Source organism: Podarcis liolepis (assembly GCF_965112155.1).
Source record: "Podarcis liolepis genome assembly, chromosome: 2".
Lineage (NCBI taxonomy): Eukaryota > Metazoa > Chordata > Lepidosauria > Squamata > Lacertidae > Podarcis > Podarcis liolepis.
This window is the reverse complement of record NC_139555.1, coordinates 63,696,916-63,769,004: the sequence shown is the minus strand read 5'-3', so window position 1 is coordinate 63,769,004 and position 72,089 is coordinate 63,696,916. Positions and strand designations below refer to the sequence as shown.

General features: G+C 43.5%; 1 protein-coding gene and 1 long non-coding RNA gene across 2 annotated transcripts; one reads left to right on the top strand and one right to left on the bottom strand.

Annotated features, from left to right (window-relative positions):
- Positions 1–13,393: 13,393 nt before the first annotated feature.
- SPARC (secreted protein acidic and cysteine rich) lies at positions 13,394–39,408 on the top strand. Its single transcript, XM_083488509.1, has 10 exons — positions 13,394–13,632; positions 27,406–27,475; positions 28,850–28,900; positions 30,198–30,282; positions 31,098–31,219; positions 33,099–33,219; positions 35,549–35,682; positions 36,352–36,500; positions 37,680–37,828; positions 38,650–39,408. The coding sequence occupies exons 2-10, from the start codon at positions 27,419–27,421 to the stop codon at positions 38,676–38,678; spliced, it is 897 nt and encodes a 298-aa protein (XP_083344635.1). The 5' UTR covers positions 13,394–13,632; positions 27,406–27,418; the 3' UTR covers positions 38,679–39,408.
- Positions 38,718–71,839, bottom strand: LOC310699925. Its single transcript, XR_014522310.1, has 3 exons — positions 71,703–71,839; positions 70,694–70,826; positions 38,718–41,377 (listed from the first exon to the last, which is right to left on the bottom strand). It is a non-coding gene; the product is annotated as an uncharacterized lncRNA (long non-coding RNA).
- Between the last annotated feature and the right edge of the window lie 250 nt (positions 71,840–72,089).

Here is a 72,089-nt window from a genome sequence, read left to right as displayed (position 1 = left end):
AATATGTTAGAATTTTTGTGTGAATTTACTGTATACATTTTTGCAAGCATTTTTGGCCAAATATACATATTTTTGCAAATCTGTTTTTCCCAATATGATGCATTTTTGTATGTTTTTTTCAGTAACATATGCACTTATATGCACACTTTACCACAGTATATACATTTTTTGGTGTGCATTACTTGGCTGCAGGGCGAAATCTGGGTAAGTGTGCAATTTTGAAGGGCAGCGGTGTTTCAGCTCGTGCATTGTTTAGTAAAATGCAAATTGGGCAATCTCACCTTTCAGTGCCAGCTGAATTGAAGTTCAATTGAAGTGTGTATCTGAAGAAGTGTGCATGCACACGAAAGTTTATACCCAGAACAAACTTAGTTGGTCTCTAAGGTGCTACCAGAAATTAGTGTTAACATTTCTGTCACAATGAGTTAGCACAAGCCTTAAGCTTAAAATAAATCACATATGCAGTGGTACCTCAGGTTACAGACGCTTCAGGTTACATATGCTTCAGGTTACGGACTCCGCCAACCCAGAAATAGTACTTCAGGTTAAGAACTTTGCTTCAGGATGAGAACATAAATCGTGCTCCGGCGGCGCAGCAGCAGCAGGAGGCCCCATTAGCTAAAGTGGTGCTTCAGGTTAAGAACAGTTTCAGGTTAAGAATGGACCTCCGGAACGAATTAAGTACTTAACCCGAGGTACCACTGTATTTTATTAGGTTTAAAATATTCTTTCTGTTTATTACTGCCACGTGCTCAGAGCCACTTCTGAGGCAGGAGGAGAAGTGGCTCTTAAGTCTTTCCGTCAAGTAAACAAAGTGAGTGGCTGCCGGGTCCCAGCTGCAAAAACAAATACAGATGGGAATGATTTTGTCTGTGACTTGGGGACAGGGAGATCCAAGTGGGAAGGATGTGCATCCTGAAGAAGGGGGAATGGGAGATTTGTAATAAAGAGGATCACTGTAATGATTCCCAGCTCTGCCAATCAACAGGAGGGGCAGGAGGACATACAGCCTTTTGCACTGCATTGATTGGAAGTCGCCAGAAAGGGGCTCGCATCTCCCCTGGCACTTTCCTCCTTCCAGTCTGTGGACTGCTTAGTGCAGTCACAGGCAAACTTGGCTGCACTCGACTACCATTCCCATCATCCCTGACCACTGGTCCTGCTAGCTAGGGATCATGGGAGTTGTAGGCCAAAAACATCTGGAGGGCTGAGTTTGCCTATGCCTGGCTTAATGTGTCAAGAACCATGGCTCCTGTAATTGTTCAAGAAGCAGTGAGGCAACCCACTAAACCGAACCGATGTGTTTGGATTTCTTTTCAAAGTGGTTGGTTTTGATTTGCAATGCACATCTTCAGCGGGCAGTCCTTCCGTTACATAAGCCCTGAGAGCAGAGAGCGAGCATTTCTTTAAAAGGCAATAAGGCTGACTATACTCTGTGGAGCAGATCCAGATTTCACCGTAACCGAAACAGCCCTCAAGTAGGCCGTCTGGTTGGCTTTAGGGAGGGGGAGCTATTCTGGAAATGTCTGGTGCCACTGTGATTATATTCCATGGTTTCCTCTTGGTTTCGTACCTTACATTCAGTAGCTCCGTTGAGAGAAGGAGCCAAAACTAACAAAGATGTGGCGCTGGCAGAATATCTGGCCTGGGCTTTCCTGTTGATGGTGTTCTTTTGTGGTGCTGGAGCTGACAGCCCATGAGAAGGGAGATGCTTGGGCTTAAGGAGTGAGGATTTTATGAACAAAATCTTTGTTATTGTTATTAACAGCAGGACTTTGAGAACTGCACAGCAAGCAGAAATAAATAGGTGAAGCTTTTCCCAGCACAGGGGATGGGGTGCCAAGCCTATTTTGCCAAGATTTTGACTGACTGCAATGGAGATTTTTTTTCTGTTAGTCATGCTGCTGTAGCTTTTTGCTGCTGTTTTCGGTGGGTGTGTGGTTTATGGGTTTTTCTGAATTGCATGCTTCATAGGATTGCTAGTCCTACTTGAGAGCAGGCTCACTGAAGTTAGCAGACATATCGGTGTTGTTTTTTTGTATGTAATAAGCATGGAAATAAGCATGAAAAAAATAAAATTAAAAAAGAAGTTAGCAGACATGGCTAACAATGTTGTTCATTTCAATGGGCAGGATTCATCAAATGAACATCGGCAGGGGTTTGCAGGATCCACTTCCCAGTCACCCCTGCTCTAAGTCCTTAGGGAGGTGAGCAATTTTATCCTCAAAATGCATTCCATTTTGTTTTCTGCTTACCAGGATGATACATGTTTCTGCTTAGCAGGATGATACATATTAATTAGCCTTGTGTGCCTCTCAGAAATGTTCTGCCAGATGGGCTACTTGAGGATGCAATGGAGGTGGAGAAGAAAGCTCTTTTGCCACCTTCACTACCAGGCAGGTGTTGCCTTCGCAGAAACCCTTATGCCTTTTGCATTTAAGCCATCTACTGGATGCTACAGAGCAAATATACTCATGGCTCAAAGTTTCCTTCATGCTGAATGAATCTACTTCATTTGGTGGCCTCACTCAGGAAAATACAAGAAATGAGACGGGTTTGGGAAAAGTACCAGAATGTTCAGGGCTTTTCTAAAAAAAACTTATCACTAAAGAATGCTCTTTTCTCCTTGCTTTTTGGACCAAAGTTTGCAGAATTAAACCTACGTTTCTGAAATCCCAAGAGGAAAGGCTGTGAGCCAGTTTCTTGACACGTCAGCTTGTGTACTGAGTGGCCTATTTTCCACTCCAGATGCAAGATATCTCTTGGGCAGAAACAGATGTAGGAGGGATGAAACCTTTTCCCTTCTATCCAGCAAAAGACTCAGAATTTCATTTGGAAGCCTCCCCCCACACCCCCTTTTAGAGAGAGTGCTGCAGAAAAATTGCATGTCTTTATTTGATTTGATTCCTGTCCTGTATGATGAAATTAAAGGTGCCTTTTCTTGCCCCACTAAATTAAGATTAAGTCTTACTTCAAGCATCTTCTTTTATCAGTGAAGGCATTAAAAGTCCTTTTAGTAGCCGATTGGTTTTGTGGCCTGAATCTAACAAATCATCTACACTAGCAACACCTGTGCAAATGTCATGCATTGCGCGTTAAACAGGCAAGCTGATCGATAATGGAAATATTTTATAAAGTGTTTTGATATACTTTTTTCTATATTTCCTTAGGTTGTGTTAAGCAACCATGGGCTATTTGGGGGAGAAAAGGGAATGTATAAAATCGATAAGATAAAATAAACACAGGCCACAATCCAGCACAAAGCTAGGCAAACATAACACACACACACACCCCCAAAAGTGAAAGGGCTTATGCACACTTAACTCTGTTTTGGATTGTGACATCAGCATTTGTGGAAGAGTCGGTGTTAACTCCTCAAACCTAAAACTGGCTACAGTTACTGACAAATATTAATGCTGGCTGTCTATTAAGAGCTCCACTGTGATAGTTTCCAGATGAATATGGCCTTCCTTCCTAGGGGGGAGCGGATCTTCAGGCTTGCATAACCCCATTGCAACACCACAACCCATTCAAAGCCATGCACATGTCCCCTGTTTTTTACAGCCAGCAGATGCACAGGAAGGGAAGGTGTTGAAACATACAGACACCAGCCAGCTCTCAGTATTTAGTAGTGTAGTTAGTGACTAATTGCAAGACAGCAGGATGAGGTGGGCCATTTCCACTCAACAGTTCTAGCCTAGAAAAACAGATCCAATCCTAACATGCACTTCTGAAGCCAGGAACAGGAGGAGCAATGCAGGTGTTGTGATGTGGTCAGCTTGGGTGGGTTTTAGATGTTTCCATAGTGATGCGGCAAAGGGCTGACACAATGGGATTTTGGAATCCACCCAGGAGCCAGACAACTGTCCCAGCCGCCTGTGGGCTTTATATCGAGCAAAACTGGCCTTGCACATTACACTTAGGCCACAACCACTGCATATATTTAAAGCACTCTTATGGCATTTTAAAAGTAATATTTTCCTCCCAGAGAATCCCAGTGTCAGGGACCGTACTGAGGAGAGCTGCACTGAGGAGGAATCGTGGGAGCCTTCCCCTCCCCCGAGCCAGATCCTGAATCTTCCTAGGAGCAGGAGGAGCAGTATAGATTTGGAACACTGATTTTCAGAGGGGCACAGTTCAGAAGGCAAAAGCTGGGAAATACTGGATGGGGAACAGCTAGGAGAAGAAACACTGGAAGAGAGAGGGTTAACAGGATGTGAGGGCGATCTGGCTGCGACATCTGTCACCCCATTGATTGCCAGGGTTGATTCAGCTGATCTGGCTGGCTAGGTGGGTGTCCCCTTCCTCCCTCACCACTCCATGTGCATCCCTCCCGAAGCTGCACACTCAGTGGAAGAGGACAACCATCTCAGATAGAAGGAGTGTACCATTCTTCGGTCAAGGGAGAGGGTTAACAGATTCACAGTCTCTGTACAGCATTCCTCCACTGCCCTCCCGAAAGTCGAGAAGAGCTCAGAAAGTGGCAGAACAGAAAGCACAGAGGGTACAAGGTCAGATTACAAGACTTAGAAGTGATGTAGGTTAATAGGGACAGAAAGGGGTGGGATCCTTAATTGGGAGCACCGCCATTACTAGGAGATGTGTTCTTTGTTTTCTCACTGTGATGATTAAGGTTTCAAACTGGTAAGAAGACTCCTTTCCTTTGTTCTGCTTCTCTACTGCCATGGAGGAGGAAGCTAATTCCCTGAAGCCTGACAACCAGGAAATGTAGTTTGTGAAGAGTGCTGAGATTTGTTAGGAGACCCCTACTCACCTCAGAAAGCTACAATTTTCAGAAATATTTTAACAACCAAACCCTCTTTCCAGGGAATCCTGGGAATCATAGCTCTGTGCAGGGAACTGAGGTTTTTGAACAACTCTCAGCATCCTTGACAAACTCCAGTTCCCAGGATTCTTTGGGGGAAGACGTGGCTATTTAAGTGGTATATGTATGGTACAGATGTGGTTTAAGTCTCACTTTCCCATCTGTAAAATAGGAACTGTAGCAATATACTATCCAACCCCAAAGAGCTGCTGGCAAAACAAACAGAGTGCACATTTCACAGGCAGGACCCTGTGAATTTTGCAAATCTGTAATCACAACTGTTTGTGGCCCCAGAATGTTTATGGGAGTCACTGTCAACTGGGAGGATCAGCAGAGTGCTAGAATTCTGCTTTGCCTGAGCCCACAGTCACCATTTTGTTTATTCCGATCAGTGGCTCCAGCCTCCTCCTCTTTTTCATCCTTTCTTCAGCACCAGCCCTCTTCCATACATCCTGTGAATACCACTTATGTGCATCCACATAGCAGCCTCTTGCTTCTTCTGCCTTGTTCTGGTCTTTATAAAATTCAATGACATGGTGGAATGTCAAGAATACGGAAACAGCTCTTTCCATCATTATAATGTTGCGAGCCCTTTGGAGTGTCTGGTGAGCTGTAAGGAGGATATAGTTCTATGCATGTGTACACCCATACACAATGCAACATCTGCTTCCCATTTTATGAAGATCTGCATGTTTTAAAACTTCACATAATTGTGGTGCTGAATGTAGGGTGGTTTACTTCCAAATATGAAAAATCTTCTTTCCTAGCCCTGTATTTTCAGGTCTCAGGACAGTTGATGTGGTTACTTCACTCTCACAACCTCTAAATATACCATTGATCCCGAGGGAGCTCTCTAGTTCGTTTAAGGCAAGTGTTGGTGACCCTGTGGCCCTCCCATCCGACTCCCATCAGGCCCAGATGGCATAGCCAATGGTTGGGGGTTATTGGAATGGCAGTCCAGGAACATTTGGAAGGCCACAAGTTCACCATCCCTGCTTCAACGCCAGACTGGTTGGGAAAGAGGTTAGGACATCCTCTCTTTGAGTTGTATCTTTACTCAGTGTAAATCCATTGGAGGTAATAGATTTAAGGAAGTCATGTTCATGAACATTGATGGGTCTACTCTGAGTATGACTAGCATTGAATGAAGCCTTTTTATCTTTATTTGTCTGTGGCAATATATTCATTTCTAGATGTTCTGTTGTTGCTTTAAGGTAACCATTGCACCATTGTGCTCGTCACAAACCTTTTCTTCTCTTCCATTTGTTTACTTTTGGGTCTTAGGGTAGCAGAGTATAGTTTCAGAGCTCTGCCCCCAGAACCTCCAAGACCAGAAGTTAATGTCAGTTCACATTTTCCTTTTGTGTATCATGGAGAAAAACATTAAGTGAACTGTCTCAGGGAGCAAGTTGTGTCTGAGGGTTTCTCTTGAGGGAACATGATTCACAGTTAAGTCATGCGTTTCTGGATTCCTCCCTCCAGTACCATAAATTTCTGTCAGATTTATGGAAACTTCCCCAGTTACATGTGTTAACTTGTTTCTGTCTGTATCTAGAATGAGATGCACTGGGCCCATAATTCATGTGTCTGCACTGTTCACACACAAAGCATAAGAATGCATTAAGGACATAACAGCAAATGTCTCTAGGTCCCTCTTCAGCCTACTATGTGGCATATTCTCCAATGGTACTTACCGGTATTTAATAGCTGTAGTACTCTATTATGTGTACTGGTGGCCACTATGGGCTGCATTTCTACCTAATAGGACTAGCATCTTTTGGTTCGATCTCCCTACCTTGCTAGCATGTACCAAATTTTAGAATTCCGGCTGTTTTTGTATGTGGGAAGTAATGAGACAAAACATGAAAATTTAACAACATGCACAACTGTGGCTCCTCCACCCATAGTTCATCAGAGTATAGTAATGGAGCCCATTTCTGATGACGGGGTTAGATCAGAACAAGTGACATTATATAATAGATTCTGAGCACATGTGGAATTTATTTTCTCCACAGTTGAGCAGCAACCAGATCCCTAGTGATCCTGTGTTAAGTGTAAAGGCTTCCCAGGCAACATGGAGGCAGGGCTCAATTCTCTACTGCACATCATTTGAGGATTTAAGACTTCTATCCAATACATAAAGTCCCATTGAATTCAGTGGACCTTGCTTCTGAGTAGGCATGTGCTTGACTGCAGTGAAATCACTGCATGAGTCCTGTTGCAGTTCTGCACACTTGTACAAGCTAGGCACATTTGTGAAAACAAAAAGCCCCAGTTGTTGCTATCACAGAAAACAGCTACTCCCATCTAGTACACATACTTACATTTGTAAGTGAAATACAAGGGGATAGCAATCTGTTTGATAAGCGAAGGACACTCAGATTATTATTAAGAACTCCTTGTTCCCCCCTCTATTAAGAGCCAAGACGTTAGCCAATCCCACAAGCATCCCCTCACTTTTGCTAGCAAAGCAGCTCCTCCCAAGGAAATGAAAGCCAAGCTTAGCTTTGTGCAAGGAAAGTGGAGGGGCTAGAGGGGGGTCTAGGCTTTGGTACTGCTTCAGTGCAGCATCTTTTCTGCATTGGCTAATCGTAATTGCAAAGACATCGATGTGCTGGAACTCGCAAAGGATGAGGATTCCTGGTTAAATTCTGCCTCCCTTTTTCTGATGCAATTGCTCCTTTTTGCTTTTGTCAATGTTCTGCATTCAGCTGCCACGTATGTAAAGAAGTTGCAGTTATAATTATCTCGCTGGCTCTGTCATTTGGTGCTCTTTAAGGGAAGGTTTCGCTTCAGGCCAGAACGCAGAGCATTTAAGCAGCTGCCACGTTGCAAGCAGAAAGTGAGCTGGTTCCACTCTTTAAACTTTTCCAGATGTTTTTGTCTTAACAGGACAAGTCTCAGCAGCTGCACCATTTCAATGCCTCGAGGCTGGAAGGCATAACTAGTCCACCGCAGAAAACATTCAGCCTTGTTGAAGCAAGTGACTGAAATGCAGCAATGGGAATTGTACAGAAGCATCTAAGCCGGTTGCCACCTTTTAAACTGGATCAGCTCCTGTGCCTTTAACAGCAGACCAATGTGCAGAAAAGTTGCTGGTAAAGCTTTTTCAAAAAATCTCTTATGTCCATAACAGCAAGGATGGAGAATTTGTGGCCTCCCCCCATAACTTTTGGGGAATTCATCTCCCATCAGCATGGCCAGTGGTCAAGGATGATTGAAGCTGTAGTTCAGCAACATCTGGAGGTCCACAGGTTGTCCATCTGTGCCATATCAAGGACTGCTAAATTTCTAGATATCTATAGCTACTGTTAAAAGGCATAAGGATGATGGCAGTGTTTAAAAAGAGAGGCACAAGCTTAGGCACAATAGAGGCAAACTAATGCATACCGGGTGGGAGTGAGTTCCATTGAACTCAGTGGGCTTTACTTCTGAGTAGGCGTGTATAAAATTGCCCCGTCAGTGTCCACTTATAATCTTCTTGGGTATTTGACTCCCAACTATTCTCAGAAAATGCAGCAGTTAGGGGCTAGCAAAAGGGCGAGCCAAGTTATTGCACTCCAGGATGGAGAGGTTGTTTTGTTTTTGCACACCTAAGCCACACAACACCTGTGCACATCCTATCCCAATGTCTCACTCATCAATGGTGAGCTGCACAAGGATGCTACAGGCCACACGTGGCAACATGCAAGCAACACACCACCACCTCATGTCTTCTTTGCCCTGAGGTTTGATTCCCACATTTCTGGTTGTACGTTGAAGCCCAAACCAGGCACTGGGACTACACAAGTTCCCTATGTTGAAACATAGAATCATAGAGTTGGAATAGACCACAAGGGCCATCGAGTCCAACCCCCTGCCAAGCAGGAAACACCATCAGAGCACTCCTGACATATGGTTGTCAAGCCTCTGCTTAAAGACCTCCAAAGAAGGAGACTCCACCACACTCCTTGGCAGCAAATTCCACTGTCGAACAGCTCTTACTGTCAGGAAGTTCTTCCTAATGTTTAGGTGGAATCTTCTTTCTTGTAGTTTGGAGCTGGCCTTAGATACACTCATGCTTACTCTTTTCAAAAAAGAGTTGGTTGAAGACTGCTCTCACACACCCTAGGCCAAGCTGAACATGACACACACACCCCAGCTATGTGGCCATTAGGTACTCATTGTAAACCATAGACAAACATTATCCGAATGTCCCTTTTTATCTGAATCCCAAATGTTTGAAAATGAGAACATGACTATGAGAAACTAGGATGCTGCTCCAGTCTACATTTCTGGTTTCCAATATCTTTTTTCTTCTTTTGTTTCAGGGCCAAATACCAACAATCCAATTCATTTGTATGCCTTCTCTTTCAGATGGGTGTGTCAGACATGGCCCCCCTAAATAAAACAACAGTTCTCCACTCACCTTCAGTAATTGATGGACCAACCTTATCTAAAATGCTCCTTCATTTTCAGAGTTAACATTTTCTCACTGTTTAAAATGAAGTATTTGTTAAAATGAGAGGGGAGGGGGCGTTGACAAACAAGAGTCCTAAAAGGACTTTTTCTTTGAAAGTTCTTTGCCATGGAAATTCTTAAGGGATATGCCTGGTAGCATTATGAATGAGTTGTTCAAGGACAATGATGCCTCCGGCTTTTGATTTATGAAATATCATAAATAGGGTTTGTGAACCATCACCATTGTTATACAGTAACAGCGTCACACACAAAAAGAACAACACAGACGGAAATTTGCTACTGGAACCTAGTGAGTCACCAATCCCATCCTTTTGAATATGTATCATGAATTGATACCCCATTGACTAAGATCATGCATTCCAACTACTTAGGCTTTGCTGCTTAATCTGTAGACATCTCAGAGCTATCTGTTGGCCACAGAGGTCATGCTGAAGCTGCCTGACAGCTGAACTACATATGATTCAGTCCCATTTACGACTCCCTTGAGGGAATTCTCCCCCCTCCCTGGTTTTGCCTTTAATCTCACAAGAAAAAAAAATTGTAATTGAATCGGGAATTCCAGAGAGTCAAAACTTTCCATTTACAGTGGTACCTCGGGTTAAGTACTTAATTCGTTCTGGAGGTCCGTTCTTAACCTGTAACTGTTCTTAACCTGAAGCACCACTTTAGCTAATGGGGCCTCCTGCTGCTGCCATGCCGCCAGAGCACAATTTCTGTTCTCATCCTGAAGCAAAGTTCTTAACCTGAGGTACTAATTCTGGGTTAGCGGAGACTGTAACCTGAAGTGTATGTAACCTGAAGCGTTTGTAACCTGAGGTACCACTGTATGACCATGTAAGCTATAATTATTGAAGTTTTTGCTGTAGTTGACTAACCTATGCAGATTGATAATGTTGAAGCAAGTGTTGACCCCCTACATTACCTCTCCTGCCCACTTCCTTTGCTGTTGCCTTGATGTTGGAAAACAGATTCAAGGTAAATTCCTTCAAGAAGGCAAGTGTCTCGATGTATGATCACAGCAGAGAGACACTTGTTCGGACAGAGATGGAAAGATTTATTATTGTTTAGTATAGAGGAATGGTTGTTGAAGCTATGGGAGACAAGGCTGATATGTTTGATTGGAGAGATGTCATTGGTGACATTCATAGAATCATAGAATCATAGAGTTGGAAGAGACCACAAGGGCCATCGAGTCCAACCCCCTGCCAAGCAGGAAACACCATCAGAGCACTCCTGACATATGGTTGTCAAGCCTCTGCTTAAAGACCTCCAAAGAAGGAGACTCCACCACCCTCCTTGGCAGCAAATTCCACTGTCGAACAGCTCTTACTGTCAGGAAGTTCTTCCTAATGTTTAGGTGGAATCTTCTTTCTTGTAGTTTGGATCCATTGTTCTGTGTCCGCTTCCCTGGAGCAGCAGAAAACAACCTTTCTCCCTCCTCTATGTGACATCCTTTTATATATTTGAACATGGCTATCATATCACCCCTTAACCTCCTCTTCTCCAGGCTAAACATGCCCAGCTCCCTTAGCCGTTCCTCATAAGGCATCGTTTCCAGGCCTTTGACATCGTTTCCAGGCCTTAGTTTCTTTTAACTTACTGTATCACAAAGAAGCTTTAGCGAAATCTTATGGAAAAAGGGCAAGTTTAAATAGGAGCAGGGAGCAGGGGGAGCAGGGGGGAATCACTAAAACTCACAGGCATTGTACTGCTTGAGATTTCTGAAATTATAAATATGCAGACAAGATGGTTGCTAACTCCTTAAATTCTGCTAGCATGAGGGAAGGCAAGAAAGAGGGTATCCCTGAAAACCAGTTACTGGGAATACCAAGTGGGGACCGTACTGTTGCCCCCAGGTCCAGCTTGTGTGGATTTACCACAGGCTACTGTGGGAACAGGATACTGGATTAGATGGGCCTTTGGCCGGATACAGTGAGACGCTTCTTAGGTTATCAGCCAAAAGGTTGGAGAGTTTCTACTCATGGCTAGGTTGCATTTTATCAAAATATAAATGTAAGAATGTTAATAATGCAGATGACAACCAATCCCCTCACCGCCCATCCCCAGTTTATAAATGGCTGTGGTTAATACTATAAAATGCCGTGTTTCACAAACTAAGTTTTTCTGGAAATGCAGCTTATCTCCCTGGAAAAAAGGGGATATCCACGTTAATGGCGTTTTTATTTTCATAGACTTGTTATAATTCCTATTGCAGTGGTACCTCGGGTTACATACGCTTCAGGTTACATACGCTTCAGGTTACAAACTCCACTAACCCAGAAATAGTGCTTCAGGTTAAGAACTTTGCTTCAGGATGAGAACAGAAATCGTGCAGCGGCAGCGGGAGGCCCCATTAGCTAAAGTGGTGCTTCAGGTTAAGAACAGTTTCAGGTTAAGTACAGACCTCCGGAACGAATTAAGTACCTAACCCGAGGTACCACTGTATAGCAATAATAATAATAATCTGGATTGTATTACTGGTGTTTTTGGCCCCCTTCTGCTTCGAGATATCATATATGCTTTCCATGATTATTTTGTTCCGTGCTTTGATTTTGCATTTTAATACAACAATACAGGAAAAAACAAATAACGGTAGGAACTCTTGTTCACACCAATATGAGGTCACTCACCACCCAACTGGCCACAACCCAACACAGAATTACTGTGCTTAAGCCCCTTTTAATCAATGGACTTAAGCTACGTTGGATTTTTGCCACCCTCTTTGCAATATGGGAACATGCCCTGAATAGGTTTACGAGGTCAGATGGATCCCTCTGTCTCTTAACAATGCAGACGCTCCTTCTGTATACACTTAAGGCCACTCCACACAAGACGATCCCCCTGTTCTGTAGGTGGGAGGATACAATACCCTAAGCGGCTGCTGCCAAAAATGGTACCCCTGTGTTCATTTTTTCACCTCTGCTATATGTTGTCATCCTGAACCGTTATCCTGAGCACATCGTAGCTGAGCAGGGACGTAGAATTAGCATAATAACAGCAGGATGCAAGGAAAGTTGAGTTCCATGCTGGGGGAAAGGGAATGCTGGGCTGCTGTTTTCAGAAGCAGGCTTGCGGGGGGGGGGGGGCGGTTGTGTGGGTGATGTGTAGTTTCACTGTGGAAAAAACCAGACACACTGATTTGGGAAGTGCAGCCGTGAGTATTAATTCTGCCACATGGATTAAAAGTCTCTGTATGCACTTTGTCGTTCTTCTGACCAAGCTTCTGTTCTTTCATACAGAGCTCTGACTGGTGAGGGCCATTGTGATGTGGTGGTTAGAGTGTCAAACTAGGACCTGGGAGATGAGGGTTCGAATCCCCACTCAGCCACGAAGCTTGCTGAGTCATCTTGAGCCAGTCACTGCCTTTCAGCCTAACCTACTTCACAGGGTTGTTGTTAGGATTAAATGAGCCTTGAGCTCCTCAGAGGAAAAGACAGGCTAGAAAGGCAATAAATGAATAAAAATTCAATAGATAAATATCAGTGTAGGGGAAATATGTGCCAATCGCACACTAAAAGATGGCTATGAATGCCAGCAAAAAACAGTGTTGTGCTTCCTTATATGATTCCCATTATAGCAATTAGGGAAGTTTTTAATGTTTGATGCTGTATTGTGTTTTTAATATTTGGTTGGAAGCCACCCAGAGTGGCTGGGGAGATGGGCGGGGTATAAATAATAAATTTTTTATTATTATTATTATTATTATTATTATTATTATTATTATTCTTTTGTCACACTGCTTGCCTTAGGAGCTGGTGCTAATGTTGATGGCACTATTGTTGTCCTTTCCCTAGAATAGTTGCAACTGGATCCTCTGCTTCAGTCAGGTTATGCACCAATAAGCAGCCATCTCCATCGGTCTGCAAGGTTTGTATGAACAGGAAGGACTGGGCAGCGCCCCGTAAAGCTGACAATATTTTTGAGAAGCTCGAGAGAACAAAAGAGTCTTTGCTGGAATCCTGAAATGCCTGCCCCAAATGTGGCGCTCGCCTATGATTCTCCATCAGCTCCGCTGCCTAAAGGCAGTGTATTCCTCCGTCACTTCTTGATTGCTCTGGTCTATCATTTAGCTTTTGGCTGCAGCTTCAGATTATATTTTTGGGACTCGGGAAGAAGGGGACGGGGTGGGAGGGGGACGGGAGGGGGAGAGCCAGCCCACTGTAGAGAGAAAGAAACAGAATTGGAAAATAGAGAAGGAGGAGGAGGAGAAAAGGAGCCAGCCAAGCAGAAACCCAGCCCAGCAAACCTCGGAACGGTTTCCTGTTGCCTCCTTCTAAAACACTTAGATTCCTTCAGACCCTTGAGAGAGGCTGAAGTTTTCTCAGCTCCACTGCCCTGTCCTTGAGGTATGGCATCAAATCCTCCTTTTCCATTATCTGCTCTTTCTCATTCCTCTCTGTTAATGATACTAAGCAAGCGGGTCAGTTTATCAAAGATCTAACATCGGCACCTGAATCGGTGGAGAAGGGGAGTTGTATTAATGTGTGGGAATATATATATATATTGCATTTTCTTGACTTTCCATTCTTGTGAATTTTGCTTGCTGCACCTTACTTTCGTTCCTCAGTTCGAAAGCTATTCCCACCCCTCTTATAGCTGAAGCATGTTAATAGGCTTAGTTCAATGACATTTCAGAAAGAACAGGATTTTGCTGCTTATTTCATTGCTTTTCGCTGCTCGCCATAAATATGTGTTTATTTATTGGAAGGAGATGACAGTAATTTTCAAGCAAGTCGTTGCTCTGTTGCTAGGATTTCACAATTTAATTCCTCCCGTCTAAAAAATAAAATAATAATAAGGTCTGGCACATGGAATGCAGCCTGTCATTGGTCACTTCAGGTTACGAGCATCTAAGGAACTAAACTTGTCAAGAGAACGTTATCTTAGCACATTTAGCCCAACGATATTTTTCTTTCCAGAAAAAGGCCATCAAAACAAGAAGAAAGTTGTTGTTTTTAAAGTATACTAACCCCTGCAATTGTCGTTATTTATCTCACTGATTTGCTTTTGGCAGAGTGACAGCAGTACAGAAAGAGGATGATTTTCAAGTCAGAATGTTGTGGGGTTTTGTGTTTGTTTGTTTTTTATTAAAAAAAAATAACAACAGTGGATGCTAAAGGGGATTTCATTGCCTTTAAAGGCAGCCACTGCCTCCCTGCTCTGACCCAAGAGAATAGTTCAGCTGCTCTTTTATTTTTGTTCCCTCTTGGAACAGTATTTTATTCCAAAACGTTTGCCAAGAAAAAGGCAGTTAATTTTGAATTGCAGAGTGCAATCTAAGCGCCTGGAGCAGTTTAATCTGGTGCAGATAGGAAAGAGCCCTGTTGCTCTGAGCAGTCTATTTGTGTGCGTATTGGTGGGGGACGAGGGGAAATATAACAAAAATGCAATGGATTGTGACTCTGGAAGGGTGGTAAAGTTGATGGGGAGAAATTTTTATGTGTGTATGCGGAGGGGATTAAGGAAAATGCATGCACAGTCCATGAATCAGTTCAAACAAAGCCATTGTCTGCCACATAGGCAGAAGCAGGAGATTGGGGGTGGGGGTGGGGAGATATCAACTTTTCAAACTTTTGCCAAGCTCCGCCTACTGGGGTGGGGGAAAGGCGCTCTTCTCTTGTATGACTCTCCCACAATGGAATGTCGGCTTCCATGGCAACCCTTTCAGGGCCTTTTGGTTCAGGAGATGCAAGGCCTTTATGGCCTGAGACGCAGAAAGGAAAAGATGTGTTGAGCTGGAACTTTTCCCCTTTGCAGAATTTTAGATGCGGAAAAGTTCAAAGGTTTATTTTTCGAAGTGCTGCTTTCGGTTCTGAATCGCCCTTCTATGCAGCATCCAAAAAGAAGGAATGTAGAAAGACACAACAGAGCGCCTCTTGACTTCTCCCCAGTTGTCCTTAACTGACGTTGCAATCTATTATGGCAGAGGGGATCTCATAACACACACGTCTTCATGTCAGTAAAGTATTTCAGTTCACTCGCTATCATTAAAACTAGAGCTTGGCTTCTGCAGAGGATGCTTGAACTCAGTTCTGGAATACATAAAGTAAAGTAAAGGAATATATCTTCTGTGCAAGTGTCTTTACCACTAACTATGGTGGTGGTGGTGGTAGTAGTAGTAGTAGTACAGTGGTACCTTGGGTTACAAATGCTTCAGGTTACATATGCTTCAGGTTACAGACTCCGCTAACCCAGAATTAGTACCTCAGGTTAAGAACTTTGCTTCAGGATGAGAACAGAAATTGTGCTCTGGCGGCGCGGCAGCAGGAGGAGGCCCCATTAGCTAAAGTGGTGCTTCAGGTTAAGAACAGTTTCAGGTTAAGAACGGACCTCCGGAACGAATAAAGTACTTAACCTGAGGTACCACTGTAGTAGTAGTGGTAGTAGTAGTAGTAGTAATTTATTTATATCCCCAGCCACTCTGGGAGGCTCCCAACAGAATATTAAAAACACGAGAAAACATCAAACATTAAAAATTTCCCTAAACAGGGTTGCCTTCAGATGTCTTCTAAAAGTCAGATAGTTGTTTATTTCCTTGACATCTGATGGGAGGGTGTTCCACAGGGCAGGTGCCACCACCGAGAAGGCCATCTGCTTAGTTCCCTGTAACTTCACTTCTCACAGTGAGAGAACCTCCAGAAGGCCCTCGGCGCTGGACCTCAGTGTCTGGGCTGAATGATGGGGGTAGAGACGCTCCTTCAGGTATGCTGGGCCGAGGCTGTTTAGGACTTTAAAGATCAGCACCAACACTTTGAATTGTGCTCGGAAACATACTGGGAGCCAATGTAGGTCTTTCAAGACCGGTGTTATGTGGTCTCAGCGGCCACTCCCAATCAACAGTCTAGCTGCTGGTCTGTTCCCTGCAACTCCAGATTAAGATGTAAATCTTCCAGAGCCCCAAATCTAGGACAGCCACTGTTTAATGGTATAGTGAAAGAACAGCAATTATGCCCACACAGTTATTTATGTCAGCTACATTCATGCCAGCTGTTCATATCTTAAAACAAAGGGCTATGATTAAACAAACCAGACTTTAATTAACTTTGTGCGGTACTTGATAGTTTAGGTATTCTTTATCACTTAAGAAAGTTGCTGATATCTTTTTGCACTGGAGGAGGGGTGAACTGTAGGGGTTTCACAGGTGGTGAGCATCTGGGCTTCCTTCCAGGCCAAACTTCCGGCCACTTTCCTCTTGGGACAGACTGCTGGTAGCTGACAACATGAATGCTGAGCAGCTGGCCTTGCTTTCATCACGGTGCCGCAGAATCCATAAAATAACATGACCCAAAATAACTGGAAAATTACAAGCAAAGCAAACCCAGCTTTCCAGTGCTGGATATCTCAGACAGGACTTAGAATTTAGTCAGGTCCATCCATCCATTTATCTGTAAGCTGCCTTGAATCCCAGTCTGAGGGGAAAGCATTATTATTATTATTATTATTATTATTAGCCACAATTGTGCCAAGGCACCACTTCTGCTGAGATACAGGACATCCCCCAGAGGCCCATGAGATGGCACAGGGACTTCTGGAGCAGTCTCTTATTTCCTGGTAGGAGGGAAATCTAGAGAGAGCAGAGCACAACTTCCTTGTGCTACTTTTGTCTCCACAAATGCCAACAAGAAGTCAGTGCTGTCTGCACTGAAATGAACACGAGAGAATTGTTCTCTTGCTCCTTCCTTGCTGCCAGACATCCCTTTCACTGGGAAATGGAAGATCACCTCAGTACACCAGGGAGCGAAGTGAAGCTATAGCCATAGCTGTCAACGTTTCCCTTTTTAAATGGGAAATTCCCTTATTCCGAATAGGATTCCTCACAAGAAAAGGGGAAAGTTGACAGCTATGGCTATAGCTAGTCCTTGCAGGAACCCAAATGTACAACTCCTCTTAAGCCAAAGCATTTTAAAGCCCTCTTACTTGAGAGACACCGCCCCACAATAGGGAGCTGTTGTTGTCCCAACTACAGTCCCAAACTCAGGTTTATCACCCCAATGAGAATTATGCCCCAGGCAGCACATTAAAGGTGCATGTGATTTTTCTTTCTTTCAAAAACTATTTGCTAAATAAGACTGGAAAGTATTTAGCTTGTGCAGCTAAGGACTAGCAATAAAGAGCTAGATCATATCCCTGATATTACAGTCACATAAAGCTTCTTTCCCTTTATCTTTACGGTGAAAATTATCTGCTGTTTCCTCTGCCCTTAAGCCTTGGATATTCTGACATGTATCATTTTCTCTGCAGTTAAAGCCACACATTTGATACTAGGGAGCTGTATTATTGGGTAGTTCTCTTGAACAAGTTCTTAAAATGATGACACTTTATGCAGTGCTTCTGCCAGAGCAGACTAACATCAGCTTGTTTTTACCGAGGAGAAAATGAAAGGGATCACCATTTTCCGGCAGGAAAGGGAGGACTTAATGTGTGTGCCTAGCAGTACAAAGTGGAGTCAGAAATGGAATCTCCATCCTGAGCTCCTTCGGGAGGAAGGACAGGATTGATGATGATGATGATGATGATTATGTTACCCAACCATTTCCCAAGCTTTCCCCCCCTCATAGTATTGCATCTTCATAAGCATTTAGCTAGTGTGGCTTTTGAAACATGGAGTTACTAGCAGTGGCGTAACGCCCTTTGCCAGAGCCCAGAGAAGATGAGCATGCATGTGCCCCAGGCTCATCCAGCCCTTGCCACTGATGTCGCTGGGTGGGTGTTCAGGTGCCATGCGGGAGCAGGGTGTGGAGGGTGCCCTTCACCGTCTGCACTCCCCCGCCCCTATCGCCAGTGGGCAAGCTCTGCTGTGCTGGGCAGGGGCGGGACACGCAGAAGGTGATCTTCATCCTCTGTGCTATCCAGTCCCTGCCGCCGGGTGCAGGGGGGATCTCAGTGGGGTGGGGAGCTCCTGGTTCACACACACACAGATTGTTCGCCCAGGGCAATATCCCCCATTCCCCCCCCCCCATGCCACTGGTTACTAGACAGTCTTTAATGTTGTAAATTGCTACTTGGGTTTAATAATTGGAAATGAAATGGTGATGCAATCAGTTTCCCTGAAGATGAAGAAGACAGGGTTAAATGCATAAGCGGAGCCCTGCTAGATCAGGCCAGTGGCCCAACTAGTCCAGCACCCACAAGATGCTTATGGGAAGCCTGCAAGCAAGATCTGAGCATGGCAGCGCTCTCCCCTCCTGCGCCTTTCAGCAAACTTGCATTCTGTTCATGGAGGCAGAATGCAGCCCCCAGGGTTAGTAGCCATGGATAGCCTTTTCCTCCATGAGGTTTCAAAGCAAGCTGCGCTGCATTTATTTATTTTTGAACAACTTTCTATGGGGTTTTTATAAACAGAAAGCTGCACTTTAAAATTATTACCGTTGCAGCAACAGCTATCACACAGCCCCCCCCATTTCATTTATATATATATATTTAAAATGTGGCATAGCACTTCAAGCAGGGCCAGATAGCTGAGCCCACTCTTTATTTAACCTCCTTCTAATTCTGCGATGTAGGGTTACTCTCACGCATTGTGAGAAATTCAGCTTGGTGCTGCTGCACCTCAACTGCTACCAGGTATACTTGATGATAGAGGAGGCTGACCATCAGAGAGCATTTGCCCAAGGCCTCCTCTGCCTGGCTCAGTGGACTTCCTCCCATGTTAGTGACTGTCTGCAAGCTACAAGCACAAACCGCTCGCTCATGGTACTCATCAGCAAACCTTGGTTTGCAGTTTGAAGGCTTTCTCCATGAGCAACAGTTGCAAAAGGGATCCGTTTTGTTTAGGATCCTGGTCAAGCCATAGTAGAAGGTAAAGGACCCCAGGACGGTTAAGTCCAGGCAAAGGCGACTGGGGTGCGGTGTTCATCTCACTTTCAGGCTGAGGGAGTAGGCGTTTGTCCACAGACAGCTTTCTGGGTCATGTGACCAGCATGACTAAACCACTTCTGGGGCAACAGCACACCGTGACGGAAACCAGAGTGCACAGAAATGCCGTTTACCTCCCCACCGCAGCGGTTCCTATTTATCTACTTGCACTAGTGTGCCTCTGAACTGCTAGGTTGGCCGGAGCTGGGACAGAGCAACAGGAACTCACCCCGTTGCACGGATTTGAACTGCCGACCTTCTGATCGGCAAGTCCAAGAGGCTCAGTGGTTTAGACCACAGCACCATACTAGTCAACTTAACTGATTGATAAAAAGCCGATCCTGAAGAAACATTTGGCTCTATCTGAACACTCGTAAGGCTTCTTGCACCCTCTCAAATCTGCACCAGAGGGTTTGCTGAACTCTCCAGAACAGAGGGCAACAGCAAAAAGTGGGAATTGGTGAGAATTACCTTCCTTCCCAGTCCATTCACAGAATTTTTTGCTGGAGCAATGAGTTGGCCATGAACAGAAGGACCCAATTAGAAGCATCTCTTCATAAATGCTTCATTTGAGCCATATTCATATAATGCTGCTACATGGACAGATGTTGCACAGCTCTTCTCAGAAAGAAAAGGCTCAGGATAAGTGAGCATATTGATGACTGTGCACACTATGATAGCTTTTTAAGAGAGACATGAATTGGCAACATGGGTTAATACCCCCACCATGTCAAACCAGGGTTGGAAGAGTAGTGTGAGAAAAGGGGTGCAGGCTCTAGCCTTGGTCCATGACTCTGCATCCTTTAAATGAGATGGAATGTGAACAAAGAGGACAGCAGAGAAAATTGAATTTGTGGTCATTTCAAATGCTGGGTAATGAACGTTATCCTTCCTTGGGAAAAGGCAGAGAAAGCAGTCCGTGCTGTCCAGAGGAAGCCACCAATGCTAATCTTAGAGAGAGGGGAGAAAAGAGAATATCTGCTAAGAGATGCTTGAGATATGCAGTTAATAAAAGGCAGCCACCAAAGCCACCTAAATTGCTGGTGTGGAAATAGGATGATCACATCTTTTCAAAGCTCTTTTAAGTAACCCTGCTCTCATTATTCATTATCATCCTAAGGTGCTGTTTTGCATAGGAACATATGTCAAAAAGAAAGAGCAAGGAAAGGCGGCTTGGTGTACGTGTTCTGCAATGGGCTCTAGGCATTAAAGACAGCAAGGCAAAATGGTGGAGTCAACTAGGACAAAAGAAACCCTTACAACAGCCTGTGTGCTGCATTCCAGACATCACGGGGGGGGGGCACCCAGGGGAGATGCCCTGGTGGGAACCTTCCTTAGCTCTGCAGCAGCTACCAGTTTCAAGCCTATTCTGGGTATAATGTGGACTTGAATGTTGATTCAATATTCCGCTGTTCCTCGCAGACTATAGACCACAAGGCAACAAAGAGGTACATGTGGCACCCAAGGGAAATTGCCAGGACAGGGAGTTTATGCAAACTGCACCTAGTGCGCTTTCCCTTTCACAAGAAGCTTTCTCTGGGATTGCTGTGTCAGATGCAGTGGTGTAGTGGCAAATATTGAAGAGCTCGTCATGACAACCTTCATAGCCACACCCTAAAGGAGTGTCCAAAAGTACAGGCAGCTGCACTGATCCCTATATTTATGTGTGCATAAATGTGTGCGACACACACACACATACACACCAAAATGTAGAAGTACATAGCATATTACCAAATTGATTAGAATGAATATGACCACAGTCCAATGTAGTTTCCTGGTAATAAGCACTATGCATAAGGGGAACCATGCATAAGTTTATAGCCATGTCAATCAAAAACGTGAACCATCTTGCAAAGAAGTGTTGCCATTTAACCTGCTAGCATGAAGTAAGAACCCCAAACCAAAGGAAAGAAGTTTCCATCCTCTGCTTGACTATTTTCCTCCTTCTCTGACTGTTCTAAATGACACAAATAAGCTTGAAAGCTTTATTATCATGTCACTCACTTGCAACGAGAGTTTGTCAAGTACCCTAGCACCCCAGCATATGACATCATTGTTCTTGCACTTTCCTACATGACTTCCAACCCCCCAACCCCAATTAGATCATGGGAAAAAGGCAACACTTATGCAGGATAGGAGTGTAGCTGTGATTTATTTGTTCTTGGGGTGGGGACGGACTCTGCACATGCTGAGAAGCTGTCTTTTCCTCCCATGGGATATATAGAGAAATCACTCCAGTTAAAGAAAAGCATGGGATCCTTATCAAATGTCAGCACCATTTATAGAACCAGATACCAACCGCAGCCTACACAGCAAGCCAAGCCCTGGCTGAAACTAAACACAGAATCTGGTTCTTCTGTAGTTCAAACTAGGATAGTGACCATGCCACTTAAACCTTATTTGAAGTTCTGTTCCTTTGGACAACTAGCTTTTGCATCTGTTCTGTGTTCCAACCTACTCCTGGGAAACAAGAGTGTTGGGAAAGGGGGATTGCGTCTGCATTCATGAGGATATGAATGCATGTGCGTTAATCCACTTTGCAGATCCAAACTCTGAGTCTTGGCACTGAGAAGCATGTTTGTGGGTTGAGCCCCTGTGAGCCCCGGGTCTGGCTCAAATTAAGCCCCAGCAGCATGCCTTGAGTCATTTGATTTTCCACAGATAGCCGTGTGATGGCTGCTGCACAGGTCTTCATTGCGAGAACATCACACTATGCATTTGACACCGCTATTGCAAAGTACCAAGGGTACGGCTGGAAGGCCTCAGCCAAAGCAGCTCCTCTTAGACAAAAAATAAGTCTCTTATGGAGGCATTTCTGGACATTTTTGTTTTTCAAATAAACTTGTTTCCTGTCTCCAGCGACAGACGTTTATGTAAAGCTTGTTTGCTCAGAGAGTTGATCCATGTCCCTTCTACCTCCAAGCACAACAGTGGCTGTTCTCAGTGTTTGCTGGCCTGCTGTCAGATGGGCTCCTATACCTCAGCACAGCCCCGGGCCTTGAAATCTGATATTCTCTGGGGCAAGGAACACCACTTGAGATCCTCATCCAATATTGACCAGGGTGGCTCAAGGGGTGTTGTCTTCTGAAAGCATCCCCTTGACACCTGGCTCGTAGCTGCTGAACCTCAGCAAAGTTGTCAGACCTTGGTCATCAGTGGACCTCGGAAGCAAGGCAAGAAAGAGCCCCGCTAGGCAAAGCACAAGAAAATCCCTTGTAGATCCAGGAGGAGGGAAACAGCCAGATGCAGCTGTACTTTTCCACCCCCAAAAATGCCATTTAAAAGGGGAAGAGCTATTGACCTCAGCTTCAGGTCTTGGCAGTGACGAAGGATGCTTTCACCAGCCTCCAGAGCAAATAAAGGCAAGAGGAAAGGACTTGGTGTACTGAACAGCAGGCGAAGAGGTGGGGGCAGAGGAAAGGGCTGTCTGCATTAGACAGCCGCCAAGTCAATGGGAAATAGGCCCCCTACATAGCCAACGTGGTACTCTCCAGATGTTGTTAGGCTGCAACTCCCATCAGCCCCAAGCAGCCTGGTCAGGGATGGTGGGATATGTAGTTCAAAGCATCTAGAGGGCACAAAGTTGGTTACTCCTGCCTTACTCTATACTAACCAAAAAGTGTCTGTAATGATGAACTGTCAGGCACATCCATGATTTTGCATGAAACCTTGTTGCATCTTCATGAATGGTTATATTTCTCTTACCATGATCTAACCACATACACAAAAAATACATCATGCAAAACATGCTGGAGGCTGCAGCATGAACGTTTTTAGAAAGTTACAGTGTAAATATTGCTAAAGCCTGCTACATTTGGCATAAATAAAAGCTGAGATGGAAATTTCAGACATCAGCCTTTCTGTAGTGCATTGAAGGCAACATGTTTGGAAAACGATTCCACATTTTGGGCGCAAAGGGAGCATGCTGCAACCTGCCATAGAAATGCCAGGAAATGCATTCATATTAGATCTGCAATATATTGAGAGGGGGAGGGAAATCAGCCACATTTTGTATGAGGTTGCATTTAGGTGTGAAATATGTTTGTAGGTAGGGAGCTACTTTGCAGAGTTCAAATTTTGAAAGTACTGAGTTGGAGTTCAGAATTTTATATCCCGTAGTTTAAAACTTGGGAGACTTCTGGTTTGTGAAAATATTTCACTGTTAGATAAATATTTCACTCAGGCTTGCACTACAAATGAAAAATAAAAACCACTGCCAGTGTTGTCTTCATATTTTGTCGTACATCTGCGGTCCTGGAGGTTTTGTTGAATATGATTAGAAGGGACCAGTTGGTTAAAGGTATACAAGTCGGAGCTAAACAGTACAAATTGAGAGCATTTGCGGATGACTTAGTATTGACATTACAGGAGCCAGAATCTAGTACTAAAAGGGTTTTAGAACTGATTCAAGAATTTGGTCAGGTTGCAGGATTTAAACTGAATAAGCTAAAAACCAAGGTTTTAGAGAAAAATTTAACACCGATTGAGAGAGAGAGGTTTCAGAATGAGACAGGATTAACAGTGGTCAAGAAAGTGAAATACCTGGGGATTAATATGACAGCAAAAAATGGGAATTTATTTAAAGACAACTATGAAAAATGCTGGGCCGAAGTGAAAAAAGATTTAGAAATTTGGTCAAACTTGAAGCTTTCACTGCTGGGTCGTATTGCTGTGATAAAAATGAATGTGTTGCCTAGAATGTTGTTTCTGTTTCAAACATTGCAAATTGTGGACAAGATGGACTGTTTCAAGAAGTGGCAGAGAGATATTTCTAGATTTGTCTGCCAGGGCAAGAAGCCCAGAATAAAATTTAAGATATTAACTGATGCAAAGGAAAGGGGTGGATTTGCCCTGCCAGACTTTAAACTTTACTATGAATCAGCAGCTTTTTGCTGGTTGAAAGAATGGCTACTTCTTGAAAATACAGACATTTTGGATTTAGAAGGTTTTAACAACGTATTTGCATGGCATGCATATCTGGTATGATAAGGTCAAAGCACATAAAGCATTCAAGAATCATATTGTTAGGAAAGCATTGTTTAATGTCTGGATAAGATATAAGGATTTACTGGAAAACAAAACCCCAAGGTGGTTGTCACCGATGGAAGCAAAAGCACAGAAAAAGCTCAATATGGAGGCCAAGTGGCCGAAATATTGGGAAATTCTGGAACAAGAGGGAGATAGACTGAAATTGCAGAGTTTTGAGAAACTAAAAAACAAAGTGTGAGATTGGCTTCATTATTATCAGATAATGGAGGCATATAATTCGGACAAGAAAATTGGTTTCCAGGTGGAAAAATCAAAATTAGAAACAGAACTGTTAGAACCCAAAACTAAGATTTTGTCAAAGATGTATAACTTGCTGTTGAAATGGAATACTCAGGATGAAATGGTCAAATCTGCTATGATTAAATGGGCACAAGATGTTGGACATAACATAATGATGGCTGACTGGGAACAGTTATGGACCACAGGTATGAAGTTTACGGCATGCAATGCCTTAAGAGAGAATATTATGAAAATGGTATACAGGTGGTACATGACCCCAGTCAAGCTTGCAAAAATCTATCATTTGCCCGATAATAAATGTTGGAAATGTAAAGAAACTGAAGGTACATTCTTTCACCTTTGGTGGACGTGCCCAAGGATCAAGGCTTTCTGGGAGATGATATATAATGAACTGAAAAAAGGTATTTAAATATACCTTCTTGAAGAAACCAGAGGCCTTTCTCCTAGGCATAGTCGGCCAATTGGTGCCAAAGAAGGACAGAACTTTTTTTATGTATGCCACAACAGCAGCAAGAATACTCATTGCAAGGTATTGGAAGACACAAGAGCTACCCACCCTGGAAGAATGGCAGATGAAGGTGATGGACTACATGGAACTGGTGGAAATGACTGGCAGAATCCGAGACCAGGGAGAAGAGTCGGTGGAAGAAGATTGGAAGAAATTTAAAGACTATCTACAGAAATATTGTAAAATTAATGAATGTTAGAATGATGTTGGATAGAAATTAAGTGGTTTTCAGCTGTAATACTATAAGGGAATATGAAAAATGGATTATTAATAGGCAAAAATTTAACGTTATAATATTTTAAGATTAATGATTAGGATAAACAAAGAAGGTAAGGATTTGCTGAACCAGCAAACTGAACTGGAATACAAAAAAGGGAGGCGTGAGGAGGTCCGGGAAATAAGCTAATGAAAAATAAGTAATGGAAAGAATGAGTTGTTTTTAATCATTTTTATTTTGTATTTTTTTATTACTTTTTTATTTTTTACTCTGTAATACTTTGAAAATTTGAATAAATATCTTATATTTTGTCGTACATCTGTCACATGAACCTGCTATCAATAGGGAAGGTCATTTGTGAGAGATCTGTACGCATCAGTCTCATAATCTTATTGTGAATACAAATTCCATATTCTCCTGGATTTCCCTTCTTTGTTAGAAGAAGGAAGTGATCAATGAACAATAGATTGTATCTGAGCAATTGAAGAGGCATTTGGCAATAGCATGCTGTATCAGTTGGTCTGGATTTCCAGATGCCCACCAGTTTGTACCCACTAGTACTCTGTGAGTGGTTTTTCAGATTAGCAAAGAGTTCATATATCATTTTACAGCCAACACATTCAGATTCTTGCCTGCATGCTAGGCACAGCAAGAGATTCCCCTTTCTTCACAGTTCATACCACTTTTCATGAACACAGATATTCAAGTTCTACAAATTGCATCTGGAGTAGACAAGATAGCTCCATATAGGAGCACTTTCCATCTGTATCAACACTCTACTCTTAGGAAAATAGGCAAAGGTCTGAAAACTCTCAGCAGGAAATATATAGGCCTGTAGAAGAAGAAGATTCTGCAGTTGCAGCCTCTGCGGTATGCCAGACTGCAGATAAGCAAAGAATTTAATCACTCAGGATTTCCGCAGTTTGTTTCCCCAGTGCTTTCTGGCAAGATCTTCCTTGGGCAAGGATGGACATGTCTTAATGCTATTGCATTTGAAAGATAGGGCTTTGCACCAGCAGGAAGATGGTTTGGACATTACATGATGCAGAGAATAACACTGACTTCCACTTTCCCACCCTTATTTTTCCCCTTCCGAAATACTTTTGGCTCCCAGTAAAACTTTCATGTTTTTGTTTTTAAATCCAAAGGATATTTAAATCCTTCTATGGTTATCTGTTATGCACACTTCTGCAATGTAGTTAATAGGAAAAAAGCTCATTTTCGGCCCTTTATTTTCCCCTGCTACCCACAATGTCTGAAACAGAGATTATTACTGAAACATTAACAGGTAAAATTTATGGATGCCAGGTTTCAGCCCAGAAATAGTGTCTCTGCCTTCTATTTCTCTGCCACCTCTCCCGCTGCATTTCCTTCTTTGCTTGTAAGGGGTCAAAATGAAGGCTTGCTTTGCTAGGTCCAGGAAGTCAGTGGATGGAGGTCATTGTGGTGTCTAGCCTTTCAACAGGCTCCACAAGGCCACCAAGTTCAATGAAATTTACCCACTGGGCATGTGCTTGGTCAGGGATTTCAGCCTAAAAATCCAGGAAGAAATTTCTGACAATAAGAGCTGTATTGGAACCAACTCCCTTAGGAGACTCCCCTTCATTACAGGTTTTGAGGCAGAGGTTAGATGGCCAGTTGTCATGGATGTTTTAGTTGAGATTCCCTTGGGGTCCCTTCCAACTCTACAATTCTTTGATTCTATCTATTGTTGAAGGGAGGAAACTGTAGGTATAATCCTCCCATCAGCTAATGTTAATCAAGTTCCATGCATGAATTGTTCTGCAGAAGACTTCAGCTTTAAGTTCAAGTCATTTTCATTACTCCCATTGCTTTCTTTTTTGAAGCATCCTTGCAGGTCATCAGCGTCAACTATGTCAAAAGCCTTATCTACCCTTACTTATTCTTTCTGTAAGAAGAAACAGTAACATGAAAACGTGGTGTTGTAGTTACAATGTTTTACTCAGCACAGAGCTCAAATCCTCATTTGAGCTCACCATGATTTGGGGCCACGCACTATCTATCAACTTAGCCTACCTCATAAAGTTGCTGTGAGAATAAAATTTGGGGAGGATCAAGCATGCTACCCTAAATTCCTTGGAGGAAGGGTGGAATAAACTGCAATAAATGAAAATAATAAACTGACTCTCGTGCAATAAAGCCCATAATTTTAATTAAAATTAATACAGTAGAATACAGTACTCAATCCCCACCCTAATATAAGTCAAACGTTTCCTCTTCTCTCTCCAGACTTCAAACAAAGATGCGGGCCTGGATTTTCTTCCTCTTCTGCCTGGCAGGCAAGGCCCTGGCAGCACCGGTAAGTATTGAGCTTAGATCAAATAAAATTTTAAAACCTGTTTCCTAGAATAAATTTCTGCCCCTCCTGCTATAGGATTGCCATTGAGCAAGGCATAAGAAAGGTGAGTTTCAGGGCCAACATACAACAAACGGATTGCCGCATTTTGACTTGCAGGGATTTTCCCTCCCCTTCTTGGTGCCAGGAAAAGATGGTTCAAACCAGCAAGATACCTACCAAATTCTAGAAATGGGGTTGTTGTTTCTGGAAGTATGGAAAGGAGAGGCTATAAATGGGGGGCATGTACCAAGCCCTGGTTTCCTTTTTTTGTTTCCACCTGGCTTTGGCCCACCATTCCTTCCCTTGGTCACAGCCGTTTCCTCTCCTAGACCTCTGCTTCTTCCAAGTCTCCTCCCATTTGCCATTTTTCCTCTGTCTGCAGCTTCATCTGCCCCCTTCTTTCAGACCCCTAGAGCCTCCACATCATATGCAATTTTTTGTTAGAACAGAGTTCCTGCAGCCAATCAGAAGCCACATTGGACATTTGGCTTCTGAAAGAATGTTTGAAAACCGGAACACTCGCTTCCGGTTTTCGATCGTTCGGGAGCCAGAACGTTTGACTCCCACGGTGTTCGGGAGCTGAGGTACGGCTGTATTCTGCTGTAGTTCTGGAAGTGGCTTTTACATCATATGAAAGCTCAAGTACAGTCGTACCTTGGAAGTCAAAATGGAAGCCATTCCAGAAGTCCGTTCAACTTCCAAAACATTCAGAAACCAAATCATAGCTTCTGATTGGCTGCAGTTAGGGAAATGGAATAAACTGCTGTGTGAACTCAGGCTAAGTCAGAACAAGCATGGATGTACACATGCCAGAATCCATCCTTCTCAGATGACTATATTCAAACGTTTGATTCTTTTCAAAGTCACTGCCAAAACTGCACCTTAGGGACAGGTGTGATGTAAGTGTTGCTGGCAAAGTCCATTGGGTGGTGCCCAAGTTAGTGAGCAACAGGAATTTTAGGACCGTAACTCTTTGAATTCTAAGTGTGTATGTGTTTTAAATAAAATTGGGCCAAGGATACTTGAGTGGCTTCAAGTCTATTAAGGAATGAGATACAGCAATACTGCATTCCAAAGCAAGGCAAGGAGCTCCACAGACTTCAGTGGGGCCTGCTAGGTTCTAACTGTGGCAAAGGGGAGCATTATGCAGAAGGTCTCACACTTTCTTCCTGCTAGTTGCAGCACTTGGGTGGGGTGGCAGAGGAGCTTTGTACATGTGTGTGTTTGGTCACTGCGGTAGGGGTGGAGCTTCAGGCACAAGGTTGAGGGAAACCCTGCAGTAGAGCTAGGATGGGAGACACATCCACACCTGACTTCCTTATTTCTTCCTTGCAGCAGGATGCTCTACCAGAGGAGATGGAAGTAGTAGAGGACCCTACAATAGAGGTACGAGGTGAATCAATACTTCCCTCTTTTTATGTGCTTTGTGGGAGCAGATGCATTGGAAGAGGTGGGATAACGACTGATGGGAAGTTGTATGACCGCCATCCAAGCAAATTGGGATGGATGCTCAGCAAACAGGTGGTCTGGAAGCAACCTAACACATTTTCTATGGCATATACATTCAATGGACTGCTATCTGCTTACGCCATAATAAATATGTTAGTCTTTAGGTACCTCGAGACTCTTTGCTCTCTTTTTTTGCTAAAACAAACTAACACAGCTATCCTTCTGGAGATAATTGCTTCAGATCACCATTTCTCAAGATCGGGCTTTTTATTCATTTTATTATGAGTTAAGAGCTTTCATACTGCTTGCTTGAAATTTAAGGGTGATCAAGAGACGAACAGAACTGCAGCTGGAAGCACTATTGAGAGGTGGGGCCTGTAACTAACTCAGTCACAGTGTGGAGCGCTCTTGTTCAGGGTTACAGCTAGCCACCAGTCAGCCATACCTCTCCTAGGACACCCCATTCCATTCCATTTCCCCTCCCCACCCTGTTTTCTGTATCCTCCGCCCACAACAACCAGTTGTGCTCATTGAGCATGTTCAGTCCTCACTGAATTGCTCAAGAGTCCCCTCCCCTGCTTTTATAGTTCACTAAAAATTGTGCTTCTCCAAATCTTCCTCAAAGACTCCTGTGCTATTTGGCTACATTTTAGAGTATGAACTCACTATTGGCATATAGTATACTAAATACCTCAAGGACCACCTCTCCCCATATGAACCAACCGGATCATCATCTTCTTTGTGTGCCTCCTTCATGAGAGGCCAGATGGTGGCAACATGAGAACAGGCCTTTTCTGTGGTGGTTCCCCGTATGTGGAATGCTCTCCCCAGGGAGACTTGCCTGACACCTTTGTTACATATCTTCAGGTGCCAGGCAGAAACATTCCTCTTCTCCCAGGCCTTTGGCTAATTAAACAATCTATGGCCTTTTAAATTGGAGGGTGTGTGTGTTGTTTTTGTTTGTTATTATGCATTTTCGACCACCCTGTAATCTTCAGGTAAAGGGCTGTATAGAAATTTAATTATTATTAATAATAATACCTCAAGTTGGCTCTTCTTTCATGAAAGGAAATTAACTCTAGAGACATTTCCCTGACCTTTGGCTTCCTAATGCTGTGAGTCGCTCTTTAAACAGCCTATTTGAGTGGGTATGGTTTCTATGTCGCAACAGGCTTCCAGGTTGTCATCAACCAGAACACAACAATAACTGACCTTATTCCACCTCTCTTCCCAGGAACCTGTGGGTATCAACCCCGTTCAGGTGGAGGTTGGAGAGTTTGAAGAGCCCACTGTGGATGTGGAGGAGATTGTTGCTGAAAGTAAGCAGTACTCTGGATATTATACTTTAAACCTGCAATGTTTTATATGTACACATAATATAAGCAGGGCCAGCCCAAAACATTTTGGCACCTGACATCCTGCCACCTGAGGCGGTTGCCTCACCTTGCCTCAAGGGTGGGCCAGCCCTGTATATAAGAATGCAAATTTTATAGAAATGCAAAAAAATGAAGAAAAGGAGTTGCTGCAGCAGCCCTGGTATGCTCATGCCAGATGATGTTTCTTGCTACTGTCATTTAAGTCCCGCCCTCCCAATCTTACACCCTGAAGACCCAACAGCATCACTCTCTCCATAGGCTGCTTTAAGTTGCAGGGGTATTACTTTAAAGGACCACAGAGGGAAGGAAATGGTCTGTGAACCGCATGTTCCCTCTGAGGCTGGTTCTCCCTCCATTTTAGCCATGCAGATTGTGTTTACAGATATTTTTAAGGCTTGGGAAAGATAAAAAGTACATTAGATGGTGGCAGTAAGGTCACTCTTTCAGAAGAGAATGCTGACACTTGCAACTTAACTCCAATACATCAGTTAAGGAGTTCTGGTCATTCCTGTGCTGCCCTAGTTAGAAACAAACATAGACTATTGGACTATATGCCTTGCTCCATAAAATAAATATGTTAGCCTATCCTACATCTGATGAGCCAAGCAAACACTACGCTGGATGGCTCAGACACTACTGTTGGTGAAAAGGCTGAGTATATCTCTCCATGGCTAGTTTTCCAGGGTTTTTTTTAATAGTGAGGAACCACTGACACTGTTTTGGCTTCAAAAATTGCTTTTCTTCCTGGTCTTGCTTAGATCCTTGCCAGAACTATCACTGCAAGCACGGCAAAGTCTGTGAACTGGACGAAAACAACACCCCTATGTGTGTGTGCCAGGATCCTTCCAGCTGCCCAGCCAGCACTGCAGTGTTTGAGAAGGTGAGCAGAGAAGATGAGTGAAGTCAGGCCAACAGAGCAAACTGACAAAAGTGGAGGTCTTGGGAACAGTGATTGCTTATAGCCTCAGTTATATCTTAGCTTTAGCATAGCAGCTGATGCATCTCTGAGGTTTCTCCCAGTAACATCTGTAACTTCTGGTTAGGGCATATCACATAGTTAAGTACAGTGGTACCCCGCAAGACGAACGCCTCGCGAGACGAAAAACTCGCAAAACGAAAGGTTTTTTCGTTTTCGAGTTGCCTCGCAAGACGAATTTCCCTATGGGCTTGCTTCGCAAAACGAAGCTTGCCCCGGGGACAGCGGGTCTTCTCTTTTGAAGCAAGGGGCGGCGGGGAGAAGCAATCTTCTCCCCGCAGCCCCAGGTCCGGGGACAGCGGGAAGCGCTTCCCGCTGCCCCCGGACCTCTTTTGAAGCAAGGGTCTGCGGGGAGATCACTTCTCCCCGCAGCCCCTTGCTTCACTTCTCCCCGCAGCCCCTTGCTTCAAAAGAGGTCCGGGGGCAGCGGGAAGCGCAGCGCTTCTTCCCCACTGCCCCCGGACCTCTTTTGAAGCAAGGGGCTGCGGGGAGATCGCTTCTCCCGGTGCTCCGAAGCCGGGCGGGGGGAGGGAACACCTCCCCCCGCCGCCCGGCTTCGGAACGGTGCTCCGAAGCTGGGCGGGGGGGAGGGAACACCTTCTGAAGGCAGGCGGGGGGGCGAAAGTCTTTGCTCCCCCCTGCCTGCCTGTCCCGGAGGGCTTTTGAAGGAAGGCGGGGGGGAGCAAAGACTTTCGCCCCTCGCCCGCCTTCAGAAGAGGTCCAGGACCTCTTCTGAAGGCTGGCGGGGGGCAAAAGTCTTTGTCCCCCCTGCCTGCCTTCCCAGGGGCTTTTAAATCGCCCCGGACAGTGGAGAAGTCCTCCGCTGTCCCGGGGCGATTTTAAAATGCCGCCCGCCAGCATTTTAAGATCGCCCGGACAGCGGAGAAGTCCTCCGCTGTCCCGGGTTTTTTTAAAATGCTGGGGGTGGGAAGAAAAGCCCTTGTCCCCCCCCCCAGCCTTCAGAAGAGGTCCGGGGACAGACTGTCCCCGGACTTGGTCTGAAGGCGGTTTCCCTAGGAACGCATTAATTGATTTTCAATGCATTCCTATGGGAAACCGTGCATCGCAAGACGAAAAAACCGCAAGACGAAGAGACTTGCGGAATGAATTAATTTCGTCTTGCAAGGCACCACTGTACTATGCTACCAATGAAGGGTGTTTTGCAGGTTTGGTAAATAGCCACGTCATCCAGCCCAGCTGCATGAAAGGAAGCTGCAGGAATTACTAAGAAAGGGATGTGGGCAATGACAGGAGAGTGGCCACCATGCCACTGGACAGAATGAGTGCAGCTTGTCATTCTTCTGAATCTTTCAGTGGTTTTGTTAAATACAATTGACTATCAAGTCTTCCTCAACAGCCCATGACACATGGAGTGAGAGGCCCTGCCTGGCAATAGTTCTTCCCCTATCTGATGGGTCAGTGCCAAGGGCATTACTGGAGGATAGCAGCTCCATCCCCTGGACTTTGCCCTGTTGAGTGCCATCTTGACCCTGGCACTCTAACATCTGCATGCAGCTGCCAGGAAATTAAATTACCTGGGAGTGCAGTGACAAATATATGCTGACCCCATCAAATCCAGGGTTGCAGTCCAATCCTTAAATGAATTGAAAGTGGAGTTATGGGCTGGATAAGGATTGCCAAGTAGAGGCTTTATGAATACCTGATAGACATTTGAGCTTGTCTGTCTCTGGAAGGTTATTGATGTCCTGGATGGGGAGAAAGATGGATCCATGCTGCATTTGAGCACTTTGTCTTTCTAATGCAACTAACCGTTTTCACAAAGGTATGTGGAACTGACAACAAGACCTATGACACCTCTTGCCACTTCTTTGCCACCAAATGCACTTTGGAGGGAACCAAGAAAGGACACAAGCTCCACCTGGACTACATTGGACCTTGCAAATGTGAGTTTTCCTCCTTATGCTGCAGATCAAAATCCATTCAGAAGGCAACTAATCAACATCTGCTTTCCAGATGTTGTGGCACTACAGCTCCCATCATCATTGACCATTGGCTATGCTGCCTAGTGCTGTTGGGAGCTGTATCATAACATCATCTAGAAGGCACCACATTGGCTATACCTAGCCTATATTCAACTATATTTTCAGAATTAGTGAATCCATATGGTCTAAGGAATAGCAAAAACACTACATCAAGTTATGTTGGCATGGAAATATATGGAAATCTACATGATCAGTGTGGGTCACAAATAAATAAGGCTTGGCTGATGGGCATCCTGAAGACTATTCATTCAAAGGGGTACACAGCACCTGCCAAAAGATTGAGTTTGAAAAAATAAAATATTTAGGCCATTCTGTGACAACACAGAATATGCCTTTCTGCAACATCTGCATTCATAACAGCCAAGCAACAGATTCTGAGAAATGTGCTGAGAAAACTGACCCATAGGTCAGCCCAAAGGCATGGCATCTACCATCTTGGTTACCTCAGCCATTGTGTTCACTGGTCCAATAAACCAGGAACAAACCTTGCCTAGAGCTTGTGGTTTGTCTGTCGTGAGGCAAACCACAAGCCTGCTTTTGGTTGTAATGCTAATTCAAACCTCAATTTAGCCCCAGGCAACAAGGCAACAGCAGAACCAGGGGAGGAGCGCTGTGGTTGAGATTTCAGCTCTGGGAACCTACACATTTGCTAGTCTGTGCTGTGCCATGGCTTGGCTTAGCATTACATGTGAACTCGGTCTCTGTCAGAGAAGGGTAGCTTGGACTCCCAATTAATCATCTGCACCCAAAGAAGTGGGAATAGCTAGGAAATCTCTGCAGGCTCCTCAGCTACAGCAACACTTCTGAAGACACAACCTTGATCTATATCTAGCCAAGATTTCCATGACCCTGCTCACTGGTAGATAGGTTTTATAAAGTTTTCATATTTCATTTAATGCTTCATAATTGCAGCTTATTTTGGGTGTAAGATTTCACAGGGGAGAGAAAATGACATAATCAGTTCCTCAGGTCTGATGGTCACAGAATGCATGACCAAGATGGTTCTGCAATGTTGGGTGCTGGCCTTCAGCTTTGTTTGGTCCCTAACTTTAAGGCAAACATGATCCTCTGTATCCTGTAAATAGAAAATGTGATCCTGTAAATAGAAAATGGTCTATTTACCATGCTGTAAAGTTCTGCTATAGGCTTTCAGTGGATTTTGTGATGTCTCTTACATGACACCCCAGGTGACAAACAAGTGATAAAGTACTCATTCAAGAACATTCTTGTCTCCAGCATCTTTCTACGTCTATCTCTAACCACAAGCCTGTAGAATGAGACAGCTTCTATTTTGCAGGCATTGTACTTGCCCTAGCTCAAGGTATCCACAGTTGCTTCAGTGGCTGTGATGATTTCCTGTTTCCAGGGGCTCCACTATGGATGCCTTGTGCAACTAACAATCGCTCATTTAAGCATGCAGGCAAACATGTTGAATAAATTGTAAACATATCACCAGCCCAACTTTTGAGCAGATGGGATGGAGTTAGATCAGGTCAGAACACAGAAAGTGTGGTCAAGGCGGCTTAACTGTGTTAAGTGTTGGCAGGATATTTTTATTTTCAAGTGGTCTCTAAGTTTAAGGCAAGAAGCGGCCTTTGCAACCAACAGAAATACTTTAATATCTTCTCCTCCAGACTGGATTAACGTGATAGCTAGCATTTTAACAAATATGCCATTAGTCAAGTAAGTCCTAGATTAATTTAAAAAAACAAACAAACACAGACATTTAAGCACTGAACTCATGGATGGTTGATGAAGTTAGATAAATGTTTTCCTCCTACCTGGAATGCTATTTTCTGCTGCTTGTGAAAGGCAAGCTTATACTTCCCTATTTTGTACAAAATGAAAAACTTAAGAAGGTAAAAAGTTCAAAGACAACAAACCTGGATCAATCCACAAGCTGTTTATTATCTCAGGTTAATCCTAAAGTTGGTTCTGATGTCAGGGTGCAGAAAGAGAGTACTGGCTTGAAGAGATTTTGGGGAGGTTTCTATGGGGATGAATGGCATCCCCACAGAAACTTGCAGAATGGGCCCCTTTTTTGCATTGTCAGAAAAAATAAAATTGTGCAAACTTTTTGAATGCAGTGGCTCTCTTTACTATAATGCGTATTGCTATGTAATAATTTCTGTGCCGTTGTTAGGTAGAGTCAGTGTTTCATGGTTAAAGACAATAAACATGGCTTGTCCTTGACTGTAAATGAGCTGATGGGTCTCTGGTTGGGTTTCAGTCATTCCTGAGTGTCTCGACACCGAGCTGAGTGAATTCCCCCTGCGTATGCGTGACTGGCTGAAGAATGTGCTGGTCACCCTGTATGAGCGGGATGAAGACAACAACCTCCTGACCGAGAAGCAGAAACTCAGGGTGAGCTACCGCTCCACACAAACAACCATCCCCATAGCTTTCATGGTGCACAAAAGTGAAGTCTTCCTACATTGTTATTTTTCATGGTTATGGATCTAACACCCCATCACAGCAAGGCCAACACATCATATCACATCACACGTTAGTGAATATATGCAGCCCACCCATTTAAAGAAAACACTCCCCGCCCCCAAAGTACACCTAATATTTTTCAAGTGTATGCCTAAACATACAGCATATGAATATAACAACTGTGTTTGAAAACATGTGTGTCTCACCAGCACACCCATTAGAACCAGGATTACATCTGTAACAGATTCATACCCAGCACACACTTCTGGCAAGTCTGGTTCTTCTGCCACACAATGCATGACATGACCTTAGCTGCTCAGTGCATGCCATTCACAAAGCCTGTCCTGTGTCACCAGCCATTGTGTGTCTTGCATTACCTTCACGTGCTGGTGTATTCCACCAGGTGGAAACTTCTCTTGGACAGCATGTCATACCCCCTTCCTGTACATTTCTGCCAGTAATTCACTGCTCTGTGGCTCTTCTTTGGCCATCTCAGGATGAAATACAAGCTATTGCCCACTTTATCCCAAGAGAAAGGCTCTGATGGTAGCTTCAGACTAATTTCTTTTTTAATGGAAGTTGTATCTTGTTGAATAGGTGAAAAAGATCCACGAGAATGAGAAGCGACTGGAAGCTGGGGACCACACAGTGGAACTGCTGACCCGTGATTTTGAGAAGAACTACAACATGTACATCTTCCCTGTGCATTGGCAATTTGGTCAGCTGGACCAGCACCCTGTCGATGGGTATGTACCCACCCACTTCCCTGGCCTGTGATAAACTCTAGCAGAGACAAGTCACATTCGTCTTAGATCACGAGCAAAATTCTATTTTTTATAACCTTCATTAGCCCTCATCAAGCAAGGCTTAAAATAATAAATAGCCTAGGATACAAGAACCAAGTCCCTTATTTATCTTAGGTGTAAAATAGCCTGCACTCAGCTCTTTGAAAAGCTACTTTGTTAGCAGAGGTCAGGGTGGTGTTTACTATGAAAGATGGGCACCTTCCCTTACTGTATGACTGTGCCACCATCAAGCATTTGGCTTTCAGCCTGCTAAGCAGTACATCCTTCAGATTCTCAGGATTCCTAAATTTAACTTTTAAAAACAGAAAGGGAGTGTCTGCCGAAGGCTCTGGTATCAACGGATAGAGAGTACAGCCCATCCTTTTAAAGGGCTGATCTTGCCATTCTCAATCCACATAATGTCCTTCAGGTTTGGGTAATGGGATGTTTTGCAGGTCCTTCCGTTTCTTAGATAAGACTACTCCAGAAAATGAGAGAGATTTCCCAAAGAACAAGATATCTTTGGTATATAAAGCCTGATCCATACATTCTCCAAATGTCATGGTGCATCATGACTGCGTCCCGCGATGCTCTAGTAATGTACGAAATGAGAAAATCACAGGAGAAGAATGGAGCACATGGAAAGTTCCTACATTAGTTTTTGTTTCCTTTCATACATTACTAGACTGACACAAGTCAGGGGGTTGGAGCAGATGCCCATTGGGTCCCTTCCAACTCTTATGATTCTATGATAGGTCACAGATACAGGAAACTGGCCTCCATGAAGCTTGGGTAAAGTATGACTAGGAAACAGGCCTCAGTCCAATATAAAAGGGGGGAATTGCTGCCAGGGACAAGACGAGATGGGAGCACCAGTGGCTTGAATTGCCAGCGTGGATTGACCTAGCCCAAAGTTAAGCCCACAGATATGTGCTCATGGTCTTGATGGCACAATGGACCCAGAACATAGAAGCCTTCCTGTTGAATGGACATGAGAATGAGCCTCAAAATATAAATGAAGGGTATGATTGGGTGGGAGTGGAGGACCAGAGCAAAGGGATTGTTGCCTCTGTCCTTTCTAGTGAAAACTGCGGTTGATGGTAATTTTATGGTGTTGTTGTTGTTGTGACCACCTTTCAGGTATCTGTCCCACACTGAGCTGGCCCCACTGAGAGCTCCCCTCATCCCCATGGAGCACTGCACCACCCGCTTCTTTGAAACATGTGATCTAGACAATGACAAGTACATCGCTCTTGAGGAATGGGGCAGCTGCTTTGGCATTAAGGAGAGTAAGTATACCGCACACCAGGGCTAAGGCATCACTGGGACTTCACTAGAGGAAGGGGGGGGCTCCTAATTCCAAACATCTCCTGATGATTCCAGACCAAGAGCACTAGGGAGACACACCAGAAATAATAGCACTTGCATAAAAGGAGCTAGCCTTGCCTAACACTGCAGTCCTCTATACGTCCACTCAGTAGTAAATCCCACTGAGTTCCATGGGTTTTAGTTCCAGGTAAGTGATCATAGGATTGAAACCAGAGCAACTTCATAAACTAGCCCAGTTGGTGGCACACCTGATGAGGACTGGGATCTACTCTGGAACTCCTTGACAGTCTGCCTCTTTTATTTTGCTTGTACCCCAATCTTTCTCCAAGGAACTAAAAGCAGCTTACCTTTGGTTGTCAGGCTGCTTCCCTGTTAGACAGCTTGTGGGGCTAACCCTGCTTAACTTTGGCAGTGGGACTCTGGTCAAGCTTCAGAGCCGGCCCACGCATTAGGTGGGATGATGTAGTTTGTGAAAGGTGATGTGAGTTGTTAGGAGACCCCTATTGCAGTTCCCAGAGTTCCCTGGAAAGATAGATTAATTGTTAAACCACTCCTGGGAATTGCAGATTTCTGAGGGGAATAGGGGCCTCATAACAGGGTATGGAAGGAACATCAACAGGCAAATGGGGCAGCTGGTTTGGGCAGGGGTGGTCAGCTGGGCTGGCAGGCAGGGATTAAGGGTGGATTTTTCAATAAACACTCACATACATATTGGGGAATAACACTGTACAGATTCACACACAACGTCTTCTTACACCATGCCTTTCTTCTTCTTTTGCAGAGGATATTGACAAGGATCTCGTGATCTAAATTCAGCAGCTTCTGCTTCTGTTACCTGCAACTCCCATGTTTTCTTTTCTTTTTTTTAACAATTTGGGGGTTTTTTGGTTGTTTTATCGGGGACAAGGTGCTAATATAGATCTAAACTTATATATTAACGGTGCTAAAAGAAAAAGAGAGACAGAAAATTTTTAGTAGCCTAATCTATACCACTAGATTATTCTGCTCACGCACTCATCTGTGTGTTTCTGTTGACCTCTTGATTTGATAATATCAGTACAATGAAACAAATCCGCTTCTGTTCAAAGTATTGACCTCCTCCGCCTGGCCCTCTCTTTTTCTAACTTTTTTTTTTTTTTTTAAGAAACAAAATCTTAACGTGTTTTTGGCTATTTAACTATCAGGCTAAGGACCTCCAGACCAATTTACTCCCTAATTTCTAGAAGGCAAGTAAAGGAAAGTGTACCAAAAAGGGTGTTGGGAGACTGGGCTATACAAAGTCAAGTAGTGGAGCAATTGTTTTATGAAAGTTTAGGAGATCCAGATTTCAGTTACTAGTAGGATGGAAAAAGCGTGCAGTTGGGTAAGGCCTACAAAATCCAAAATGGTGACTTTATGAATTCTGCGGTTCTCGAATCTGGCACCAACTCACCTGAAAGGAATGGTTACAAGAGAGCAACTGAGATGCAAGGGGGGGGGGACGAAGTCTTGTTAACTCCCACCTTTTAAAATAAAAAGTAAGAAAATTCTACCTGCTTCATTGCTGCACAGTGACTGTATTCTTTGTTGTTGTCTTTACCATGCTTTTAAAGTTAGATTTGGTGCTTATCTGTGTTTGGTGGTGCTTATTTTTCTTTTTGTAGTCTTTTTCCCTGCTGTGGTTTGTTTGTCACTGAAATCCATTCTGAGGAGCAAAAGCACATTTCCCTAAGCCAAGTCTTTCCCTCCTAGTCATCTATGGTCATTCTAAAATTCCTATCTTGCCTCTGAGGAATAACACTAGGCCTGTTCCCATGATAAGCTGGATGTGTGTACAAGCGTTCTCTACACAGGTACAAGTTTACATTCACTGATGTGTACAGCTCAACTACAGGCCACACACGGACTGTCACACTGAATGTAACAAGCAAGTGTCCACTCAATTGTTTGTGCACACACATTGAACATAACATGTGAGCACCCCTTTTGCACGTGATGGTTCTACTCATAGGGAGGTGTGTCATGAATAAACATTTGCATTTGGGTTGAGAAAACTCAGGGGAAGTATCCTCCTAATAAGAACATCTTCAGTAGCAACAAATAGTTAGGTCTCATAGGCTGAGAAGTCACTTTTATTTCTTAATGTACTCTGTACATCTTAGTTGTACAAGAATGTTACCGCAGTGTGAGCAATGAGGAATTTTCTCAAACAACAACAAAAAAGTAGCTATTTGAAACCACCACGCTATATGAGATCAAAAATGAATCTGTAGTCCTCAGTATATTACTAGTGACCCTCATCTCAGGAAGGTCACTTCCAACCATCTGCCGGGACCTGAAACTTGTGCCACAGTCTACCGTTTGAAAAAAGCCATTTATCCTAGATTTGATCTTTTGACACATTTAGTAAAAAAGAAAGACATATATCTACAGGTGACCATGGCACTGAAGTATGGGCTAGAAGATTAATCAGTTCTATGTCGGTCGTGTTAAATAAAGGTGAGATCTTAGGCTCTGGGAGGTTACGTCTTAATGTACAATCTATATTCAGGATTTAAATTGGTTAAACAATGATTTCTGTAACCCATGAACCCTGGGAACTGTTTTTCTTAGGTGGCTAGAAACTTCAGACATAGAATCTCTGCTCCTGTACCAAGATATTATTCCCATGACACTTTGGGAGAAGCTGTGATAGTTAAATTAACACAAAATATTTAGTCTGCTTGCAAAGTGCTTCCCTCATTCTACCCTGCTTTCAGTGTACAGACCATAAACCGTTAAGTAAGTTTAAAATGCTTAATTTAAGAAATATTCCAAAGGTCAGATTCATGCCTTTATCCAAGCAGCAGCAAAGAGAGCTCAGGCAAAATACTCTTGGATAGAAGATACAGAAAGATTGCTTCAAACACATGCTCTAAGCTTGGAGCAAAGCTTAGACATCCTTCTTGGTCAGTTACATGGTGTGGAGAGAAACTAGGAAGAGAAGGCTTCACTTCCTCTCTCATTGGAGAAGAAGGAGCGGGAGCTAGCCAAGTCTAGTAATCCAGCTCTATTGTTTTGACCCCTTCATGCACTAACTAGCCCTCATGCATAGTTATGATTGACTGCAATTTCCCACAATCTGCTTCCAGGGGATGTGGTGATGGCCAACAACTTGGATGCCTTCAAAAGAGGATTCAATGAGGTTACATTTATCAATGGCTGCTAGGCATGATGGCTATGTTCTACCTCCACTGTCAGAGGCATTTTCCGGGAATCGCAGATGAGTGGACAGGCATCTGGCTGGCCACCATGAGAATATGATGCTGGACTAGGTGGTCCTTTGGCCTGATGCAGCCAGGCTCTTCTGAGGCTCTTATGTTCCACTTCAGTCATGGCAACAGGAAGCACAAGTTTTCTTGCGCTTCCCGCTTTGCCGCTTATGTCATGAAAAGTCACTCCAGGAGGGTGGGCACACACAGACCCTGTAATTCACACAGGGTTTCATCTCATGTTCTCCAGCCTTGGGCTTTCATGCATGCTAAGCGGCCCTGGAAAGGAAAACAAACCCCAAGTCATAAATACAGGAGATTGGTTATTTTGGGCAGTGCAAAATCCCGAAGCATTAGCTGAGAACTCCCATGACCGCAGGAAACCATGATGCCACTACTAGTTAGTCGAGGGCATAAAACTGTCAGGGCTCATTTCCGCCCAGCGACATCAACTCCAGTTTTCCATGTGTGCTGCATTCTGAACACCAGGGCTTTCCTAGGTGTCTCTGAGGAATCAATTCACTAAGTCTCTGAGAGCTTCCACACTTGAAAGTTGGATCCAAGTAAGTTATACTCAGTAGATCTAAATTTGTCATGTCCATTAGTTTTAATGAGTCTACTCTGAGTAGGACTAGCCCAGACTATGAACTTGGGTTGGGATTCGCTAAGTTGTGGGTAAATATATATGGCCCTAAAAAAAAGAATGTATAAGGCTTATATTAAAATGGCTGGTTGACACCACAGCACAGCACATCTTTCAGAGACAGAGCAAAACTGAGCCCCAAAGTCCTCATGATTCCCCGCCTTCCTCCAGTTGTAAATCCAATATTCAAAATAATTGACAATTTGCTACCTTTCCATGGTACCCCATCCAAAACTGTTGTCTGAGGTGGCTGCTCCACCTTGCCTAACATTAGGGCCATTCCTGGCATCTCTTCAGCTAAATACGGGACCCCTTGTTAGAACCTCAAAAATTCAGCCAGCAGTGAGCCATGAATAAACCATTCAACCAGAAATGTTTGTGGGATTGAATCAGTGTCCTGAATCAACAAGCTGCTGCATCAGCAACTAAATATTTGGGATGAGGGGCTACTGCCTGTATCACTCAGCCATCATGAAGATCATATTATGGTTGCCAATGATGTTGTGCCAGGAGCTATCATCTCCAGATACGGTGCAAGTAATGGCACACAACTGAGTGGAGTAGAAGCAAAACAATAGCAGGAAATATGAGACCCACTTATGGATGACTCATCTGTTTTGTAGATATGCAGCCAAAGATGTTGCAGCTGTTATAATTCAAGCTATGTTAGTACAATACTATATGTCTAATATCTGGCAGGCAACAGCAGCAACAAATATTTAGTGCTGCAATAACTGAACTGAATTGTAGGACTCTCTACTCTTGCTTATAGCTAAACTGCACCATGTTTTTCAACAGTTACGTATCTGCAGAATCAGGATGGTAATTTGTAAGCCTTGGGATGACATCTGCTCCAGAATTAGAAGGGCACAGGTGGTGTTCTTCAGCTTGGGGTGTACAGTATTTCAACAGCACCATTCATCATCCATAATATGGCTGGGTTGAGTGCAATGGACCCTTGTAGGAAATTAGCTGGATACTGAGACAGGGCAACATAGTTTGCATATTTGCAACATAGCTTGCATATCAACAACCCTCATTTCAGTATGTTTATCATTCCGAGGCTCTACAAATCAAAAGCGTTTAGCTCTCGATGGAGCTGATATCATTTGAGTGATAAGCTGAGCAGAGTGAAATTAAGCCATGTTCAGTGGTAGGACTGAGATTTGCCTGCCATTCTGTTCTGTTTTTAAGGGTGATCTTGGTCCTCTTTGCAGCCGAGTGGTCCTAAGATGCAGTCAATGGTTCTCAAAGGGGTTTTTTGTCCCTCAGACCACTCAAAAATTGCTGGTGGTCTCAGCGGATCACTCCCCACTAGACACACACATATCAATGCTCATTTTAACAACCTCTTTTCTTCAGCGGCAACATCCTCAAAGTCAAAGCCAGGGATGGGTTGTGGAAATCACAGGCCAAAGACCACAGAACAGCAAAGGGCCCCTTGAACTCAGGAAATGTTTTAGGGGGGAACTGCTAGACGACATTAACATTTTTGTGTGAATGTCACAGCTCCTTGATCAAAAGGAGCCTCAAAAAAAGCATCAAACACAGGGTCAAGTAGAGATATTCTTGACTATGCACTAGACCAGGGGTCAGCAAACTTTGTCAGCAGGGGACCAGTCCACTGTCCCTCAGACCTTGTGGGGGGCTGGACTAGATTTTGAAGGGGGGGATGAATGAATTCCCATGCCCCATAAATAACCCAGAGATGCATTTTAAATAAAAGCACACATTCTACTCATGTAAAAACATGCTGATTCCCAGACCGTGCGTGGGCCCGATTTAGAAGGTGATTGGGCTGGATCCAGTCCCCGGGCCTTAGTTTGCCTACCCATGCACTAGACTATCTGATTGGAGCTCACAGATCACCATTTGTTTGAGAACCTCCAATAAAGACAATATAGATCTACTTAATTTCGATTCTTGATGTGATATATAATATCCGTTTTGATTTAGGAGTTAACCTGATTCCTACGCACCTATGCATGCATGCTAAATAACATCTAAAGCAGAACAAGGTCGATATGTCCTTCTCCCTCTTGATCTGAATAAAAATTTGTGGGAGACTATTGAAGAGCTAATGCTAGTAAGAAACCCTTCTGTTTACCAGACCTCAAATTACATGGGGTGGGGGTGGGGAACAGAGGAAACCCACTTCCCTTCTAAGCTATTGGATGGTATCCAAGGTTAGTCATACTCGAAGACCCACTGAAATCAGTGGACTAACTTAAGTCCATTCATTTCAACAGATCTGCTTTGAGGGTGACTTAATTGGATACCACCCACAGCTTTTAGAAGGCTATGAGGCACAATTCGGTTAAAACGGGGGGGGGGGGAGTCAGAGGATGTTCACTTTATGAAAAGTGCCCCCCCATCTACCCCGTCATACTTTTAGCCCTGCTGTCTGCACAAGCATTCAGCCACCATCTTTTGTTACTACATGTAAGCTACTTTCAGGTAAGGTGTAGCCCACAGAGATAAGGCGTTATATGTTAAAACAAAGAAGTAAAGAGATGCCATTGCAAAGTTCATTAGAAAAGGCAAACACAAAAGACAGGAGTGGATTGACATGGAACAGCACACTCAAACGGGTGTAATGAACGAGTCTTAGACGCTACACATTGAATTCTGGTGTAGTAGCAAGGCCACTTGCTAGTTCAGGTTGCTGGGCAATGTTGGAGCCCAGCTAGAGACCATCTCAGTTTCCTGTTCCTGTTCCTCAAGCCATAGCAGCCCTCCTCAGTTCCACCTCAAGAAACCCCTCAGAGGCTTCCAACTGGGTCCAGGATAGTTCAATCGTGCTGTCATGGGTTCTCTCCAGTTTAAAAACGGGCATGGATGTTGAGGAGAAAAACAAAGCAGGATAGGAGGTCTGTCCCTTCCTCTCCCTCCATGCACACTCCCACTGCTGACTGAGGAATGGAGGAAAGGAAATGCAGACAATGGAGGAGAGCGATCGTGTAACCTGCTCACCAGTTGCTCCCTCACATCCTAGGGCTCCCTCCCTATCTCCATCAGCAGTCAGAACAAGGGCAGCATTCCATCCGATTGAGCACAGTCTGCATCTCTCCCAGAGTGCAAGCTAATAACAGCCTAGCAGACAGGCTCCTTCCCTCACTCCACACACACACCCCGCCAGTCGATGAAAACCTTGCCAGGCATCTGCACCCCACTCCCTCCCTCCCTCCTTCCTTGGCTGCTCCTGGGTCGGCCTGCCTCTGAGAAAAAAAATGGGAGAAGCAAGCAGCAGCATGGGAGGAAGCTGGAGAGGTCCCCCTGGTGGACTGAGGAGCTAAAAGGTTCTGAATGAGAGCGAGGTGTGATTTTGCTGGGCCAGAGAGAGGCAATTTCAGCTTGATGACAATTGCATTAACAGTTGGAGTGAACATGGACATCGTGAGGTCGGCGGGGCAGAAAATCGGGAGGGAGAAAGAAAGGGGGCAGCGATTTTAAACTCTTTTGCTTAGTGCATGTGCAGAGCTACCCAGCCTATCCTCACAACACTGACACACAAACTCTGCAAATGCACTAAGCAAAAGAGTTAAAAATCGCTGCCCCCTTTCTTTCTCCCTCCCCCTTCTCTTCCCGATTCTCTCCCCCGCCGACCTCACAATGTCTATGACAGCAGCGTCTCACGCTGAATGCAACTGACCTGTAGAAAGGACTCTTAACTATGAAAACCCTTTAATAAAAATAACTTTTAAAAAAAACACAACAGTTTGGATGAATGTCAACACCAAGCAACTTCTCCGAAAATGCCAGTTGCATAGATTTTCAGTTCTGACTTTTTTTTTCAGTCTCAGCATTGTGGTTGTTGATTAGCAACAAGGATTTGGTAATAATTCAGCACCACTTGAAACGAAAAACCAAAACACTGTGATTTGTATTGGGTGCACGATGGTTAGTAACTGATGCCCCACAAAATAGTTGTAACTGTGGATATTACACTCAGTGTCTGCACAGTCAAGAATGGTATCCCTACTGAGCTGGGATAGCAGAATCTTGGATTAGACAGCGACCTCCAAAATCATCCCGCCCAGCCCCCTGCTCAAATCCTCTGCCACAGCATTCCTGATAGGTAACCATCCAACCTTTATTGAAATACCTCTGTCTCAGTGCCATGCATTCCTGATTTAAGAGGTGCAAAAGGCACCACAAGTCTAACTTCCTCTCACATTGGATCTATGGCAGTTTAAACCAGGAACTTTGCAGCTCATAGTCACCTGGTGTGCTGTGCACAAATCTGAACCATGAATCTCCCTAATACCGAGTCTGACCGCAGTGGTTCATTTCTTCCAGCCTTGTCTGCTGTGATTGATAGTGACTTTCTAGGTCTCCCATAATTTGCTATCCTTTTAGCTGGTGATGCCAGAGCTTGAATATTGGACCTTCGGCATGCAAAGCCGTGGCCCCTCCCTATTCTCAGAAGGGGAGTAATGCAGCAGTCTTGCCTTTTCGCCCCAGATGGCCACAAGATGTCAGCAAACAGCTAAAAATGCATCTAACGAAGTGGGCTTCTTTGTCTTTGTGTATACTTCATGTACAGTTTGTTAAATCAAGCCTAAAAGCAGATGAAAGGTAACTCAGAACAGAAGGGACATAGAAGATGAGGAAAGGAGGAGCAGAATAAAAAGAGAACACTAATGGAGCAAAAACTGGAGCTAGAGTAAATGGCAACATGTACACAGCATTCCTAGCTGCCACTGAAAATTCCTCCTCCTGAAACCCAAAGATTATAATAGCATATGAAGGAGAAAATGCTAATGCCTTTTCAGGCTGACATGGTGCCTAGCACAGCAAATCCTCCTTTCCCCCCAACATGTGGAAGACAAAGGCAGGAGGTGTGCAGCCAGGCATTCCACCCCATTTGTGCCTTGGTTTTACGGGACGAATTTCACATCTCAAGTGCAAAGTGCAAAGGCCATCTTCTCAGACTTCGAGTAATGGCAGTGCATTGTGTTACATTGTCCCAGATTTCCTTCTGATGTGCTGTGTGAATCACCAGGCTCATTCAGATGCCTTGATCACGAACGGTCCTCACACAGAGAATGGAAACTCTGAAGGCAAATATGCTCTTGCCACTGCGTTCTATGCAGCCTTCAACATAAGGATCAGGAAAACTAACAAAGGAAAGACAAAAGTTAACAGAAGGCAGGTGTAGGTTGTTTGAGGCCTGGGTGTGTTGAAGGGCGTGGAATTTGTGTGAGTGGAAGTGTGTTGAGTGAGTGGAATCTATTTGATGGGTTTTGAGGTTTTATCAGGGCGCTGGGATAGTATAGGGGAGCTGGAGAAAGAGAATGGTTGCAACTGTCAAGAGCAGGTTTCATTGTTTACTAGCATTTTGAGAGTTAATTTCATTGGTCCCTATTATGTTCTAATGAATTACTGGATGCTTTTTTATAGAATCATAGAACTGTAGAATTGGAAGATACAAAAAGGGTCGTCTAGTAGGATTCCCTGACATGCAGGAATCTTTTGCCCAAAGTGGGTCTCAAACTCATGACCCTGGGATTAAAAATCTCATGCTCTATGGACTGAGCTACCGCTTCAGTCTGTTTGATAAAACTCATTCACTGCAGGTTTTCAAGCAGAGGTCAGGTGGTCATCTGTCATGGATGCTTTAGTTGAGATTCCTGCATGACCCTCAGGGTCCCTTCCAACTCTACAAATCTATGATTCTATGACAGAGCATCTCTTTTACGTGAAGAATGTCCTTGGTTCAATCTCCAGAAGACTGCTAGCCAGCCAGCTAGATGGACCCATGGTCTGACTCCCATGCCGCTATCTGCTTTATCATTCCATATACAGTAAGGTAAAGGTAAAGGGACCCCTGACCATTAGGTCCAGTCGTGGCCGACTCTGGGGTTGCGGCGCTCATCCCGCTTTATTGGCCGAGGGAGCCGGCGTACAGCTTCCGGGTCATGTGCCCAGCATGACTAAGCCACTTCTGGTGAACCAAAGCAGCGCACGGAAACGCCATTTACCTTCCCGCTGGAGCGGTACCTATTTATCTACTTGCACTTTGACATGCTTTCGAACTGTTAGGTTGGCAGGAGCTGGGACCGAGCAACAGGAGCTCACCCTGTCGCGGGGATTTGAACCGCCGACCTTCTGATCAGCAAGCCCTAGGCTCTGAGGTTTAACCCACAGCGCCACCCGCGTCCCTTCCATATACAGTAGTGTGTTATTTAATTTTGCTGCTGGGTTTCCTTTGATTTTTTGGATGAAACCTTTTTGGATGAAACGCAGCCAGTGAGATTGAGCTTAAAGAAGAACGTTTATTGACTATATAGAAAATAATGGTGTAAAGCTGAAAGCGCTGGCAGCATTAAGATTAATTCTACAGCGTAAATAGGTTTTGATGGATGCAGTAATAGAATACTGAATGGTATAGTTTTTGTAAAATATGCAGGGATTTATGATATGTAAAATGAACCATGGGAAGAGAAGAAGGGAAGTCACTGATATCTTAAGGATGTAAAATGAGCATTTTAAATTGTCAAACAGAACATTTAATAAAAATTGTGTGTGTGTGTGTACTTTTGTCCATTTACTGTATTTGTTTCCTGATTTGAACTATAAAATGGTGATTTTCTTGAATCAAAATGAGAGTACCCCTAAACATTTTTAAAGGAAAAAAGCACTGTGTTTTTGTGTGTGTGTGTGCATGTGTGTGTGTGTGTGTGTACTGCATGTGGCTGGTTATTTTGCAGCATTAAAGCCAGGCTGCATAGACAGGCAGCAAGCAGTTGTGTATTCCGAGGCGTTGCAATGCTTAGTATCAGGGTGGGAGTGAGGTGCTGAGTAGAATATGACTGGATGAAGTGAACATACAGCAATACAGGATGAGCACCCTCCATTCCCCACACTGGGTGGATACCCAACCCTCATAGTTCTGAACTTCAAGGTGAAACTGCCACTGTACCAGGTGTAATCTCTCAGTTGGTTAATACACACATGCCTGCGCGCACACACATATATAGCACGAAGCTCTAAGCTGCTCTTGGAGTACAAAAGATCCTTTGCTGTTAGCACAGGGCAAGCTACGACTGTGGCTGGCTTTCTTGCTGTCTCGCCTCTGGCTGCACCTTTAACATGTGTGGGCACAACCTTAAAGAATCTGCAGAACACAAGCAGCTGCTGAGTCCCACGTTGGAAGAGAGGGCACACTAAGGACCCATGAAGAGTCTGCTGGATCAGGCCAGTGTCCCCTCTAGTCACCGTGGCCTCCCAGATGCCTGGGGGAACCTGCAAGCAGGATTCGAACGCAAGAGCACTCTCCACTCCCTTGGTCTCTACTTTCAATAGAAGGGCCAAAAACTATGAACCTATCCTTCCCTAGGAGTAGGGATGAGGGGTAAATTCAATTCAATTCACATTTAAAGCCAAATTTATTCAATGTGCACTTTCTGAAATAATGTGAGAACAGCCATCCTTTTGAAATTCACACTGATCTGAATTTCATGATGCAGTTGCTTACAAAAATGCATACACTGGGTAGAAGTGTGCATAAAAATGAATATGTTAGCAACAATAACATACAGAAATGCATTATATTAGGAGAAACTGCTTGCAAAATTGCGTACATTCGTCAAAAGTGTGTACAGAAAAATGAAGGATTTCCAGGAGGATTTTTTAAAAAATGAAATTCGCAGGGTGCTGCAGAAATGTGGTTAACCAAATTTAAGTTTGGAAAAATGAAAACTGAAAAAACCAAAATTGGTAGATTCTTCCCTCCCTCCCTGGGAGTAAGACACCCTTACTTCTGTGTCACAGGGTGGCAGTGGAAGCATCTCAAGCCTTCTGCCTAGGGCTAGGCCACTTCTAAATAGGCAAGGACCAGCATGCAGGAGTTAATGCCTTTTAAAAAATGGAGCTATGAAGGAGGCAAGGGTCACCAATTTCAAAAAGGTGGAGGAGGAAGAAGAAGAAGAAAAAGAGGGAAGGGAGTCATTGGAACGATTAGAACTCAAGCAAAACTTGGTCTATTAATGTGTCAGGAACCGTTTACCAGCCCTGAGTAAATAGCAATAATAATGTCATAATGTAAATAATGTCATAAGCTGCTGTGACTGTGTTTTAAAGATGTTGACTCTTTTTCATTCTTTCAAAATGTTACAGCAAAACATTTCATTCCTTGTTTACCCACACCATAAATACATGCAAAACACACAAGTTTTCATTCCTCCTTGTTTGCTAACAAGTTCCCTCTTGTTTGTTTGTTTCTTAAGCCAGCCGAAAATGTTCTTGTTCCCATGCTTTCTAATTTGTTGAGATTTTGTTGCATCTCATCCTCTGCCCCTTCGACAGTCAAATGATGATTGAGCAGCTCTTGCAGACATGACTCCACCTGCTTCAAATTTTTGCCTCAAAAGCTATTATTATTAATAATAATATTATTACGACTATTACCATCTAGTTTTATTTCAGAGTCAACCAACAGGGCACCCTCCAGAGGTGCTGGATCACAACTCCCAAGAACCCTGACCATTGGCCATGATAGCTGGGGCTGATGGGAGTTGTAGTCCAAAACCTCTGGAGGGCACCAGGTTGGCTATCCCTGTTCTACGTATCTTGTGCTTTACAGAGAACAGGTCTGGCAAGTCCTCACCACAAGGGAGCTAATTTTTAAAAAGACATGAGGGAAAGAGTAGAGGAACTAGAGGCAGGGGAAAGGTGCTATTATTTCAGGTACAAATACATAGTTACAATAGGTTAGGTGTGGGGAAACTGTGACCTTCCACGTGTTGTTGGACTATAACTGCTGTCAGTAAGGCCTATGACAGGCATAGGCAAACTCGGCCCTCCAGATGTTTTGGGACTACAACTCCCATCATCCCTAGCTAACAGGACCAGTGGTCAGGGATGATGGGAGTTGTAGTCCAAAAACATCTGGAGTTTGCCTATGGCTGGTCTATGAGTAGTCAGGGATGATGGGAATTGTAGTACAGCAGCACTTGGAGGGTCACAGGTCCCTCATCTCTTCAGTAGAGTATTAGCACCTGGGAGTTGTTCCAGAGGTGTTCATATGATTAAATCATATCTGACGTTTTTAAAAAATCCCTCTTTCCATCTCCCTCTCCTTTCCTATTAAACAAACAAAACCACACTGAACATGGTAGCTGAAGGACAATACCACTGAAAGGCTGCTAAGGAACACACCTGTTTGAAGATGAGGTCCCACCAGCGTTGCAGCTAAAGAAAAACCCCAACTCTGGTATGGATAACTGGGAATAGCTCGTTTGTATGCAAGGATGTGTGTCGTTGCTTAATTATACATGCCCTATAAAAATCTCTGGGGGGAGCTCTTCACAAACAGAGGCATGCCAGTAACGGAATCCTTCAGATATGCTGAAAACAGACTCCTTCTGTTGCATTTCCATTATAGAATAATAGAATCATAGAATCATAGAGTTGGAAGAGACCACAAGGGCCATCGGGTCCAACCCCCTGCCAAGCAAGAAACACCATCAGAGCACTCCTGACATATGGTTGTCAAGCCTCTGCTTAAAGACCTCCAAAGAAGGAGACTCCACCACACTCCTTGGCAGCAAGTTCCACTGTCGAATAGCTCTTACTGTCAGGAAGTTCTTCCTAATGTTTAGGTGGAATCTTCTTTCTTGCAGTTTGGATCCATTGCTCCATGTCTGCTTCTCTGGAGCAGCAGAAAACAACCTTTCTCCCTCCTCTATATGACATCCTTTTATATATTTGAACATGGCTATCATATCACCCCTTAACCTCCTCTTCTCCAGGCTAAACATGCCCAGCTCCCTTAGCCGTTCCTCATAAGGCATCGTTTCCAGGCCTTTGACCATTTTGGTTGCCCTCCTCTGGACACGTTCCAGTGTCCTTCTTGAACTGTGGTGCCCAGAACTGGACACAGTACTCCAGGTGAGGTCTGACCAGAGCAGAATACAGTGGCACTATTACTTCCCTTGACCTAGATGCTATACTCCTATTGATTTATCATTTATCTGCAAACACAAGATTTCAGAAAAAGAAGTGAGGACTTCCCCTTCTCCTCCGATGCCATTTTAAAACACATAGCAGTAGGTTCTCTTAAAACCCATGGGGATTTTCACATAAAGGCATTTCACTTGGATTGTAAGAAGAGCCTTGATCATTCTAACCCTCAAACTACGATCACCGAACATATAGAGGTAAAATGAATTGATGCATTCCGCCCTGTCCTGATCTCTTCTGTGAACTGAACATTCTGTGGAAAGCATGAATGGACTTTTACATGCATGCAACTATATGCAGCTTCTTCCACTTATCAGGAGCTTTGCACCATCATGGTTGCACTTACAAAGCAAAGGAGTGTGTCCATGTGCAGCTCCATTCACACCTTAGATGCATGGGAAGGGGGCCAGGAAACACAGGCAGTTGCCTTATACAGTGCCAACTCCTTGGTCCATCTAGCTCAGTATCATCTATTCTATCCAGGGTTCAGACAGGCAACATTCCCAGTCCTACCTGTAGATGCCAGGGATTGAACCTGCAACCTTCTGTGTGCAAAGCAGATGCTTTGTCACTGAGCCATGGCCTTTCCAACCCAAACTCCCTTCACTCCTAACCTTTATGCAGTCTGAAGCAAAGAGCAGAACTCAGGTCTTGCTCTCGTAGGGGGAAAAACCAACATGTTTTGGGTGTGTCATTGGGTTGAATGCCACACCCGTAATATTAAATACTGATTAAATCACCACAATGATTAAACACAGGTTTTAAAAGATCAACTGGGTAGTTGTTTCTCCGGTCCAAATTTCACCCATGCAGAGTAGCTCTTCTTGTCTTAAACAAAAAAGTCAGCGGGACTCTGCTGCACACATTTGTATATAATATGTCATTATGCCCTCAGACACAGCCGCCATGCTGTGATATACCAGGATGTTACTTTCAAAACTCATTTTTTACAAAGCTCATTTCCTTTCTGTCTTTTTGTACCAGCAGTTTTGCAGGCTTCTGCACCATCTGCTAATTTAATTTATGGTTCCAGAATAATAGATGTGTAAGAGTCTGTTTTCATATATTACTTTCCAGTGCATTTTATTGTGTTTTTAATATTTTGTTGGGAGCAGCCCAGAATGCCTGGAGAAACCCAGTAAGATGGGCAGGATATAAATAATAAAGTAAAGAAACGTAAACTCATCATCATCATCATCATCATCATCACCACCACAAATGGTCATCTCCCATGAACAACACAATGCTGCTGAACAGAAGTTACAGAATTCAACAAGCCAGCTTCAGTGAGCAGAGATGGCTTGTGCTTGCACATCATAGTAAGCCATGGTCAATGGTTTGCCATGAATGCAGATTTCTCCCCTCATCACCCCGTGGGAGCAAGATCCTTGACTTAGCATTACGTTGCAATTGAGGATCATGGTTTGTTTCACTGAAATAAATCAATGACTGGTAAGCCAAGAACAATTATTGGCTTCATGCCATGGTTTGTTTGGAATGAAAAAAACCACCATCTCCAGTTCAGACATAGCGCCAAGCAAAGCATCATGGTTTGTTGCTCCTGCTCTCTAGCAGGAAGGATTAAAGCAGGATAAACTATTAACCATGGTTTACCATCGTTTGTGAATGCAGCAGACTGACTGAGTTTGTACTCTAATATACAAATTTACTTGAAAACAACCCCCACCATTTTCAAGAGGGCTTATTCACCAGTAAAGGTATGAAGGAGTGCAGCCCTTAATGCAAAAGAGGGCTATGGAATGTAGCCTATAAACAACTTTGAAGAATCACCTGTGAAGAACCTCTGGTTTCCAGAGGTTCAAAGAGCAGCACAAGGCTCTTTGCAAAAGAGCTTTCAAACAGCCCTCCCACTCTGCGGTGCCTGTGCATGCAAGGGACCAGGTGCATATAGCCAAACTGAGCAGGATTGAACCCTGGTGAGCAGAGGGTTCAGTCCTGCTGGCTGCAGGGATTTATTACTCCAGCACATTTTCCCAGGGAACAGGTTGGTAAAGAAGATCCCAGGCAAATTGAGCCACAATCTTTAGTTGAAATCAACCAGTGTGCAGCTATAAACGGTCTGGTACATAGAAGAAAATATCTTTGGGATGTCAGAGTGCATAACTAAGCCTCACCTTCCATTGATTAAGATTAAGTAGAGAGGGAGAAACATGAAAAGTTAAATAATGGAAATTTTTTTAAAAGACTCTAAAAAAAAAAAAAGACTACTCCAGACAGTCTTGTAATGAGGCTTCACATATGTGTGCAGTTGCATGGACCGCTCATGAGTTTAGAGATGCTGATCACTGGAATGTTGGAAGATTCAGGATGGATAAAATAAAGTCTTTTTTCATGCAGCACATGGTCAAACGACAGAACTCTCTCCCACAGGAGGCAATGATGCAAGTGACAAGAGGTCATGTGAGCAGGGGTGCTTCACCACATGGGACCATTGTACATGCCCAGACACCACCAGAGTAATAAATAAATAAAGACCTGCCATGCCTTCTGTGCAAGCTTTTTCCTACATGGATGCAGGAAATGTGTCTGGTGTGAAGCAACCCTGAATGTTTCCATCTGGAAGATCTCATTTTTGGGTGGGGAGTGCGAGTCTCAGAGAGCAAACGCAGCTCTGAGGGTTTTCTTTGATCTGGATTAAGTCTACGCACACCAAGTCGATGCCTGTATGCCAGGTTGAGGATTAGTGGCAGTATTTCAGCTTTCATCCAGGTAGATTAATTCTGATCTTGCCGGTCTCAGCTTTTATTTAAAACATTTGAAATCATACATTTGAGGTTAACTGTATTTGTCTTTGGGAAGGTTTTTTTTTTAAGGTTTTGGCTGGAGTAGGATGAAAACATTGGGTTGCAGCCAATGGCAGTCGTACATAGAGTCATGTTCATTAACTCCAATGGGCCTACTCCAAGTAGGACTAGCATTGAGTATACCCCATTATATTATTTGGCTGTCTTCCTAAACAGACTTGTTTCTCTCCAGCCTGACAGATGCCAGCATGGCTTCCTGTCAATACCATTTTTCCAGCCTAAGCAATATAGGGGTGTACATTGGCTCTGTGTGGGCCCCAAATTATGAGGCAAATTGGTGAAGGTTCTCCAGTTCTGAAGTCAGAGTACACCAATAACAAGATCAGGAACAGCTTAAGCTCATGAGTAGCTCTGTGGCTTCAGTTGTCCAAGAATTTTCACTGTGACCTGCTTTTGCATCCTCTGCTCTGAAAATAAACCAAGCTGTTTGGGGAAATGATTGGAGTATGAGCAAGGAAAGAGAGGGAATCCTTCATTTTGATAGACAGCTCTCAATCACAGTGTTTTATTTTCTTCAGGGAACTTCAGTTACAGAGATTTGGGGAAGGGATTAAAAATGGTTTTTGTTTTTCATGCAGATCCATGCCTTCTCAAGCAGAGAGCCTTCTCAGTAGTGTTGCCCGCCCTGTGGAACACCCTCCCATCAGATGTCAAGGAAATAAAAAGCTATGTGACTTTTAGAAGACATTTGAAAGCAGCCCTGTTTAGGGAACTTTTTAACGTTTGGTGTTTTGTCATGTTTTTAATATTCTGTTGGGAGCTGCCCAGAGTGGCTGGGGAAACCCAGCCAGATTGGTGGGGTATAATAATAATAATAATCCTATGAAAGTCAATTGAGAGGTTTTCATTGTATCCCAAAAACCCACTGGGGTGGCAAAACCCCAGCCTTCAACAATGACCATTGGGGGGGAAAGTGTCATTGCTGGGAGGGTGACATATCAACAAATCCGTTTATTGTGAGGACCATGCCTGTACACAAACATCAACACAACAATAGTTAAAAATATTAAAATTCATTACATACTATGCCAACAAAACCTTCATCCCACAAAATAGAAAGAGAGGGAAAACAATCAACGAGTTAAACAGACGATGAAGGGGTCTTTACATTGTCAGGAGGGTGACATATCACTCACTCCAGTCTGAGGATTTATGCTGTTTTCCATGAGCCCCTTCCCTTAGGTAAGTAAGGGATTGATCCCTATGTAAGGAAGGCATCAATCCATCCCCAGGGATCCCAGAAATCTGTAAGCAGGAGCCAGAACTCCACTCCCTACCAGTGACCATTCTTCTTGTGGAGAGTGACATTTCACCTATCCAGGTCTTTCTTAGGGATCCATGCTTTTCCCTCCAACTCTACCTCAGGCTATGATTCTCACTGTATTCTCCCCAGAACAGTAAAGTCTGTTCTTGCAAAAGAGTGAAAGCAGCAGCTCTAATCCCAAAATTTTGCAAGCTTCATTCCCTCAGGAGGAGTAACAATGCCTGAAACTTGCATCCCATTCTGACAAGTAATGAAGTTATAGACTTTTTCTTTGTCTGTTTGTTTTTAAATTTCTTCTATGTCTGTCAATAACATCATGTCTGTTTTATATTCCCTCATTTTACTGAGGGGTGGTGGTGGAAAGAGCTCCATTTCAAATTATCTAATTCAGCCTTGAATGATGACTCAAATGCGCAAGACACAGAGCAGCTCTGAAACATCAGGCTGCTTCTCAAAGCTACAGATACAGATACAAGTTGAATCTTGTAAATGGTACACACATCTAAGCAATATACATACATGCAACTGGTAATACACTATCTCACTCTAGAGATGTCAAACTTTTAAACTTGTAAAATGACAGGAGCCTATTTAACAGGTGAAGGTTCCCCTGGCACAAACGGCTTCACCCATTTCCTACATTTCCACTATTAAAAGCCCAGAAATGGTCTTGGTTTTTTTTTTGTTGTTGTTGTTGTTTTAAAAAAACAGTTGTCAGCTACATAGAAGTCTAGCATTTCCTGGGAATCTCATAACTAGCAACTGAAGAGTTCTGCTTCCTCCTACTTTTGAAATACAGCTATGCCACACACAAACCTCTGAAATATTAGTGAGATGTCATACACCTGAGACAAAAGAACATTCAAACATAATTTTAATTATAACTTTTGAGACATGAAAAGCCTGAACAAATCAGGAAACAAGTCGAGCCTGCTTTGGGTGTGTGTGTGTGTGTGTGTGTGTGTTTGTAGAGTTCTCTTAAAGTCTGTACTGTTTCTAGAGTTATACACCTGCACATCAACATGGTCATTTCATTTCCAGTTGCAATGAACCCTCACCATGTCGCTGATCTCTGCTACAGAGTGCCATGTCGACTTCACAGATGGGGCTCCTTAGAAAGTAGCCTTTCTGCAATTAACTTCTATGGAGAGGGCAGTTCTGTGATTACATTCCCTTCATACACAGAACTGTCCCTATTATTGGAAAGGGCAATTTTAAGCTCTTGCCAATGCCACTGAAAGAGCACCAGGACTCCTGTATTTGCAAGGATCACTGAATGCATTCAGGCAATGTAACAATCATAGTGGAATCTACTGCAATGAACCTCAGGATTGCATGCTTCCCTCCCCATTTCTTTCCCTCGTGCATGAGTGGAGATGTAAAGTGTCCAATCATGGTTCTATAACGGACCAGTTTCCCACTTTATCCGAATACAAGAAACTTTGTTTTGTACAAATCATGCTTAGTTTCAAAAACTTGATGTTAATCCATACTTTGATCCTGGTTTGATTTTCTGATTTCCTGGAAGTACAACAGGAAATGGAACTGAACATAGGGAACTGCACATGAACTAGTGGATATATAATGAAAGAGAGAAAATATGAAATACTGGCCTAACATGTGATCCCAGTGGAGGCTTTAAATGAACGTGGGTGGAAGAATTTATTATTCAATAAGTAATGGCAGTGAGAATTAATGGAGGTACGGTAACTAACAATTAGGAAACCTACCTTGAACTTTTCGGGGGGGAGGGAGTGAAGACGATGGATGTTAGCATGGACCGAATGTTTAAAATAATCATTTATTTGTTGTTTAATGTAATAGGTAGATAGAAAATTGAAAGTTTTCCTTTTGTATCTTTTGCTGATGTTTCTTTTTCATTCTTCTTTTTCTCACTCTCTTTTTCCTTTCTTTCTTTCTATTGCCACTTTCTTTCTTTTTTCTGTTACTCTTCTTAGGTTCTTTTTCTTCCTTACTTCTTTAGAGTCCTATGTCTGGGGTATTTGTTAAAGTCGAGAGATTGTATACTCATCAGCGAGGTAGATGGTTGGTGGAGGATCCTGGGAAAAGTCAGTCTCCCAGGGTGAAAGGCTGGAATGAGAAAGGAAAGATCCCAGCTGGGAACTGGGAGGAGCTACTGTCCCCAGTGGGTAGTAAGGACCAATAATTACTTTTAAGAGAAGGTTTTACTTATTTGATTTGTATTTTCTGTAGTAGTTGTAATCTTACTATATTATGAACAATCTTAATAAAAGATTTCCAGCCATCAACTCTCCCTCCCTAATAACGGTTTGCACCAACCACAATTTTGGTATTCTAATGAAATGCTGTTTGTTACAAACTCTGAACAGAAGTTTCTTTTCATACATGTTGCAGGGGAAAGAAGGATTCCTCAGATCTGAAGCTTGTTGCAGCACGTTCTTCTCACAACAAACCACAGTTCGTTGTCATTGGATCAAGGTACGTATAACTGAGCACGGATAACTTATAAAACCATATTGACGCAAACATTTATTTTGAGAAACTGCCCGCATGTCACTGATGATGAGCATAGTGCATAGATTTGGGTGCAGGCGTTTGCTTGTTACAGAGAATGCATATTTATCCAAGAACTTGGGGTGAACTAGATGTTAGCAACCACGCCTGAGTTTAAGAAATAATAATGTACAGGTAGTTAAAGGAGCAAGACAACCGAGAGATTGTCAGAATGCAACTTGGGATATGGAAATATAGAAAAGGGACCATTTGAGGGAGGGAATTAACACTGTCCTCCACCTGGTTGATGTAGCAATGTTTAGCTTAGTGACGGAGGATATTTAGTTGACTGACAGAGGATAAGGGGGAAAGATTATACTGGTCTCATTTTCAAAAGTTTCATGTAAATATATCCCCTTAACTGATGTCTGGCTCAGACAGCTTTGACAGCGCCAATCACTTGCCTGGATTGGTGGTGAGATTGGATTTGGTACCTTCCACATTGCATTCACACCCAACAGGTGTTCAGTAATGTCAGCACAGATGTTACAACTGTGTGCTAGGGGATGACATACAATTTTCTGTTCCTCACATAAGGCTGACTTACTGCCTCAAAGAGCTAACCTTGAAAGTTCCTTTTCCTCATTTTTCCCCTTACACCAACCTTACGAGGTAGGCAATATAGCAACTTGTATAAGACATTCCCACAGGCTTCATTGCTAAGTAGAGATGTGAATTCAGGCCTTCCCAATCTGGCAGTCTAGTTACTACACTACACTTACTCTGTCAGTTCTTTATCAGGAAGGCAGACAGTGCAGTGCAATGGTTAGAGTGTTGGATTAGGAATGGGGAGAGTTGGGTTTATATCCCTACTCAGCCATGAAGCTTCGGCCTGTCACTACCTCTCAGCCTAGCCTATCTAGCAGGGTTGTTGTGAAGACAAAATTGGTGCAGATAACCATGTATGCACTTCCTTGAACTTCTTGAAGAAAAGGCAAGGCAATAAATAAACAGAAGCTTGATAGTTTGCTTCAAGTCACAGCTATACTTTTGCTATGACTCTGCAATGGTGTGCTGTTGTTCCAAGTGAAGCCCTTAGCCACTTAGTCCAAGTTTTTCAGCTGGAATGAAAATTCCGAATTGCCTCGTACCTCAACCACACCGTTTTCACACAGGGGATCCACGTGCAGAAGCCTGTTTCCACATGTGGGTAATCCTTGATGGATCAGAATGCTTGTATTTTGTCTCGGTCGGCTTCTGTGAAGGTTGGCCAGTTAATTATCATTTCATCGCTGATGCTTCTAAGATAAGTTTGCCACAAACCTCACCTTGTGCCTACTTGTTGCAAAACATGGAGACAGCTTGAGTAAATGTTACGACGTTCATTGAAGCCTCTGTCACATTCTCTCAGTATCATATAAAAATGCATTTACTCATAATCCCTTTATAATGTGTATCCCGTTAATGAATTGTTTTCTACCTGGAAAAGAAAATCCTTGGAACTGCTGACTCTCTGCAAAAGGAAACCCACATAATTTCCTACTCCCACAGAGTACTCCCGCTGAATGAATGCTCTGTAGTTTAAAAAATGATATGTTCCCCATACTAGTCTATGTACTACATACAGAGTATTAGTAGCCTGATCTGTGTGCAAAAAAAGTCTGCTTCAAAACTAGCTTCCACTGCAGTATATTGTGTGTGTGTGTGTGTGTGTGTGTGTGTGTGTGTGTGTGTGTGTGTGTGTATACACATACAAATATATTTCCTTAGTTTTATTTCATAGCAGGAAACCTGGAGCAAGTTTTACTTAGCCTTCTCGGTGGTGGCACCCACCTGGTAGAACGCCCTCCCATCAGATGTCAAGGAAATAAACAACTGACTTTTAGAAGACATCTGAAGGCAGCCCTGATTAGGGAAGTTTTTAATGTTTGATGTTTTATTCTGTTTTAATATTCTGTTGATTGCTGCCCAGAGTGACCGGGGAAACCCAGCCAGATGGGCGGGGTATAAATAATAAATTGTTGTTATTATTTTAAATGATATATTTGTAATACATTGATGCACATTACCGCAGTTTCAAACCATGATTGCTTTGAAACTAACATGGGAGACATGTTTGCCAATAACCATGGGACAAGTAAGACACTCCAGGTAGTTAAATGAAGTGTGAAAAGACTAGTTACAGGTAGGTAGCCGTGTTGGTCTGCCGTGGTCAAAACAAAATTTAAAAATTCCTTCAAGTAGCACCTTAGAGAGCAACTAAGTTTGTTATTGGTATGAGCTTGGTATCTGAAGAAGTGTGCATGCACACGAAAGCTCACACCAATAACAGACTTAGTTGCTCTCTAAGGTGCTACTCGAAGGAATTTTTTTATTGTGAAAAGACTGGCATTGAAACTAGTAGAGCTCATGACTAAGTAAGCTAAGTAACCTAATATAAGTAGTTAGGTTGTCAAGAAATGGGGAAATTATTCGCAGATTACCACTGTACTGCTATGACTACTCACTCAACACCCCATTTCTATGTAGCTGAGACTCCATATTTGCAGAGGTAACTTACCCACTTTGGGGGTAACCCTGTGCATTGTCCTGATCCCATGATTTCTCCTGCCCATGTGCCCTGACGAATGTCATTGTGATGCTACACAATCACACAATCTGAGAGACTCGCGTGGTTTCCGCTTGCCTACTGCTACAACTACAGCACTCTTACCATGTGCAAATTGCATTGTACACAGTAATGACCCTGCCACAGCAGCAATGAACGGGGCCTAAATCCCACAGGATGGAGTGATGTCCACGCATTTGGCTTTAAAAGGGGGTGAGGCAATTTCATGGAGGATAAGGCTGTCATAGTAGTCTATGCGACCCCCGAGCCAAGGAAATAAGTAAGTGTACAACCTTTAGAAGACACCTGAAGGCAGTTTTTGAAATGTTTAATATCTGGCATATAAATAATAAAAGTATTAATTATTATTATTATTATTATTATTATTATTATTATTATTATTTAGGACATCACCATTTTAATCAGGAAAATGTTGAAGGGTATGCTAGTCACAAGGACTATATTCTGTCTCCACTGTTGGAGGCAGTATGCCTCTGAATCCCAGTGGCTGGGAATCCTATGTGGGGAGAGCATTGTTGCTCTCAGGTTCAGCCTGTGGGCCTGCTGCAAGCATCTGGTTGGTAGGGCTGCCATATGTCCAGATTTTCTTGGAAATTACTGTGATTTCAAAGGTGGAATTGATGCCTGGAGGGAATTTCCGAAAGGTGGTGCTTTGTCCTGGATTGTAGGCAAGTCAATTGAAAAATCGCAGGGCTGTTAGGTTCTTAGACTTCAGCACTTTAACTTCAGCATCCTCATTCTAAAGCTGGAAAGATCTAAACTGCACTCTCACATAACATTGCCACCCACTCCTATCCTAATTCACACAGGAAAGGAGCTGCCTCTAAGGGCCATTTTGCCAGATGGAGATTATTAGAGAACAGCGTATTTCAGTTTTGTATTCTCTGCTTCAATAGTCAGAAATACAAAAACGCATAAAGTTTAGCAGACCCATAATCTTGCCCTTCCGGCAATGTGAGGGATACAGAGCCAGGATCTGATTCATAAGCTCAATAAAACAATATTAAAATATCTTTGAATCATAAAGAACACATTTCAGGGTATGTCACACTTCACAGTGTTGCATGAAGAATAAGCGGCCTTGAAGTTATGATCTCCGGTTACTCAATTCTCCTATTTGCTCAGGCACTGCAGGTTTGCTTAACGGTTACTGCCCCAATATTGCACAACTGGAACTACAACAATACAGTAAGAGAATTCCTACCTGACAGCTGTTGGAGGATGCGTATGAGGCTGTTTGGCTGCCTCTCACAGAGCCTTATCACTTTCCAGCCAGGGGTGGGGATGGGAATCAGACAAAACACACAACTTGAACAGGAAGAAGTTCATACTGTGGCATTAGACAACTCACACAAGCTCCACTGTGTATTCTGGCACCTTCCCATCTCAATATTACCTTTCAGCTAAAGGCTTCTTTTCCCATACAGAATGCACACATTATGCACTTAGATTTCATAGGACTGGTTGGACACTCAGCAATGGTGGGAGGACCCAGATGGGGTGAGGAACCACCAAGGGAAGAAGGCTTGGAGAAGACTGAGCAGAGGAGGTGTTGGAAGCTGAAGGGGTAACAGGGCTAAGTGAGCCGGGAGAGTCTGTGGCAGAGAGAAGCCCAGAACCAGAGGCAGAAGCTGGAGCAGGATAGCAGGAGGAGGGAGGCCAAGAGGCAGAGATGAGTCAGGCTGGTGAAGAGTCATGAGTGTCTTGCCCTCCTGCTATGACAAGCGCCCCTCCCTGCCAACTCCAAGAACCAAAAGAGGCATGAAATGGGAGTAGCAAAGACAGGCTGCATGCAGGCGCAGTCTCAGGTTGCTTGCAAGTAGCCCCAAAGAGGAGGAGAAACACAGAAAACTGGCAGGGGGGGCTTTTAGTCTCTGCAACTGATTTCAGGGAGTAGGACCCACAGGGCATGAGCTGCTGGGCTCATTATGCCTGAAACTTAGCCAAGTCTGTGAATACTGTGTTTTGCTCATAAAGAGTCAACTCCAGCTTTTAACTGTGTGTTTTTCTGACTGGCTCTGTGACAATAAATCATGGACGAAAGCCTTTGCCATCCCGATGCCCTCCAGATGTTTTGGACCACAACTCCCATCAGCCCCAGTCAGCACTGACCAGGGCTGGTGGGAGCTGTAGCCCTAATCATCTGGACAGCACCAGGTTGGTGAAGGCTGTGATACGGCATTCCACTCCTACAACACACTGACGTGCACTAGCAAAGTTGTAGAGATCCTGTCGCCCCAATACAGAATGAAGCTGGCCAAGCTGGCAGGTACATTCCTGACAAAGGCACACACTCAATGCCAACATTCCAGCAACCTATACAGAGAGCTGAAGGAATAACACGCACTGCACTGTCCTGACCCCTGCAACCCTTTCTTTTTCCTTTCCTTTTTGTTAAATTAGCATTTCATTGCTTTTCATATTTAGCAAATGTACCTGACATAAATGGCAAGGGGGGGAATGACAACAGCACCCCATCTCACGTGACAAAGCCCACAGCTTTCCCTAAAAGCTAATGAGAAAAATTTAGCAAAGAAAAGGGGGGGGGGAAATGTCAACGTAGTTAAGGATGGGTACATATCAATTTCAGTTTCTCTCCATTTCTCCCTTTCCTAATCTTAAATTCACTTCTCCATATTGCTACATCAGTTTGCAAAGTTGTCATTTTCACTAGTACACACAATAATTGGCCAGAGAACATCATTGCAAAATTCAGAGAAGTGCAAATTTTGAAGAATGGCAGTGTTTCGGTTCACATCTTGTTTTGGAAAGAGCAAATTAGGTAGGTTCACCTTTAAATGCAAACTGAGTCCAATTTCTCTCCAACAAGTTAGTATAAACCTTGTTTATCTTTCCCCCGATCAGGGTAGTGTACACTATACAAGGTAGTATAGCAAAGGCAAGGGAGGGCGTCTCCAAAGTGTCAGTATTTTCTGGGAGGTATTCAGACTTAAGGTTTGCACAATTAAAGTGGATTAAAGCTTTCTGTTGTCCTAGTACAACAAATCCACTTTAAAAAACAACAAAGGGCTTTTGTGGTTTGGAAAGTGATGAGGAAACACATTGGAATTGGGATGGATGAATGGCTACCGGGGAGACACAAAAACACCCCATAAGAAAGAGATGTTGAGGACACAAGCTCTGAACATAGGCATAGCCATAGGCATTCCTTTCTCCCATGCTTTTCTCTAGCCTTCCCCCAATATTCAAAGTACAGACGTGAGTCTTGTTCTACAGAAAAGAGTTGATAGAATTCTGCACTGAGGGTGAATTTGTGGAAACCTCCTCCCTGAGTGCAATAAACTAGGACACAAAAAACCTTTCTCCCTGGTAAGCTCTTTTACTGCATCTGGGGAATTCCAAACACACAGAGAGAGCAGAATGAAATGGTGCAGTCCAGAATTTTAATATCTCAAAATAAAAAAATTCCTTCCAGTAGCACCTTAAAGACACACGAAATGCTCATACCAAGAACTAACTTAGTTGGTCTTTAAGGTGCTACTGGAAGGAATTTTTTTATTTTGACTATGGCAGACCAACACGGCTACCTATCTGTAACTTTAATATCTCAGTTCACCACCACATTCTGTATAATGGGCAGATCAGCTAAGGCAGACCAAGGCAATGGATCCAGTTTCTCTGTGACTTTCTCACAGACTAAACCACATTTCTGGAACAAGTCAGGAGTTGCACAGCCAGTACATACCGTCTCAAACAACACAGTGTGTAAATTATGCACTGTCCTGAGGTGGCATCTGTCCAAAAAAAGTTAGTCACACTTCAATGCCATTGAAAACAAAGGAACACAGATTTCTCTAGACTGGTACCAGTGTGTTTTCCTTGCCTGGAATAAGATGTAAAACAGCCTCCCAAAATTTGTGGTTTTAATTTGGGGACAGAGTTTTGGAAGGTTCAGTATTTAGGAAATTCCAAAGATTTCTAGATGCGGTGAAGAAGACACATGATCACTAAATATCCAGCAGTACTTTCATTGTTCCTAAAAAGGTTCCCTGGAGTAATTGCATGTTATTTAAGCACTACATTACCTAAGACTGTAGGAACAAATAACAAACTCATATTAAAAGAAAAGGTTATCATTCATCGCAAAATATTTAACATTATCCCAGTGAAGATCCAGTTGTGCTAATGTGCAATTTGAATACCAGAAGAGGCACATATTATTGAATCAATATTATTTTCCATCTGTAATACGTCCAGCTGAGAGCCCCTTCCTTCAGCATTAATTCAGATGGGGATGCCCAAAAGAATCTAGCATTGCTAGCTAAGGCATCACACTCTGCATTGGATCACCTTTCCTGCTTGAACTTTAGGAACTGCAGAACAACTTCCATTTTACATATTTTATCGGCCCTTATCTCTCTTTCTGTCCTCCCCTGCAAGTTCATACTTGATTCTGCAGGATGCAATCCTTCATCCGTTCTACACACACAAAAGGTGAATCTGGGGTCTGATTTGGAGAAAACGCTTTAGGGTAGGAGGAGTTTGAGAGGGAAGCCAGTCAAAGCTGCACGCTGGGTGGCATAATCCACAGAAGGCAATTGTTACTGGATAAACTCCCAAGGCTATTAAATCATGATCTGAGAGCATCTCCTTTAGGCCCCTGAACCACTAACGCACCTTGACGTACCTTTTTAATGCACAGTTTACGTGAGCATGTTCTTATGAGTAGAAAGGGTTACAAAAACCAGGTAACAGTGACAGAGCCAACATGTTGGTATTAAATTGTGGACCTAGCAGGAGATTCTCTCTCTCTCTCTCTCTCTCTCTCTCTCTCTCTCTCTCTCTCTCTCTCTCACACACACACACACACACACACACACACCATTCATGTTTCCCTGTTTCTATCTCACCTCCCCAACGAGTCCTGGTTTGTTTTGAGGTTTCTGCTGCCTGTCTTGTACGTGAGTGTCAAATTTGCAAGTGGCAAAGGGAGGGAACTGTAGTAACATGCCCAGCTCTTCCTTTCTGCAAAGCACTAATAGCACCAGCTATTTCATTCTGAGGCCTCCATCTCGGTTTACTTCAAGAGGGGTCTGCCGTGATCACAATGCCAGACAGGAGATTGTGCAAGTGAGCGTACAACTACTGTAGCATACTGGGACATGGTGCTAGGCATGTCATCCAGCCAGAATTGCACAGGTGGAAGGAGAATGCTATTCTCTTGGTCTGTTGCTTGAAATGTGGGAGTGCAAAGCCTGAAGAGATTCCACCAGAGTCAATTTGTGCATGAAGATGCAGAGCTGCTGACACCTTCATTAGAACATTGAATGGGAATTGTGGCTTGTACTGTGCATGCATCTATATGGCATAGCCATGGTGATGGAAAAGGGGGAGGGATTAAGTGTGAATTCACAAGATGAATGCCGCTTGAGATACCAAAGGACAGAAAAGGAAGGATTAAAAAGGAAACATTTTAAAAAATTATTTAAAATGACATTCGTTAAAAAACCAGAAGCTTTTTCATTAGGTGTTTTAAGACAACAATTGCCAAAAGCAAAACGGACATTATTTATGTATGCTACAACAGTGACAAGAATCTTAATAGCTCAAAATTGGAAGACTGGAGAAGTACCATCGAAAGCACAATGGCAGGAAAAGTTGATGAATTATGCAGAACTTGCAAAATTAATGGGCAAACTACATGAAAAGGACAATAGGGACTTTGAAAAAGAATGGGGACCTTTTACAATATTTGCACAAACAACAAAAAGAAATGGTCTCATTGGCAGGATTTAAATAAACATTTACAATTTTATTTACTGAGAACAAGAAGTATAACAATGTGATAACATAATATAGTATACAAACAGCAGAATGTATCATCTGATGTAACAAACCAGAAATGGTAGTTGAGGGAAGTCAACAGGGAAGGGGGGGAATTGGAAAATGTATGTTTAGCAATGTTACTGGATATTTGTTATGAGAAAAGAAATTTAATAAAAAATATAGAAAAGAAAAGAAAAGAAAAGAAAAGAAAAGAAAAGAAAAGAAAAGAAAAGAAAAGAAAAGAAAAGAAAAGAAAAGAAGAAAAGAAAAGAAAAGAAAAGAAGGATGCCCATTCTTGGAGAAAAGGAATTCCGAATGTGCCCGAAGGGATTCAGAAGAAAAAATATGGCAACTTTATGTGGCAGAAATATGTTGTTTCTATATTACAAAAATGCAAAAGTTACTTTTCATTTTCCCCCCAAATGTAAACATTTTAGCACTTGATGATGAAAAGAATCTGATGGAAACAGCATGCATTTAACCCATTTACTTATTCTGGATAATCCATTTCAGTGTTATCTGAATGCTCCCATTTTCCTACATCTGAGTCCCATATTTTAAAATGGATTCCCCCCCCCCTTCCCCTTAACAAACATTACAGTTTGCACAAAATTGACTCCCTTGGTCCAGAAGCTGATTCCAGCTTCTCCTGTATGGGAACACCCCCAATGGATAAAAGCATCACACAGGTGTGTGGATTATAGTGTTATAGTAACCCTTTTCTGGTATGACAATAACTCATTTATGGCTTCCTGTTCAGCATGGCTGGAGGATTAGTGATGTATTGTCCCTTAACTTCCCCTTATCCATTCAGCTTGTTATTCCCAAAGTGGGTTTCCTTTCATTGCTATTATTTTTTTCTTGTTTTACATTTGGGGTTAACTTTCGTTATTTGTTCTTGTTTCCTTTTTATAGCAAAATAGCAATGCTCTGGGGAACAGAAGCTGATGAGCAGAGAAATCGAAATTCCTGCTAAGCAACAGCAGAAGAACTTAAAGGTGGAGACATCATTGCATCTGGAGGAGAACCATTCCTTATGCCAGCCAAAGCAGAAACTGGGGACAGGAAAAGCTCTGGATCTTTGCTGCACCAGATCCAGACAGGTGCAGCAGAGAGGCCCAAATTGGGCCCATTGGTAGCTGGACCACCTTAGGCTCCAGCAGGTCCTTGGACAGCCCATCTCCTCCTCTTCTTTGTTCCTCAAATGCCCCAGTTTGGAGGTACACACCAGCTACTGCCCATAGAGATCTTGCCAAAAGTAGCTTCTGCCTGCATTTTAGGCACACATGGACATTCCAGAGTGATGGAGCACAGCTAAGCAGAACTGGAGAGAGAGGGGCACCTCTGTTTCATCCAAACTCTTTCCAGAACAGCAGATTGGAGGTTTAGATTGCTCTGCCCATAAGGAATCCCCACAGCTATACTGAACAGGAAGCAAGAAAACTGACTCAGCCTGTAAATGGAAAACTTTTGATGGAAGACTCAATAGCCTTTAAAGGCCTCAGTAGCGTGGTGCTGTGGGTTAAACCACAGAGCCTAGGACTTGCCGATCAGAAGTTCAGCGGTTCAAATCCCCGTGATGGGGTGAGCTCCCGTTGCTCGGCCCCTGCTCCTGCCAACCTAGCAGTTTGAAAGCACATCAAGTACAAGTAGATAAATAGGTACTGCTCCGGCAGGAAGGTAAACGGCGTTTCCGTGCACTGCTCTGGTTCGCCAGAAGTGGCTTAGTCATGCTGGCCACATGACCCGGAAGCTGTACGCCGGCTCGCTCGGCCAATAAAGTGAGATGAGCGCCGCAACCCCAGAGTCAGCCATGACTGGACCTAATAGTCAGGGGTCCCTTTACCTTTACCTAGTGCTAGGCACCAGGCAATTTTGCTTTATAGCAGCAGCAGCAACAACAACAACAACAACAACAACAACAACAACAACAACAACAAAGCCACAAATCATACATACAGGACAACTGACATACGTATAATGATTTGCTAACAAGTCATCTGGAATTCTCCATAACTTTTGAGTGAAGAAAGGGTAATCCCAGAAAACGGAGCAAGTGTGGAAGAGACTTAAAGTAGCCAGGAGTGGGAGTATGGCAGTGCCACTGCTGTTGTTTATTCCCATTAGACACCACCTGCAGGCAATGTGATATGCAGAACAGGGACACAGGGTGTTCTCAGTAAACTGCATTGGCAGCTGTGACTCTCAGAGCTATTCCAAGGAAACAGCAATTGACAAAAAACATGATAATCAAGACGATAAGCTCATCTATTGAACACAAATCAATGCCCAGGTGCTCTGGCAGGGACCTTGACACCCACACCTGTGCCCTGAGTCTAGGAGAAGTTCTTTCCCAGACACTCATGCCCCACAGTTATGACAAGCGGGGTTTTCCTACCCAGCATAAATTCTTGCTCTGCATCTGATAACTTAAGCTGCGGTTCCCCCCCACCCCATTCCCATCCTGATCGTATCAAACTGTTGAGCCACTCCTGCATGATTCATTTCTTATAAATGCTACTGGGCACTGGGGAAATATTGGAAGGTCTGTGATCCAAAAGGATTCACTGAACCTGAACCTGCATGTAGGGACGTGGCTCAGCAAGGCTAGTAACGCTGCCACACAAAGGATGTGGCCTTGACAAGCAGAGTTAAGGAGAAGCTGAGAAAATAGCTGGGCTTGTCTACAGAGTGGGCTCTCTGTCGCAACAAATCCACTTTCAGGAAGAAGCAGGCATTTTATGGTTAGGAAAGTGCCAGGAGAAAAGCACTAAGAAGGGTGGAATGATGATCGACTGATAAGAAGCTGTAGAATCTTCCCTCAGATAAACCAGGGTGACAATATCTGAGAGTTAAAATGCAGCAGCAATTCATATCGTTTGGCAGCATTTGATATCAAATGCGCATTGTGCAGTTATAGCAACTACTCTATTCCAAACTTAAAAATGGAGAGCATAATGCTGGTGGTCAACAAAAAAGGTTTGAAGACTCAAAGCAAATCTAAAAATTGCAGTATAAGCACTGACAATTGGGAAACACTGGCTTGCAAGTGCTCCAATTGGAGAACACCATTTACCAAAGGTTTCGTGGACTTTGAAGATGCTCAAAATCAAAGGAAAAACAAGCTAAGAGGAAGGCACGTTTGGCAAACCCTCACCATGATCAGCTCCCACCTGGAAACCTATGTCCCCACTGCGGAAGGAGGTGTGGATCTAGAATTGGCCTCCACAGTCACTTAGGACTCACTGTTAAGACTATGTTCATGGAAGACAATCTTACTCATCTACGAGAGATTGCCAAAGAAGAAGAAAGAAGAGTACTTGATATTGTCTGTAGTGCTACTGGTAACACTCAAAGTTCCATTTCATTAGAAATTATAGAAACTCTGGCCCACTGGCATAATTTCCCACCCCCATCCCCATTTAGCTTGTGTGCATTTTCTGGCCACCTGCCTCAGATATATGACATCAAGTGTGAAGCAGATAGAGGTGTGAGGCAGCTGAGTTCAAAGGGGCTTTGTGGGTATCCCTGTGATTGGCACAGTTTGCAAAGCCACATGAACAGCACTTTGCAAGCACCAACAATTAGCTAATTGGTGTGGCTTATATAGTGTTGTGTGTGGAAGCTGCAGTGAGTTTACAGATTAGTAAGCCCTTATTCCCAAAGGTTTGCTTGCACCCTAGCCAAGGACACCACCACCTACAACATCCTTTGGTGTCACAACAACAATTAACATGTTTTCTTGTGAAAGAATGGCCCAGATTTTCCAAAATACAACATATTGCAGATTGTGCTGGGAAACAGTGATCTCTCTCTAAAGGAAGTACCGCACAGGGTGGTATTTTACTCAGAGTAGACCCACTGAAATTAATGGGTCTAATGATATCTTGACAAATTAAAAAGGAAGATGCATTTGTTACACAAGCAAAGAGGTTTGATAATAAAGCCCCTGAACATTAATGCAACTGTTGGTTAGCAAAAGAGCGGCTCCTTCCAAGGTCCTTACTTTGGAAGGCACAAAATGCCAGATCTCAGCATCCTTTAACCAGATGTTCCTTTAAGTCTTCCGCTTGCAGAAGGGGTAAGATCGCTTTCCCTCTGATTTGGCTTCAACCCTTTTAAACTGCATTTCATCACCTCTGGGCAAGACAAAGAGATGGTTAAGTAAACTCTTGCTGCTGCTTTACATTTAATCGCTACAAAGAAAGCAAGACTCCCATGGAATAAATAAAATAAACAGACAAAAGGGTGTTTTGCTTTGGTTGATATAGCTTGATGATTGGTAATACTATAGGGCAGAACTACTAGGCTAGATTGTATTGTTTGGCTGCTGGAAACAAAATGGCCACAATGTATTCAAGTGAGGAGCAAACGGAAGGAGTGGTGCTGTGTTAGAGGCCACCCACTGAAACATCATTACAGATTTGACAGGAACACGTGCTAATGAGCTTCCATACCAGCAGTAAACTGCAAATGTATTTTCACTTACCACATTTTCCTTAGTACGGAATCAGGAAATCCAGATTAAACTTTAAAAATAGGATGGGCTTCCATTTTGATGATGACAGTGGGAATGTTAAAGATACAGTGGTACCTCTGGTTAAGAGCGGGATCCATTCCGGAGGCCCGACCATATCCTGAAAATTTTGTAACTGGAGGACTGCTTCTGCACACGCACGCAGTGCCGCAGAGTACTTCTGCACATGCGCGAAGTGCACAGAGCATTTCTGCGCATGCGCAAGCGGCAAACCAACTTCCGGGTTTGCCGCATTCACAACCTGAAGATTACGTTACCCGAAGGTAACGTAACCCGAGAGTCCACTGTAGTAGGAAAGGAGATATTGAATAAGTATTATCCTTCCTTCACTCACACTAGTAGGTGATGTAGCAGAGCAGATTCCCTTCAATACAGCTGGAAACTAGTTTGCAGATTCATTTGAATCTCTTAGTTAAGATTATTTCCTGGTGTCCCCTTTAATGCCTCTTAAAGTAAAGTAATAAAAAGTTTAACTCACATTTCAGTTCATTATTTGATCCCTGAAAGGCAGGCTTCTCTTAGTAGTTACACAAACAGTGAGTTCATCACATATGGAGATTGAACAACAAAATCACATTAAGAGAACAAAATGGCTGCAGGAGAGCAGCGTGGCAGTACGAGCAGCAAGCAAGAGATCAAGAAAGAAGAAGAAGAAGAAGAAGAAGAAGAAGAAGAAGAAGAAGAAGAAGAAGAAGAAGAAGAGGAGGAGGAGGAGGAAGAGGAGGAGTTTGGATTTGATATCCCGCCTTTCACTCCCTTTAAGGAGTCTCAAAGCGGCTAACATTCTCCTTTCCCTTCCTCCCCCACAACAAATACTCTGTGAGGTGAGTGGGGCTGAGAGACTTCAAAGAAGTGTGACTGGCCC

What these genes read in the sequence shown, in the direction of transcription:
- SPARC (XM_083488509.1), top strand. Translation starts at nt 27,419, where the DNA reads ATGCGGGCCTGGATTTTCTTCCTCTTCTGCCTGGCAGGCAAGGCCCTG. An exon ending in GCAAGGCCCTGGCAGCACCG is followed by an intron (nt 27,476 to 28,849) that starts GTAAGTATTGAG and finishes TCTTCCTTGCAG; the next exon opens with CAGGATGCTCTACCAGAGGA. An exon ending in CCGAGAAGCAGAAACTCAGG is followed by an intron (nt 35,683 to 36,351) that starts GTGAGCTACCGC and finishes CTTGTTGAATAG; the next exon opens with GTGAAAAAGATCCACGAGAA.